The sequence below is a fragment of the Amborella trichopoda genome, chromosome 4 (genome assembly GCF_054954075.1).
Source record: "Amborella trichopoda isolate Santa Cruz 75 chromosome 4, AtrichopodaSantaCruz75HAP2 v2.0, whole genome shotgun sequence".
In the NCBI taxonomy this organism is placed as follows: Eukaryota; Viridiplantae; Streptophyta; class Magnoliopsida; order Amborellales; family Amborellaceae; genus Amborella; species Amborella trichopoda.
In genome coordinates, this window is record NC_142339.1 from 37,048,536 (window position 1) to 37,120,624 (window position 72,089).

General features: G+C 37.4%; 1 protein-coding gene across 2 annotated transcripts; it reads left to right on the forward strand.

Moving 5' to 3' along the window:
* The first annotated feature begins 30,457 nt into the window (after positions 1–30,457).
* LOC18423843 (hematological/neurological-like protein) lies at positions 30,458–40,366 on the forward strand. Of its 2 annotated transcripts, none has more exons than XM_006828439.4 (5): positions 30,458–31,036; positions 31,228–31,301; positions 36,761–36,890; positions 37,711–38,022; positions 39,802–40,366. In XM_006828439.4, the coding sequence occupies exons 1-5, from the start codon at positions 30,902–30,904 to the stop codon at positions 40,072–40,074; spliced, it is 924 nt and encodes a 307-aa protein (XP_006828502.1). In that variant the 5' UTR covers positions 30,458–30,901; the 3' UTR covers positions 40,075–40,366. The 2 variants fall into 2 exon arrangements, with proteins under 2 accessions (XP_006828502.1, XP_011628163.1); XM_011629861.3 differs by having other exon boundaries at positions 37,711–37,995.
* The last annotated feature ends 31,723 nt before the right edge of the window (positions 40,367–72,089 follow it).

Sequence of the window (72,089 nt, forward strand, 5' to 3'; positions counted from 1 at the left end):
CACGTGCGCATAAAATTTATCACGCCTGAAATTCATGATAATAAGCAGAAATAATTATTTCATTTTATTTTTAAAAAGAATGGATTATTTTTCGAGACAATGAGGTCACTTACACACAAAACTGATAAAATAAAGATCCTAGACGGAAATATCACTATTTATTAAAAATAGACTATTTTTCAGAAAGACGATGTCACTTACCCACAATTATTTGAGAGGGAGCTTCCGATAAAAGAATTCGGTTCGAGAGAGAAGTTCACTGTGTTTCGATCAGAGAGAGATCTCAAAGTTTTGTTTTAGGGTGGGAGTGCTCACATCCCCTATTTAAATTCTTATAACGTATTATTATATTGTTTTATTACGCTCTACCTCATACCTGAGGTGTCTCGTTAAAAGCAGACTTTTATCGTACGAAAACCACGTCCGCTAAAGGACGTTGCCAGCTGCAAGCAGTAGGAGGCAAAAGCAGGCAAGCAAAACAGGCAAGCAAAAGTTAAACGAAGTAAAAGTTTTTGAAAATAGTGATGGTCCCCAAGGACCATCATACTCAAACAGAACATCACCTATTTATAAGCATATTTTCTCCTTTTTTTTTTTTTTTTTTTTTGAAATTTTAGGATTGTTACAATAGGTAATAGAAAAATTAATCTTTTTTTATTGCTGAAATCTCTGCAAAAGTTCCATCAACAAAAAAAAATCCCTTGCAGAAATTCCTAAATTATTTTCTTCATTAATTAAAAGCCATGACTCTGGACTTCTAAAATCTAGGAATTTACTGTTGACTTTTTTTTTTTTTTTACAAAGTTTCTTCCATATGTAAAATCCAGTTGGTTGAATGCTACATGTAAAGGTTAAAATGTCTAGGCAAAGAGCGGGGCTTAATTGGTTAACGCTTGATGATTTGCAACGCTGGAGAGAGATGCATGTTGATTCACACAAAAAAAGTTATTTGAAACTTATATAGTACTACAAAAGAACTATATCTTGAGAACTCCTAAATGGACGAAACAAAATATCAAAGGCATCGTCTATAACATAATTAAAGTCATCTTCACACACCGAATTAGGAGTTTGAAGTTTGCTGCGAATAAACTGAGATGGAATATCTTAGATAATTATAAGAGCTTAAAAATACAAAAAAAATGAATAAAAAGTCATTTTATTGAAATTAAAACAATTTGGTCATAGTATAATTAATAAGAAAATATATATAATGAGACCATTTATTTTTGGTACAAGGTGGTCACAATTAATCTTGATCATTTGATGTGAAATTAGATGGTTGTATTTATTTCATTGACCAATCTCAAACTTCAAAAGAAATTTTCTTGAACTCTATGATACACCCAAGCTATCAGATTTTACATCGGATAGTTGTAAGTAATTGTGACCTCTTTGTATCAAAAAATAATAATTACATTATAGACAATCCCAATTAATAATCTCTTAGTACTCTTATCTTGAAGAAAAAAAAAAAAACATAGAAGGATTGTAGGAGTTTTTGAAAATAGTATTAAGAAAATCGACTCGGCCAAGGTTCGAGACGAGTTATTCGGCCGAGTTCATGTCATGTTAAAAAAAAAAAAACAAAAAAAATAACAAAAAGAAGTAAGGTATATATATATAATAAGATACTTATTCTTATTCCTAGTACTCTTTTAAGTAGTCTACTGGGAAAGGATATGGGGCCTCTTCAAGAGGTTGAGGTATTAAATCCTACAACACGTCATTTTGTAATTGTTTAACTAAATCATAGTATTTTTTTTTATTTAAAAAAAAAAACCTATTAATTGTTTAATTAGACCTTTAAGAACGCTTATTTTTTATAACATAAAACATGGTTAATTTTTTATTTTCTCATGAAATAAAATATTTTTTTATTAAAATATAGGATAACATCTTGCGGGATTCGAATCGTAGACGTGAGACTGTTGAGGCGTGCATAATAGCCAAAGTACCAATTAGGATACATAATAGGAAAAATATTATATTATTCTCTATTTTTAACTTTTATATCTCATCAAATCCAAGAATCGAAAATATTACTTGTAAGCAAAATGACTCTATCTTTTCTATCTTCCAACCTCTTAAACCCTTTTGACCATGTATTATTGACATCAAGAACTTATGAAATGACTCGATCTCTCTCTCTCTCTAAAACTCCATCTCTCTCTCTCAAAACTCTTTCTAAAACCCAAACTCCATCTCTCTCTCATGTCATCCTCTCTCTCTCTCAAAACTCTATCTCTCCCTAAAACTCAAACTCTATCTCTCTCTAAAACCCAACTCCATATCTCTCTCTCTCTAAAACTCCATCTCTCTCACACACATAAGAAGGTGTGCTCGTGTTCGAGGTCAAGCTAAACCTCTTGGCTGGTAAACTCACAGAGAAGCAAAGAGATAGACAGATGGAGTTTTCGAGAGAGAGAGATGAAGTTTGAATAAGGTGTCATTTTAATGTTTGTTTGGGTCAAAAATATATGGTCAAAAGGTCTAGGGGGTTGTAAGATAGAAAAGATGAATATTTTTTGCTTACAAGTAATATTTTTAATTCTTGAGTCACATGAGATATGAAAGTTAAAAATAAATGATAAGGAGATATTTTCCCTACATAATATATATAATAAATCGATACACAGGATTCGGCCTCGCTAATAAGCCGAGGCCAAGTAACTTGGCCGAGTCCAAGTCTCCTCGGCTGAGTCCCAAAACAATGCTTTAAACTATCTATATGCTCACAAGATGCATTTTGCGGGTACTAGACAACACAACCATCAAAGCTAAAGTTGGTTTTGAAATAGTGGAGGCATGTGCCTCGTATCCAAGCATCTCGCTTCAAAAATGGCTTCAAACAATATAGTTTCAAACCCCTATGTGCACTCAAGCTTCACTCATAAAGCAAAACACAAGGGGAGGCAAAATGTTCACGCATTAAAAATAACTCAGGGTTAGTGAGCTTATATGGGTGGTTTTGGTGTGAACTTTAACCTAGATTTCATAGCTATAAATTGAGTTATCCATTGGTTGAGATAGGTATTGATTCTAGCCGTGTTTATCACTATCAATGGTTATCTTAGAATAGATGTGATTTAATCATTATTATTACCAAATACCCAAATTGCTCTCTAAATTTTCCTTGTTATCATTTTGACCTTGAAAATCCTAATTTCGTTAAATGCTTTTTATCACCGGTCATCTTCTTAAAACTCAATCACAACCACCCATTTTAAAATGCCATGGGTGGGGTGTCCCGCCCCTCTTTCCCTATCTAACTTCTTTTACAAATGTCGCCGTCTCTCCTATGAATAGTCATTGCACTTGAGACAATATCTTACACATGGTATCAAAATGTGTCATCATCGAGGAAATAGATATCGTACACTCACACATGTGCACACAAATCTTAATTTTGACCATTATACTTATCTACATTATGTGGCTCATCAAAACAAGGGCCTCACACCCCACTTAGACTGTCCACATCATATTCACATGGAAATGATGGCATCTTATGTGGGGCCTACACATGGCATGGTGGAATACATTGGCTATTTGTGTGCTATGCTCCACATGTTTGGGTGTAATAAAGTGAAATTTTATGCAAACAAATTTTTTAAGCTATTTTTACTTATAACAAAATTCTCAAAAATCATTATAAAGCATTTTTAAACATTCTCTAATAAATTCACTCTGTTTGGCATCTAGTAAAAAATTCAATACGGAAATTAGGATCCGTCACTATATAGTACTCCACTGAGCTAGCTTCATAACGTTTGGCCACTTTTTCAAGCCAACCCAACAAACCCATATATTACAGACTCATGTAGGGGCATATGCTTGGTTTATTAAAGCTGGCCCAATAGATAACATTGGTTTCTGAATATCTAGTAGATTGCAGGTACACCTGCAAGGACATGCACTCTTGTAGATGCGTGATTCTTCTCTCTTGCACATATACATTGCTCAGATCAAGCAGATTAATTTTATCAGACCGCCTTTCCATTTGCGACTATCCTATGCACATGCTATAAGTAAACTAAATTGTTAGCGATTTAGGCGTATGTCCTCACACGCCTAGTCTACTTACTCAAGGCTTAATCTTACACTTTAGCTTTAACATATCAAATTCTCCAATCCTATTTCTTATGACCTGGCTCATATATTAATGAGGCATCCTCATACCGACCCTAAGTACATGAGACCCTCAAACGCCTCATGGCTCAGGGTATTTCGACTGTCTAGTTCCTAGTTTGCTAAAATCCGATAAGTGTAACGTTCCAGTTCACTCCCATTGTGACGATGACCTATTATGGAATGGTAGATTCAAGGCCTTGAAATGCCATAAATTCAACATTGCTTAGTGTTTACTGTGCAAAATCGAAGCGATTTGTGCAAGTAGATCACTTTGATTTGACACTTTAAACTGATAAAACTAAAATAAAATAAAATGGTAAAGAGTGTGGGAACAATCAAATTCAGATCTGAGGCCAGATCTACTAAAAAATGAGCAAATCTGCCCAGAAATGAGCAGATCTGCTCTCTGATCTATGGCGGAGCCAGCATGATCAAAAGTATTTAAAATATAATTTTAAATCAAAATAACCAAATTCAGATCAAGATTAAGTGAAGAAAACAAATGAAATAATAGTAAAAGGGGAAGAAATGTTACCGGACCTGGCTGGATGGCCCAGGCTTCACGAGCCTTTGGGGCTCGCCCGTATTAGAACCGTCTTCTCTTGCCCTTTTGATCCAGATCTCGATCAGCAAGTTTCTGGTAGTGAGTTCTGTTCTAAGGGTATATCTGGGGTTTCTCTCAGGAGGCCCAGGCTCCCTGACACAATTTCCAGGGTTTTTCTCTCCTGTCGTTCGCTCAGGTTTTTCATCTCTATCGGTTTCTTTTCCTCTGCTAGGGTTTCAGTCTCTATCTCTAGTCTCTCATCTCTTTGCCCAAAAATCTCTTTCTCCCCATCCCTCCCGGGTTTCTCTCTCTGTTCCCCCTAAATGGTCCCCAAAATATGCTAAAAGGGGGGAAAATTTGTTGGGGAGAATATCCTCTCGTAACCCACCAAAAGCTCAGTAAAAAACACTTTTTAAGAGGTCTCAGATCTAGGCGGAACAGGGCGTGTAACCTGGGCGGAACGCCCCATGTTGCAGACATCAATTTTTGTCTAAATTGAGATTTTTCATTTCTGATGTGTTTTTCAGCCTCTTGTGAAGCTCTCAGAGAAAGTTTAGGTCAAAATGGATTTTTTTTACTATTTTTAATGCTTTTTTTGGTAAAACAGGGCATTTACAAAAATCTGGGTCAAAACAGGGTTTCTGCAGGGTTCTGGGAAGGCAAACTGGTTCCGGATCACAAAGTAGGCCATGTGAACTATGGATTTGGGTTCACTAGGTTAAGTGTGGTCCTAAGGGTTTAGAAAAACCACCAAATTTTCTAGATTTAAAATAGGGTGTCTACAAATTCCCCTCTTTGGCACTCCCTGTCCTTTAAGGGACAGGCGAGTGGCAAAGAAGTGGAGACTCTAGCGTTCCCTGTCCTTCGACGGGCAGGTGAACGTCAGAGATAAAGCGGACATTTTAAATTTCGTCCTGAAGTTACGTAGTTAGGGGGCACACCAACTATCCCTCCAAGTTATTGCGCTCTCCAAGCTTACCCACCTAGGGCAATTTCCTCCTAGGGTTTTCTGTGTGAGCTGTCGATGAGTTACACAAGCATGAAACTCGAGTTGGATTTTCTGGCCATGCCACTTAACTTCAGGGGTTTTGTAGTTTGAAATTTTTATCTCTGGAATTTTCTTTGATCTTCTTAGGGTTTCCTAAGGCTGTCTATAGGGAAAGGCTTTCTATAGGAAGAGACTTGTCTGGCCGAATCATAAGTGAGAGACGAGGCAGCAACGCGGTAAACATGGTATTCATCATATATGGGTATCCAAGCTCTTTCATTTTAGAAAATGTTTTAAAAATTTTGAAAGTAGGGGGAGCTTTGAAAATAGAACCCGAAGCAGGGACAGGTTACGCTTTTAGCAAAGAAATTAAAGTTTTGAAATCACAGGACATGTAGTGAAAATTTTGAAAAAAGAAATATATTTTAAAAAATAAGGTTGGTTAGCAGTTTTAACTCCTACAACTATAGAGCCCTCTAAGAAGTTTAATGTCATGCAACGAGGACCATACACTTGACCCTTTTACGTCATACGAGGATAGACGTTTGAACAAGGTGGTTGTGCCTTGACCACATTGAACAGGGTGGTTGTGCCCTGAACAATATTGACCAAGGTGGTTGGGCCCTAAACACATCCGACATTTTACGTCATACGGGGCTAGACGTTACATGTCTCGGCTCTTTTACGTCGCACAAATTTGACGTTGAACTGGATATACTCGACCTTTAGCGTCATACGGGGCTAGACGTTTGAACATGGTGGTTGTGCCCTGAACACATTGAACAAGGTGGTTGTGCCCTGAACACATTGAATAGGGTGGTTGTGCCCTGAACACATCTGACATTTTACGCCATACAAGACTAGACGTTACCTATTTCGGCTCTTTTACATCGCATGAGTTTGACGCTTTTTCTGTATCGGCTCTTTAACGTCATAGGAGTTTGACGTTTTTCCTATATCGGCTCCTTAACATCACATGAGTTTGACATTTTTCCTGTCTCGGCTATTTAACGTTGCATGAGTTTGACGTTTTTCCATTGAAACAGGGTGGTTGTGCCCTGTATCGGACTTTGGTTGGCAGTTTAGGCTTATGCCATCGATGAGTGTTTTCTCTTTTTATTTTTTTTATTTTTTTTTGAAATTTTCTGGAAAATCAGTTGGTAGTTTAGGTTCATGCCACCGAGGAGCGTTTTTGTTTTTAATTTTTTTGGAAAAAGTTTTAAAACTTTATGAAAAATTGGTTGGCAGTTGAGGCTCATGCCACAAAGGAGCGTTTCTTTTTTATTTATTTATTTTATTATTTTTTTGATATTGTTATTTTTTAAAATCGGTTGGCAGTTTAGGCTCATGCCACCTGGAGCATCTGACAGGATATCCGAAGCCAATGTACTTCAAAATCATTTGAAAACAGTATATTTCAAAAAATCATTTTTATAAAAAATATGATTTTTTGTTATTAAAATATCCTAGGATGAGACACAGGGCGTGTCGCCCAGAGCTGGGAGACACAGGGCGTGTTGTCAGGGCTGAGAGACACAGGGCGGGTCGTCAGAGCGGCACTAGGCGTGTTGTCCACCAAAAAAATTTTCTTCTTGTTTTTTTTATTTTTTTTTGATGGGGTGGGCGGCATGGGGCGTGTCGCCTGGGTAGCACGAGACGTGTCGCCTGGGCGGCACGAGACGTGTCACCAAGGAAAACACCTTTTTTATAAATAAATAAAAAAAAATTGAGGCGGGCGACACAGTTCGTGTCGCCCAGGCTGCACAAGACGTGCAGCCCATGTAATTTTTATTTTTTTTTTAACCGGGAGGCACGAGACGTGCCGCCCATAAAAAAAAAAAAAAAAAGAGGTTGGTGACACGAGACGTGCCGCCCATGTAATATTTTTTTTAAAAAAAAAAAAGAGGTGGGCGACATGATTCGTGTCGCCTGCGCGGCACGAGACATGCCGCCCATGTAATTTTGTTTTTAAAAAAAAAAATGAGGTGGGTGACACAAGACGTTCCGCCCATGTAAATTTTTTTATTATTATTATTAAAATGAGGTGGGCGACATGGTTTGTGTCGCCCGAGCAGCACGAGATGTGCCGCCCATGTAAATTTATTTATTTTTGAATGAGGAGGGTGACACGGTTCGTGTCGCCCAGGCAGCACGAGACGTGCCGCTCATATGAAAAAAAAAAAATTTATTTTATTAAAACTGAGGTGGGGCGACACGAGACGTTCCGTCTATGTTTGTTTTTTTTTTTTTTAATGTCTATCACAAACTTTCTCATTTCATGTTGTTGTTTCAACAGAATCTGGCTAGAGATGAATGGCACGAGTTTAAAGAGGACGTGAAGGGTCTTATGGACAAGTGTGCCAAACTGTCAACACTCCTATTGGCTGCAGGTGGCAACCCTTCTCTGGCAGATGTGAATCCTTATGTGAGGGTGTCATTACCATCTTCTATTCGAAATCAGTCACAATCTCGGGCATCTACTCAGATGACGAGGGGTCTGAGGCAGGTTCGACCGAGGTTGGAGGGAGAGGCGAGCAGTCGTACAGCAGCGGCTGAAGAGGATTCAGTATCAAAGATGTGACCGTTGTCTCTCTTCTTTATTTTTTTTCTTTATATATATATATATATATATATATATATATATATATATATATATATATATATATATATATATATATATATATATATTACTTCGCTTTTCGTTCTACCTCGGCTTCTTTTTCTTGCTCGATATCCTTCCCCTTCTCTTTTTTTTTTTTTATTGCCCCTGTTTGGGGGTCTTTTAACTGGTGCATCTGTTATTGATTCATTGAAGCATAGCGGAATAGTTTCTTTGCACACACTTTTCAAACTAAATTTTTACAAACTCAATCCCATATTTGTAGGGTCTTTTATCTCGAATTGCCCGCTATTGGGTCATCATACGCACACACAGGGATGAGCTTGCCTCATTTTGCCTCAGGGAATCCAATCGAGAGAAAAACACTCCCAGACTAGCCAATATCGTCATTGGCGAGGTTCACCCATCTCTGATATGTGGTAGTTGGTAGTTATACTCATGCAACTATGGAGTGCCTGACTAGTTTCAGGCCAGATTGACTAACAGTTTAGCCTCTTGTAGTGAAGGAGGAAGTCCTTTCTAAAGGGTTTTATTTTTTAAAATGAATAATTTAAAAGTCAATTTGATAAGCATTTCAAAAGGGAAGGGCCTCACAGTTTTGCCACTTATGGCCCCTTTGGTGGTTATTTTTCTTTATTATATTTTACCCAAATATAATGAAAGGGTTTTCTTGTGGGGTCGTGAGAACTCAAAGGTCTTGAAGTTGTCTTTTTACCTTTGGAACTTTCATCCTATACTTCGCGGATCCATGAAGAGTCTTCTGGATTCTTGCCGGGCTTTCCTCCTGGAGGGTCTCGACATTTTTCAGGGTTCGTTGAAATCAGTTCGGTCTTCCATTCATGTCTCCCTCTTACATCTTTTTGAGTTGGTTATGTTGGGAACCTACAGGGTTTATGAGGAGTCTTCATCCTCGGGGTCTGCTTGTGCAATATTATTGGAACTTGCAAGTACTTGTTTGTACTTGAGTGCTTTGCATCGAAAGCTCCTTCTTGGAGATCCTTTTTTATTCCTTTTACCCATGGTGCCTTTTTAGATTTTCACCACGTCTATTTTTTTAATTTTTGTATTTTTTTAATTTTTTATTTTTTGTGATGCCTTTTCAAATTTTAACCACTTTTTTTAGCCCGTTACAAGTAGTATTTTTTGAGATATATCGCATTAATGGGGTCATTGAGTTCGTCCCCCTCCGGATTTTTTATCTTATAAGAATTGCGTACATGCACTCGGGTAACTACGAATGGCCCCTCCCAATTAAGTTTGAACTTGCCTAAAGGGTGTGGATTTGCAGGAATGTGGAAGATTTTCTTGAGTACCATATCCCCTTCTTTGAAATGTCGAGGAACAACTTTCCTTTGGTACGCCCTCTCGACTCTACGTTGGTAAGCAACGATATTTTGTGTTACTCGTAGTCATTTTTCATCCAAAGCAACGAGGGCAGTGATTTGTGCTTCTATCTTTTGTTCCTCATCTGCATTTTTGTGAATAAGCAGTTGGAGGGACGGTATCTCAACCTCGATGGGTAACACTGCTTCCATACCATATACCATTGAGTATAGGGTCATACCAATAGGAGTCTTCTCAGTTGTCCAGTAGGCCATTAGGGCATCATTTAGCTTTTCGTGCAAATATTTCCCACCTTCTATTATTTTGTCTATGATTCTGAGAAATTTTGTCTATGATTCTGAGAAGTCCTTCATTTGTGGCTTCTGCTTGTCTGTTTCCTTGAGGGTAGTAAGGTGTAAAGAATTTATGTGCTATCCCAAACCTTTTACACACCTTAGTAACCTTTTCATTTTTGAGATTGGATCCATTGTAAGTGATGATTGACTCAGGAACTCTAAATCTGAATACACTGTTATTCTTTATGAAATGGGCAACATGTTGGCCTTCAATTTTAACAAATGATGCAGCCTTTACCTATTTGGCGAAGTATTTGTAGCCGTTAATATAAAACAGTGGCCGTTTGAGGCTTTTGGTGATATCATTCCAATGATATCAAGACCCCACATGGCGATGGGACATACGGGCGGTGTTGAGTTGAGTGATGCAGACGGTGCATGGATGAGGTCTCCATAGAGTTGATATTTGGGATACCTATTAACGAACTTCGAGCAATCTTCAGCCATGGTGGTCCAGTAATAGTCTTGGCACCTGATTTTCTGAGCTAAGGCGGCTGCAATGATCTCCTTCATTGTTCAACTCTGTCAGTACTTGGTCAATTTTTGGCTGATCGAGGCACCGTAGAATGATGCCATCGAAGGACTTTTTGAATAGAAGATCACCCTCTTGCTAAGAACCGCATGGAAAACCTTCGGAGAGATTCTTTATCCTTTTTAGTGGCTCCTTCGGGGTATCAACCATCGTTTAGTAGGGGCAGAACATTGTGGAACCATGGTTTTGCGTTAACTAGCACATCTGAAGCCACGAGAGACACTTCCCCATCGTTCTCATTCTCTTGCTCTATTTCTTTTTCAATCCTCAGTGGGAAAGGGTCATGTTTGTTCCTATTGTAGAATGACAGCGTGGTGATTTCTAGAGTAATATCGACTATTGAAGCAAGGGTTGCAAGGGTGTCCGTGAACCGATTATTTTTCCTAGTCACATGCTAAAAGGTGATTTTCTTAAAATGTGGGATCATCTTTTCCACATGTTCTTGATATGGTTTGAGCTTTTCTTCTTTCACCCTCCAAATCCCTTGAACTTAGTTTATGACGAGTAAGGAGTCACCAATCACTCGTATTTACTGAATTTTCATTCCCATGACATTCTCAAGCCCAGCTATTAAGGCTTCGTATTTAGCAGCGTTATTGGTACATGATAAATTCAATGTGATGGTTGTTGGCATTAAAACTCTTCTTGGGTGAGCATAGTATGACTCCTATACCTGACCCGTATTCGTTATTTGCACCGTTGAAGTATAGCTCCCAAATCGAGTCCTCAATTGTGAAGAGGTTCTCATCAGGGAGATCCGTGTTAGTGGGAATATTGTCTGGCAGTGCATGGTCAGCTAAGTAGTCAGCAATGGCTTGTCCTTTGACCGATTTTTTAGTGACATACCGCTCCAACAGGTACTTGAGTGGGTCAATTTTTTACATGAGCTTGACATAATGGGATAAGATATAATGTCTTAGTTTCTGTATGGCCCACACAAGTGTTAAGCAGTGTTTCTCCACATCCATGTATCTTGTCTCATAATCGACTATGATTTTGCTGATATAGTATATCGTTTGTTCTTTTCTATGGTCGTTATATTGTCCTAACATTGCCCCCTTTGTCTTGTCTTTCAATGACATGTATAAGAATAGGGATTTATCTATACTAGGAGGACTAAGGATGAGAGGTTTGGTGAGGTACTCCTTGATTTGATCGAACACTTCTTGGCATTCATTGTCCCATATAAATAGGGTGTCCTTCTTAAGGAGTCTATTGAATGGTACGCACTTATCCACCAAATGTGAAATAAAACGCCTTATGGCTTGTATACGACCTTGAAGTCCAGGAATTTCTCTGATGTTTCGAAGAGGAGGCATTTCAGTGATGGCTCGTATTTTGGACGGGTCCACCTCAATGCCTCTTTGGCTTACTATAAAGCCTAGTAATTTGTTGGATTCAACTTCAAAGGCACATTTTTGCGGATTGAGTTTGAGTTGATGTTTCCAGAGTCTTTCAAAAATGGTTCTCAGGTTGGTGAGATGATTAGACCTGGTCTTCGACTTGACCAGAATATCATTGACATAGGCCTCCATGATGGTATGCATTAAATTGTGGAAGATGCTAATCATTGCTCGTTGATAAGTTACTCTTGCATTTTGAGGCCAAAGGGCATGACTTTGTAACAGTAAGTTCCCCATTGTGTTATGCTTGACGTCTTGGTTTGGTTTTCTTCTGCCATCAGGATTTGGTTGCAACCTGAGAAGCCATCCATGAATGACAGCATCTCGTGACCTGCAGTGTTATTGACCAAGGCATCTATATTTGGTAAAGGAAAACTGTCTTTGGGACATGCCTTATTGAGGTCTCTGTAATCGACACACACTCGGATCCTTCTATCTTTCTTGGGTACGACCACTATGTTAGCCAACCATTCTGAATAGTCGACGGGAGTAATGAACTTCGCATTGAGCAGTTTGTTGATTTCTTCTTTAATTTTAAACTCAAGGTGGGTCTTTTAACATCAGAGTTTCTGCCTTATAGGCTTTGCCCTTTCGTTGAATATTAGGTGATGTTGCATCAATTTGGGATCTAGCCCTGGCATATCATCGTATGACCAGGCAAAGACATCATGATATTCCTTGAGAAAGGAAATCACATTTTCCTGCTCCTCAGAAGATAAGGAGGTTCCAATCTTGGTTAACCTTGGGTCCTTCTCAGTTCTTAGGTTTATGTCAATCATTTTTTCGATGATAGCCGTTGGGTCACCATCGAACCTTTTCTTGAATTGCTCAACATGGGAAGTAAGTTCTTCAGGTTGAGAGATTTCTTCAGACTCTTGACTCTCTTGATCTTCATCTTGGTCATCCAATTCATCATCTCGGGTATTATTCACCGTTATTGGGCTATCTTAAGTGAGCATTGTTTTTTAAAACTCTTTTTCAGTACTATCAGCTTTATCATGTTTTGAATTTTCCACGGTTTTTGAAATGTCGTAAGAGGTGTCCCTTATGAGACTCGCGAGAGAAATGTTGGGGACCGGTCGCACAGGGTGGTTAGATGGCCACCCCCTCCTATCCATTTTTTGGCACCGGGACTTGAAGGTATCGCTTGTATGCTTCCAACGATTCTCAAGATAAAGGAATGATCGACCAATTATGTCCTTGGGTTGGTGTTGGTGGATGAGCACCCTTGGCTGTGTCAGAGCCAACTGTGCACACCTCCTCCAGATCCAGGTCAGCAAATAGATCTTCAATTCCTAGTCCTTGTGTGTGCTGAGATGTGGAAGAGGGACTATCCCCTGTTGGGGATTCGAGGATTACTTTTGACCGTTTTGGAGGACGAGCATCGAGACGATTGAGGCTTTGAATGCCCCCTGATATGAAGCATGGCGGGCTTAAAGGTTTTATCCGGCTTTGAAATAGGGTGAGAGTACACCTGATCCCTCTTCGATCCCCTTTTCCAGTTTTGGCTTCAGATGATACAGAAATCGCTTCCTTTACGCCTTGCTGGAAGCCTTGGGAGAGGAGCATGTGCCAAAATTCGAGGGACCTGAAGCCGTATCGATGTTGGCATTAGATAATCTCCTCTATCGATGCAGAAGTTTGCAAAATTTGAGGAACGGGATCACCGGCCTCTAGGCGTAAAGCGGCACAATCAGTTTGCTTGAAGGAAGCGAGCAGAATTTCCTTGAGCTCGACCCCTGCGACTAGCTTTCCGCTATTTTTGGTTGGAAATTTTAAGCATTGATGTAGCGTGGAGGCGACCACGAGGTTTTCGTGGAGCCACGGTCGTCCTAGCAGCATGTTGAAAGAAGGTTTTATGTCCAAGACATAAAACCTTACCGACTGAATGGTGGGGCCAATCTTGAGTGTGAGAGGCAATATGCCCTCAGCCTGCCTCTTGGTCCCATCATATGGAATGATGATTAACTGACACGGTTCAAATTCATCTGGGCTTTTACCTATCTACTTCACCATTTTCATAGGGCTTATATTCAGGGATGCCCCATTATCAACCAGCACTCTCCTTATCTCATAAAAAATAGTGATATGAAGAGGCTAGACGTGAAAGCGATTGACATTAGCAGGGATGTCCTCGTTCGTGAATATGATTGCCGTTGGTGCCATTAGTTGGTTGATCATCCCACATAGCTCATCCGGTTGTGTGTTGCTCGGGATGTGGGTCTTAGCAAGAACCTTTTTAATTTACGCTCTATGTGCCGGCGAATTCGCAAGCAGCTCCAAGATGGAGATTTGAGCCTGGATCTTCTCGAGATGAGTCGGTAGATCATAGGTGGTTGCGGATGCTTGAGTTATTTTATTAGGTTCATGATCTGCAACCCTTACTGGTGGTTTGGCTGTTGAAGTGGCTCCCATTCTTTCATCAAGAGTGTCAGCCATCAATTGGACGGGTTTGAACACTCGACCTCTTTGGGTTAAGGAATCAACTTCGCCAGCCTGGAGCTCGATAGGATCAGCCCTAAAGAGAGTAATGGGAGACCTCGTGGTGTTGGCCCCTTGTTTGGAAGATGAACCCTTTTCATCAGCTTTGATCGTATCAATCTCGAGGGCATCATCGTCATCATACTGGTCCCACTTTGGACGATCACCAGAGCTCCGGGACAAAGAGTTTCCTCTAAGAAGACTCAAAAGATCTTCTTCAACTTCTTGGAGATGATGATCACAAGCAAATATGAATTGGCTGAGATCATCTTCTTTGTCTCCGTTTTCAATCATGTGAATGATAACATCCTCCTTTAAGTTACTCGGAGCTCCCATTTCCTCGGTCGTTGTGGCTGTATTTTTGGGGAGAGGGTTTGTGAAGATACCCATCTTTTGATTAGGTTCTTCAACAGGTTGATTTCTAAGTCTGACAGTGATGTCACCCCTATTAATCAACCCTTGAATCACCCTCTTCAAGTATAAATAGTTTTGGGTATCATGAGCATGGTTTCTATGCCACTTGCACCATCTGTTCTTATCTTAACCTCAAATAGTGGTTCAGATGGTGGCAGGAGTTGAACTATGTTTTTCTTCAAGAGTAACTCCAGCACTTATTCTAACGTGTCTTTGAGAGGAGTGAAGTTTTCATCTCGCCTTCGATTATTATTTTGAGCATTAGCTCCAGGTTGACCCCTTCAATTTTGATTCCTATTATTGTGTTGGGTGGCTGAACCTTGAGCTGGTCTGTTAACGACAATTTCGTTACCCTGACAGGAAGCTTTCCCCTTTCCGTTGCTCTTATTTTTATTCTGGGGAGTCGTGATAGGTTTGTCATCGGGCCTAGTACTAAGGGGTGTCCCTCTTGCCCTTTCATGTCGCGCCACCCGCTAGATCATGGAGTCGAAAGAGTGGGGGATAAGTCCCTGGCTAAAGAAGGCCATGTATTCAGGAGCTGCATTTTCTCAGGCCATGGAGATTTTAGTTGGGTCCGTGAGTGGACATTCGATGACCCACATCGCCGCCTCACGGAATCGACTGATAAAATCCTCGAAGGATTCTCCTGGGTTTTGTTTGGTTGCACTGTGTTCGCCCAGGGAAAGAGATCTTGGTGTCGACCCATGGTAATGAGAGACGAACTGGTTGAACATTTCGTCTGGAGTTATGTGTGGTTGAGCGGTCATTATTCTCCACCGGTCAAAGTTTGTGAAAACAGGGCCTTTAACTGGTTAGGCTTGTCTCGCAAGGTTCAGATGGAGATGAGGTACGCGTTGACGCGAATATCTAGGTCACTCCTCCCATTGAATTTGTTTTAAAACTCTGGGATGACAGCCCCAGGGGTAAGGTCTTCCATGCCTCCAAGGGTCTCATGAACATAGGCCTTTGGGGGTAGGATTCCATGCATACCCATCCTTACAAGCACATCTTGTATCGCTTTTAAGGTGCCTTCTTGTTGGGTATTCGGCATGAGAGTAGGCCCACCGGTCGATGGGTACCCAAGCATAAACTGATGAGTCGAGACTTGGGGTAGATGTTGGCCTGCTTGAGCCTGTGATGGATGAGCCATGGTTACCGGGGCGGTTTGCTACATTTGTGCCTGAGGGGCATTCTGGCCCATAGGTGTTGCCACAGGTTGCGAAAATGGCATAGTTTGTTGGACCGGATGGACTAAGGGGACTGATTGAAGAATCGGCTGACTCGGTTGTGCCAGGGGTTGACCTATACCGCTAACTTGGTTTGGGTTAGACCCGTGATCTAGGGCATGAATAGTGTAACCTAAGTCAACCAGACTTTTAAGGGCAGCTTGGACGCCCATCTCGCCTAAGGGTTAATCTAAATTGACGCCTCTACTCCGTACAGTGTTAAGAACATCGTGAGCGGTACTGTGGTGGCTCGAGGTTGGATTGGATCTCCTAGACTTAGGTGGGTCTTGGTTCTGAGATCGCTGCATCTCAGGGTTATCTTGGTTCGAGTTGTGAGAGTTGACGTTAGATGTTGCATGAATTTCTTCCCTCACTCGACTTCTACTTGGCTACCTAAAATTCCTTGTAGGACGACGCCTGGTCGGACACCCTGACTATTCAGAGTTTTTTGGACTGAATTAACTTTTCGGATCACACCGATTTCTGGAATAGGAGTGGACCCTTGGGACTCTACCTCCAACTGAAGACCAAGGCGTTGGATAATGGATTGGCATGAGGTCTGTTGATAATTCCAAGGGATTGCAGCATATTGGTCCCTAGGTTTGGGAAGGTTTGGTTTAGAGTCAGCAGTGGAGCAATCATCATGGTCATCTTGAGTAACCGACATGGTAATTCTCCTCAGATGGGTTCTAGAATCTAGACTTAGGTAAGGGCTAGACTCGATGGCTTAGGGCAGGCCTAGCCCGACTCTAGGGGTAAAACTTTGATTAAGACCTAGACTAAGACTAGATTAGAATCTAGACTTGCTAGACTCAATGGATTTTGGTTCAAACCCTGAACTAAGGTAAACCTGGTCTAGCTTTAGAGGCAACTCTATGCTTAGACCTATGCTAGAACCTAGACTAAGCTCTAGACTAGATGGTGCACGAGTCTCGGCTCAGAACAAGGGTGGGTCTAGGTTCGGATTGGGGTGTGAGCCTGGTTCGGACCTGAACTGAGCTGGGTGCAAGCCTGGGCTTGGACCTAGAGGGTTTTGAAACTTAGACCAGGAGTGGACCCAGACTGAATCAAGATTGAACTAGGAACGAGCCTTCGGCTCGGACCAAGAGGGGGCCTAGGTTCGGACTTGGGTGTGAACCTGGTTCGAACCTGGGCTAAGCTGAGTACAAGCCTGAACTTGGACCCAAAGAGTTTTAATGATTAGACCAGGTGTGGACTTGGAATGGATCAAAGATGAGACAGGAACGAGCTTTTAGCTCGGACCAAGAGGGGGCCTAGGTTCGGACCTGGCTGTGAACCTGGTTCAGACCTGGACGAGGCTAAGTACACGCTTGGACTTGGACCCAAATAGTTTTAATGAGCAGACCAGATGTGGACCTAGAATGGATCAAAGATGAGCCAGGAACGAGCTTTCGGCTCGGACCAAGAGGGGGCCTAGGATCGGACCTGGGTGTGAACCTGGTTTGGACTTGGGCTAGGCTGGGTACAAGCCTGGACTTAGACCTAGAGAGTTTTAATGATTGGACAAGACGTGGACTTGGACTGGATCGAAGATGAGCTAGGCACGAGAATTCGGCTTTAACCAAGAGGGGGCCTAGGTGGACCAAGGCGAAACTTGGTTCGGACCTGGGCAAGGCTGGGTAGAAGTCCAAACCTAGATCCAAAGGGTTCAGCTCGGACCAAAAGTAGATTCGGGTTGAGACCCAAGATCAATAAGCAAGCAAGCACACGAAAAATTTTGACCTAGTTTGATTATGAGTAGGCTTGGCTTGAGAGTGGGTTCCTAACTATTGAAATTCGGCTAAGCTGATATAGGTCCCCACATAGGTCCTGGCCTCCTGTTATAGGATGTTCACCAGGTCCTACTATACACGGAGTTGATTTGAGGCAAAGGATTACAGAGGGCCACTCACGGTTAAAGTTACGCGCAGCCCAACTGCCTCGGCTCTCAATGCTAGGTTCCCATCACGCCGTTAATGTGGATTTTGGGGGTTTTCGAAAAATTTGTTTTCTGGTTTTCTGGATTCTTGGTCGGTGTGTGCTATAGTGTATAAAGAAGCATGCAAATGAAAATAAAGTCTACCACACATGCACACAATAAGAAAGAAAACAAGTGAGCGCTCGGCGTTGATTGCGCCTAGCCATGCGCGGTTCGAGGCGAAACTCGCTCGAGGCACAATATAGATGGAGGGGTGAGGAACCCCTAAGAATGTATGGGTCAAAGCAGTGAAACCAGGCACAATTCGTGCTAAGTCGAGCGTGACCCGAGTTGAGGATGACTCAAACGGGACACAGTTCAGGTAGGGTGCAAGCAACCCTCAATTAGTTTTTTTTTTTGTATTCTAATATTTTTTTTTTCCTTTTAAATTTGATGAAAAACAACTAAGCTAAGCATGATGAAAGCAAGGAAAACAGGAATTAACTAACTAGAATGAAATCAAAAAGTCAAGAATTGGCAGACCTACCTGAAGCAAAATAATTTTTTTATATTTTTAAAAAAATTATTTAAGCCAAACATTGGTGAACAAGCACAAAAAAGGCTCTAAAATAGGCCTGTGGGGTCCCAAAATTTTTCTGGGATCTCTGTGATAGGGTGGCACAGGTCGTGCTACACTTGTAGGTTGGGCGGCACAGGTCGTGTTGCCCAAAAAAAAGAATTTTTTTTTTTTTTATCTTGTTGATCTTGATGAAATAAGGCTACTGAAATTTGCAGAAGCAAAAAAATCAGACTTTTTGATGAAATAAAATTAAAACAAAGTGAAACTGAAGAACATCAGATAGAACATACCTATATCAAGCAAAATATTGTTTTGGTATTTTTAAAAAATTTATTTTCCTTTGAAATTTTGTGAACAGCCACAAAAGAGACTCAGGCCCAGCCTACAAAATTTCAAAAAATTCTGAATTGGGTGACAGGGGGAACCAGAGAGTGTGTCGCCCTGGTCCTAGGCAGCACGGTCCGTGTCGCCTGGGGCGGCACACCCTTTGTCGCCTGGGCGACACGCTTAGTGTCACCCAAAAAATTATTATTCTTCTATATTTTTTTCTTGTATATTGTAATAAAATCAAAGCGATTTGTGGAAGTAAATCACTTTGATTTGACCCTTTAAACTGATAAAAATGAAGGAAATAAAATGGTAAAGAGTGTGGGAATAATCAAATTCAGATCTAAGGCCAGATCTGCCCAGAAATGAGCAGATCTGCTCTCAGATCTGTGGTGGAGCTAGCTTGAACAAAAGCATTTAAAATATGATTTTAAATCAAATAAAAAATTTATATCGAGACTAAATAAAGAAAACAAAAGAAATAATAGTAAAAGGGGAGGAAATGTTACCGGACATAGGCCGGATGGCCCGGGCTTCCCAAGCCTTTGGGGCTGGCTCGCTGATATCAGAACCGGCTCCTCTTGCCCTTCTAGTCCAGATCTCGATCAGAAAGTCTCTGGTAATGAGTTATGTCCTAAGGGTATATCTAGGGCTTCTCTCAGGAGGCTCAGGCTCCCTGACACAATTTCTAGGGTTTTCTCTCCTGTCGTTCACTCAGGTTTTTCATCTCTATCAGTTTCTTTTCCTCTGCTAGGGTTTCTGTCTCTATCTCTAGTCTCTCGTCTCTCTCCCCAAAAATCTATTTCTCCCCGTCCCTCTTGGGTTTCTCTCTCGATTCCCCCTAAATGGTCCCCAAAAGATGCTAAATGGGGGGAAAAATTGTTGGGGAGAATATCCTCCCGTAACTCGTTTAAGAGGTCTCAGATCTAAGCAGCACGGGGTGTGTCGCCTGGGTGGCACGGGGCGTGTTGCCTAGGCGGCACGCCCAATGTCGCATACACCAATTTTTATCGAAATTGAGATTTTTCACTTTTGTATGTTTCTCAGCCTCTTGTGAAGCTCTCAAAGAAAATTTTTCGGTCAAAACGGATTTGTTTACTATTTTTAATGATTTTTTGGTAAAACATGGTATTTACATAAATCTGGGTCAAAACAGGGTTTCTGCAGGGTTCTAGGCAAGCAAACTGGTTCCGGATCACAAGGTAGGTTATGTGAACTATAGATTTGGGTTTACTAGGTTAAGTGTGGTCCTAAGGATTCAGAAAAACCACAGAATTTGCCAGATTTAAAATGGGGTGTCTACACTTAGAAACTGATTGAGAAGTTTAGGGAGAAGGAAGAAGACCTCCTAATGGTTTTTATTGATTTATAAAAAGAATACGATATGGTAAAGAGTTAATTTGGTGGATACTAAAAAAGAAAAGAGTCTCTAGAGGATATATTGATGTGGTGAGAGATATGTATGAGGGAGTGCTAACCACTGTGAGGACAACTAGTGGAGGGACAAGTGAGTTTTCAGTGACAGTCAGCGTTGAGCCCATATCTCATTGTTTGGGTTATGGACGAGTTAACTAGGCATCTACAGGATGAGGTACCATAGTGCATGTTGTTTGCGGATAACATAATTTTGATTGATGAGACTAGAGGCAGTACAACACAAAGTTAGAGCTTTGGAAGGATGCTCTAAATCTAAATGTTTTAAAATTAGTTGGACTAAGACAAAATATATGAAATGTAAGTTTAGTAATAACAGGAGTAAAAATGAGGAAATAGTTAAGATTGATACCCAAAAAATACCTAAAAGATATTGTTTTCGATATCGTGGATTGATAATACTGGAGAATAGATAGATTGAAGAAGATATCACACATAGAATTAGAGTTGGGTAGATGAAGTAAAGATATACATTTGGAGTTTTATGAGATCACTGCACAACAATAAAATTAAAAGGGAAGTTTTATAGGATAGCTGTAAAACCAACTATATTTTTATGGGACAAAATGTTGGTGGTCAAGAAGCAACATAGCCATAGGATGAGTGTAGTTAAGATGCGGATGTTGAGATGTATGATGGCAAGACGAGAAAAGACATAATTTCGAATGGATACATATGAGGGAACTTGGAGGTGGCTCCAATAAGCGATAAGATGAGGGAAAGTAGACTTGGGTGGGTTAGTCATGTGCATCATATATCTAAAACAATACCAGTTAAGAGAGGCAATTTGGTTAAAGTGGAAGGATCTAAAAGAGAAAGAAGAATGCCCAAAAGGACATGGATAGAAGTAGCGAGAAGAGATATAGTGGCTTATGATCTGACTGAAAGTATGACTCTTAATAGAGCAGAATGGCAAAACATAATTAGTGTGGCAAAACATAATTTGTGTAGCAAATCCCAAGTACTTAGGATAAGGCTCGGAGGAGGATGATGATGAGATGTGAAATCTAATATATTGAAATGTGTCATTATATTAAAAAATATTATCTTGGACTTTGTGCCTAGTTAATTACACATCCTAAACCAGTTAATTTTACATTCAATATAAAAAATGATTGTGACATCCTTGTATAAAAAATAAATCCAATTATTTCCAGCATCATTGAGCCTTTTTAAGGGAGCACAAGCATTACTTAAATTTCAAAATTTTGCTCAATTTCAGCCACCGACCGTCATTTGAAATCTATTACAATTTTGCATGAAATAAGGCGAAGATGCATGGCACAAAGAACCCCATGTAATCACATGTTGTAGTTTTTTCATAGCTGCCAATTGGTGCGGGAAACTCCCACACCTATTTCTCTCATTCACAAACCTCTATCCCTCATTACTCTCTTCTCTACTGGTTTAGCTTACTTCGACGCTACACTTGAATTGGCGGTGGATTTCGGCCCGTTGAAATATTCAAAATGTGAATATTCCACAAGCGGCTGAAATCAACTGCTATTTTGCCGAAATCCAACGCTTATGCGGGGACACGAAGAGTGATATTTTTAAGGAATCTCCCAATTGTGTGCATCCTAAGTCATGGTGCACGTGGGGTCTCATAATCCCACACCCCCACCAAAGTTATAATAGGCTGATGCCCCACTTGCCCTACAAGCATTATGTCCAAAACAAGAGAGGGGGAGAGAAATGAATAAAGCAAAAGTGAAATGATAAAACATTGGCACAAGCATGTGCCCTTCTGCCATGCATTCTTTACACCTCCCACGCTTTGCCTTTTCGCCCTTAAATATAATAATAATAAAACCCAATTCACGCCAATTACCTTGGAGATATGGGATCAATTGCTAGTATTGCTCGTGAAAAGGAAGGTGAATTATTTTATTTTATTACAATATATCATTTTATTGATAAAAACATATTATCAAGTAATCAAAACATCCGAAACAACCGAATCTTGCATCGCATCTCCTCTCTTAGCTAAAACAACCGCGATTTCGTTACCATCTCTATAAACATGTTGGAAGGTCAGAGTCATATCCCGACTCAACTCCATTACTTACATCCATTTCGACCTTAACTTCCAATGAGGTCTAGAGACACAATGACACCTACATTTAGAGAATCACATTCTATCACACATCCTTCATGTAAGTCTCTATCTTTTAAAGTTTGGAGCGCCTTTAGCACCACAATCAGTTCCACTTCATTAGCTGTTTTTATACCACACGGACCTGTAAAGCAGAAAATACAATATCCAAGGTGATTCATTACCACACCTCCAAAGCCAGCTGGCCCTGGATTCCCAAAAGAGCTCCCATCACAATTCAATTTTATACTTCCTAATCCCAGAGCAATCCATTTTCCCTTGTCCCTCATCTTCATCACGTTTTGCATCATTAAATTCCTCACGTTCACTTCCATGTCAACCTTCGAGACCCCAAAACCTTCCTTCTTAATAGAGAACCAACTCCAAATTGTATTTTGAATTCTCTTCTCAAGAATGACGGAGAATTGTTTTCTTGGTATTATTTACTCTCATGGTTATAAAACCCATGTTATATATATATATATATATATATATATATATATATATATATATATATATATAGAGAGAGAGAGAGAGAGAGAGAGGAGGTCGTTCTCCAATATTTAGTTTTCTTTTTAGATCCTTTAAAATCTAGAAGGCAGAGAATTTAAAGAAGAGAAAATATCTCAATACCCTCTATTTTTAGGTTTCATTTCACAATAGGTCCACAATTTTAAAAGATATTTTGGGGTATAAAAATGGTAGATTTTATTTCTTATAATCCTCTGAACTAATTTAAATTTGTTTTCTTAGGCCAAACAAATATAAAAAACATGCTTTTTCTAAAAGTCATCCTCCCAAACTTCTAGAGAGAGAAGGGCTTCATGGAGGTGAGAGGTTATCGGGAGGAGAGAGAGGCGTCTGAAAAAATATGGGAGGAGAGAGAGAGTGAGAGAGACGCATGAAGGGAAAGAAAGAGAGAAGTTTGGGATATTTTAGTGAAGAGAGAGAAAAGATTGAGTTTAGAAATATCATGTTTTTCTCACATTTGTTTAGGTTAAAAAATAGGTTTAAAGTAGTCAGGGGGTTAGCAGATATCTTTTGAAACATTGGGTTTATCAAAAAATGAAACCTAAAAATAAGGGATATGAAGATATTTTTTCAATAAATAAAAGACGTCATCTTTCTAGAATCCATTTTAAAGTTAAATAATAAATAATAGAACATTTTTGAAAAAATATTGAATAGAGTAAATCAATAGCATATGTGGAATATGTGAGGCCCCATGGCCACACACTTAGCATGACCTGTGTGACCGAAAGGCATGATCATCATCTAAGCTTACTACCCATGTAAATAATTTATGGCGTCTGATTGGTGACTGGGAAGTTCGTGACTGTTAAACAATAATCAATCAAGTGATAGCTAGAATTATTACCCAGAATTTCCATATAGAACAGTGTACAAAAAAATCAACTTGACCAAAGTACTCGCCCCTTGATTGGATTTACTGCCCATATAAGTAATTTAGGGTCATCAATTGATGAGTGGGGAGATCTCAACTGTCAAACACAATCAGTCCAGTGATAGCCATCTACGATGATTTCCCATGTAAGAAATTTAGGCCTTCCGATTGGTGAGTGGGGAGATCTTGATTGTCAAACAACCATCAGTCCAGTGAAGTTGGAGTTATTGGCCAACATTTCAATGTAGATTAGTGTACAGAAAATCGAATCAACCAATGTACTGGGACCTTGACTGCAAGTGCACAGGGCTGGAAAGCCCTCAATAAATTAAAAAAATAAAACAAAAATAAAAAAATAAAAAAAATATGGTAAAAGAAAAATAAAACAAAAAACAAAATCAAGGAGCCCAAATAAGCTTAAAAATTATTGGAAAATGCATTTGGAAAAAATAGATTTATAATTAAGGCATTTAAAAAACGAAAAAAAGCTTATATAAGGATGCAACCTTATAACGTAGAACTACGGATGCACCTCAAAAATCCATCGAAAAATGTAGTTTTAATGTTGAAAAACCCTTTGAATGATCATGTCGGCATCGAGATGCATGACCATGAAAAATAAAAAGATTTTAAATCTCAGAAATAGTGCATTTTATAACATATTTTCTATAATGTCAATTTTCAAGATTTTCATATGCTTACAGATCTACTTGATTTTAACCATTTTTAAAATTTAAAATTTTATAATTGGATATAAAAATAGATTTTGAGATAATACTAAGAACATTTTACATCAAAATTATATACCATGATAAAATTTGAAGGTGCACCTTACCTCAACAGCTACGGCTGCATCCGTATGCCAACTGTACCCTTTGAAAAATCATAAAAACAGGTAAAACATAAAAATAGAGATTTATAGAAAAAAGTACTCACCAATCTTGGCCAAAAACATATAAGTCATACACACAAAAATTTGATGGATCAATCGCACTTTTCTTTATGATTTTTGTATAATTTTTTTAAAATTTTTTATATCCTTAAGATGTAGCACAACAGAGGTTAAATAGGGTGAGGCCGAGTTACTGGCCTAATCCTGGTGGACTCAGCTGAGTCCTAGTACCCACATGGCCGTCATCTCGCTAGATCAGGTCCCTAAAAGTTTTTAATGTCCCGTTTGGGTCCATGGAAATGTGGTTTTCCAGAGTTATATGGATGAAATAGAGTCTAAATTTTGCCTAATCAATTTGGTGTTCTATAATTTGTGAAATTCCACAAAAATGTGAAAGGATAAACTCCAAAATGGGTTTCATTTTGAGGCCGGCTTTATTCCAAAGTACGTCCCAATGCCTAATTTAAAAAGTTTCGAAGTAAAAACTCATTCTTTCAAAATCCGGATTGGTTGGGCAGATCGTCCATCCAACAAATCAGAGTAATTTTTTAAATGGGGCAGTTGGCATACATATGCATCCGTAGCTGTAGAGATAAGATGCGCCTTCAAATTTTATCATGGTATATAATTTTTATGTAAACTGTATTTAGAATTATCTCAAAATCTATTTTTATATCTAATTATAAAATTTTAAATTTAAAAAATGGTTAAAATCAAGTAGATCTATAAATATATGAAAATCTCGAAAATGGACGGTGTAGATAATATGTTGTAAAAATGCACTATTTCTGAGACTTAAAATCTTTTTATTTTTCATGGTCATACATTTCGAAGTCTAGATGATCAATCAAAAGGTTTTTCAACTACATTTTCTGACGGATTTTTGCGGTGCATCCATAGTCCTATATTATAAGGTTGCATCCTATAAACATTTCCCTTTTTTAAAGGTTAACAATAAATTCTCATTAGAAAAAAAGAGAATAAAGACAGAAGAAGAAATAGAGACAAAATCTTCTACTTCCAAGCAAAACTGACACACTTCCGAGGCCCAAACAAACTTAGAACCTCTACGACCCTACAATACCAACAAAAATTAAGATCCCGACTAACCACTTAAAGCCACTTAGGCCCACTTCTCTGCTGTCCATCAGCCCGAACCGCGACTACTCAACACTACTCCCTTATCTAATAAGTTTTTGTGGGGTGGATCGTCCATGCCTTATGGATATTACAGATAGCCCCACACATCGCAAGATTGCCGGACCGAATCGGTCTGAATTAGTAATCTAAAAGCATATAAAAAATATTAAAAAATTAAATAGGATTTCATGTGGGGAATTGATCACATCTAATTCTCAGTCTGTATAAGTGATTTCATATCTAGCGCATTTTGAAACGTGTAAATTTATTTTATTTTTTTAAAAAAAGACAATTCATTAATATGCGAAATTTGCAGTCCAAGTATGGCAGATTTGGAGTGATAAGATGTTCATTTTCTCCCCACACAAGTAAATGTTCTAAATTATGGATTCAGATGAAATTTTGCTCTCCACCTTAGCTGAAAGAAATGGAAATTCCAGACCAAGATTTTAATTTATAAAATCCTTCAAAAGAAGGTCTCCTTGGATATTTTGGCTGATTATTTTGGTCATTTTCTCAGATTGAGGAGTTGTCGTTATTATTGCGTAGAAGTAACGGTGGTTTTGTTGAGTCGTCCTTGTTAGATGGACCCGGCCCTGCCATCGTTGGGTTTACCCCTACTTCTTTGTTTTATTTCTGACGTACCATTGCCTTTTATTTCTCACACTCGAGTTTCCCAGCTGTTAATATGAAGGCGATGGTTTTCATCAAACAAACAAAATATTGAAATTAAATAAAAAACTAGTGAAATGTTGTTCATCTCTTATGTGCATTTTGCAAAATTTTCTTTTCCAATATGGCTTATGTCACTTGATTCAATTGTTTTGAGCCACTATATTTCTTTTCTTAATTTTGTTGTTTAGGGTCTCAACTTTATATAAACTTTCACACCTTGATAACTTATTCGGTGCGGTTTGTATAGAGCCTAGGCTCTAAACAATCAAATTAGAGCCTACCTTCTAATAGTATCGAGAAATATGGTTTCAATAGTGGAAATCTTTGTGATGGCTTTAAAATATATTTTCATCTTTATTTATAAAGTTTAAAGCTTCAAAAATAGTGTAGATAGACCGATCTATGAAAATTTGAAAATCTTGAAAATTGACTGTCCAAAAATGTGTTACAAAATGCATTATTTTCAAAACTTGAAATTGATTTTTTTTCTCATGGCCATGCATCTTGATGTTGAGATGATCAATTTGAGGATATTTGGCCACGAAAACAACATCTTATAGTGAAATTTTTTGAGGTAGGCTCTAATTCGATTGTTTAGAGCCTCGGCTCTATATAAACTTTTCCCAACTTATTCAGGGACATGAATTCAAATATAGATGAGGTTTTGGGGCTGCACCTATTTCAAATGCGCTCGCTTTCAAAAATTCATTTGAGAGCGAGATTTTTTAAATTTTTTATAGGTTGAATCTCGACTATTGCAATCATGAAAAAAAAAAAACTTAAAAATTTGATTGTTTTAAATTTTGTTGTAAAACTATTGATGAGTGTTCATTTTAATCTTTTGCATATTATAAGATGGATATTTTTTTAGTTGAAAAATCATATATCTATAACACAAATCAAGCTAGGACATTTTTAAGATCCTAAATCCACGTTTGAATAGGACCTCATTTAAACTTTTCTCTTCAAATATCATAAAGTTCACACATTGTAAATTAATTTTCACCTCTCATCCACGAACTTGGAGATTCAAGAGCTTTTGAGAATTGATATAAATTGGGGAAAAAACGCATAAGATGGGCACATTCTTAAGGCTCAAAATTTATTTATTTTTGTTATATTCACATTATGATGATTGAAATGATAGGCTAGTAACGATTTAATTTTGAACTCCATCTAGATCTGGAAAGGTAGACCCACTACAATGTACGCGGTCCATGAAGGCATGTTCATTCATTTATTTGGATGAAGGAAAAAGTTAATATAAGGTGTCAACCTTATACTATATGAGTAAGGTACACCTAAAAAACCACAAAAAAAGGGTTGTTTCTAAAACCCTTAAATCGATCATCTCGACCTCAAGATTCATAGATATAAAAAAAAAGGATTCTAGACTTAACAATAGTTTATCTTCTAACACATTATCTGGACCGTCCATTTTCAAGTGTATATAGATATGCTTGATTGTCACTATTTTTTAATCTTTAAATTTCATAATTGGGCGCAACAATGGATTTTCATATCATTACAAGGCTTTGCGGTGTTGAAAATACAGTTTTGGCATGGTTACCTTACTTCTATAATATAAGGTTAACACCTTATACAAACCTCACCCTTTGAAAAAATTCACACCTAGAAGGCACGTTAGAATTTTTGAGCTGCTAGATGAATATTTTCAAAAGAAAAAATTGTGAAAAAAAAGATTTTATTCCTTGAGCCTCGAAGGGAAGAACTTTTATTGACAAAATTTTTTATTTTCTAATAATTATAATATTCTAATTTATCAATAGAATTAGAATATTCTAATTATACTAATAATAATAGATTGATCGGACACGTACTATAAGAGTGACTTGCGATTCACTTGGTTCCTGGGCCATAATTATACGATTTCGTAGGAGAGATGGCCAGGTGGTTCAAGGCGCAACATTAGAACTGCTATGGAGGTTTTTGTTCACCTTTCTTCTCTTTCTGTACCTTCACATAATTTACAAACATTACCAATGGCAAGGGTATCAAATGACAATTGATAGCATTATTCCAACAACTAATACCTTTCCTTTATAGATATAGAAATTTCCATTCCTTACTTTTACTGCGGCCTGACTGTGGTATGGAAAAGAATGGAAATAGAGGGAAAGAGCGAATAAGGAATGAGTGATCTAATTGTGTCTTATGTTACAGGTGAATAGGAGAAAAATCTAGATCAGACCCCTTAGCCTTAAATGGATCCCTTTTTTTTTCATCAAAAAAAGAAAGTAGAAAAATTGTCCGAAGCTTTCTTATTTCTTAATTTTGGGTTTAAGTCTCTCAGGAATAATATTCTACGACTAACAATTCATTGATTTTCAAACCGATCTATTTACTATCTATTATTTGATTTACTAATCTTTTATATTGCAATGAGTAAAAAGTCAAATGTTTTTGCAACTCCTCATTGGGGGATGAATTCATATGATTTTGAATCAGAGCTCTGGATTTTTCTTTTCCCTCGTAGTAACAAAATCTTCGGGTTTGCAGTGATAAGGTGGTATATCTACTAGACAAACATTAACTAAAATATGTCTATGGTTAACTAATTATCTGGCTCTAAGAATAATCAAAGCTATACCCAATCGAAAAAGAATGCTATCCAAATGCGTCTTGAGTAGTTGCAGTAAAACCTGTCCTGTTGACCCTTTGGCTTGCTATTTAGTTACTCTCAAGTTAACTAATCATCTGGTAGTTCAAAAATTGGAAGTTTTAGTTTTGTGAAAGTTAGATCTAGCTCTTTAAAAATTGGACCGTCTCTATTCAATCTTGAAGCTTTTTCTTTTTTAGTACGTAGAGAGTGTATTCTAGAAATTTTTTTTATTGAGATTAGTTTATGGGTTGTAGAGATTACAGCCCAAAATTTTGATATGTAAAAAGCATTCCTAGCATGTGTTATACTTGAGGAGATAACTAAATAGTACTCTCCGGTAGGAGTAGCAAATATTTGGCTTTACAATGAATTTTACCTTTGGCAAAATTGAAACGACGATTCCGAGTCTTAAATGCTGTTTTAATTAGATTCGGTGAAAATATCGACTGCAAACAAAATCCAAGGTCAACCGATCAAAAACAAAAACAAAACCCAAGGTCAATCGAAATTGGAACGGAAACATTCGAAATTATTTCATGAGAATCTATAATATAGATAATAAAGCTAGAAAACTTCTAAAGAATCCATAGTAAATGAGAAAGGAAAATATTTTGATAGGTTCCAACACCAGCAACATCAAAATAAGTAAAATCTCACCTTAAAGCTCACCGAAAATTATAGTTTTGATGTACCTTCAAACCAATAATCTCAGCCCTTGGCCCTTACAATTGTAAAAATTAAGAATTTAAATCGTAAAAATAATTTATATTGTAACACATTATCTAGACCGACCGGCTTTGACCTCAAAATAAGTGCTCAAGAATCCTCATGACCTACAATATTTTTTGAGCTCCAATTTCATAGTAATTCATGTTTAGAGTCATCGTAAAGATTTTATTCAAGACGAAAATTGAACGTGATTTGTTTTCATAAAGCCTAGACCTAAAAGAAACTACAACTAATAAAAATTCTAAAATGTTAAAAAATAAGGTGGCATGGATGCTGAGATATCCAAGATCCAACGTCTCTCAGTTGGGTCTCAGAAGGGTGCAATTTGAAATCATAGGACATTTGTTGTCGGTGGAGGCCATGCAGGGTCAGAGTCGTCATTTTTGCAAAATTCGTATGGGCAATTTCGACTCATACAAAAGATCCGGCCTAGTTGGACATTCCTGAAAAGAGCGGGCCCCACTTTCACTTTCCCAGTCAGCTGCCGGTGCAGCCACCCGTCAAAATCAAACCGATTTCCCGGGAGTGCAACCGGGAAAACCCCGGCGCAACAGACAGCTGTCGGTCGCCTCAATTTCAAAACCAAAAGAGAAACACCGAACGGAAATTCAAATTCTCGTGGTTTCCGGGCCTGTGGCCACGTCAATTTTTTAAAACCCCCAAGTCCCCTGAGCGAGGCAGCCTAGAGAGAGAAAGAAGAGAGATATTGTTTAGACTTTAGAGAGAGAGCAGAGAGATATTGTTGAGAGAGAGGGAGAGAGAGTAGTGAGATATTGTTTAGAGAGAGAGTGAGAAAGAGCCCGTTTAAATTTGAGTCTTGCATATAAGTACGCCTAGAGAGAGAGAGGGAGCTCTGGGTGAGATTCTGGAGAGAGGGCTTTTACAAGTTGTACTTTGGAGAAAGCGAAGGTCATATACAGTCTAGAGAGAGAGACTGGGGAGGAAATAGAAAGTGTGAGAGCCTAGTGAGAGAGAGAGAGGAGAGAGAGTGAGATTTTGCGGTGAAATCTATTGGGGTTTTAGAGAGAGAGAGAGAGAGAGTTGCTTGTTGTTCGAGAAGAAATGGAGAGGAGCACCCCTGTGAGGAAACCACACACATCTACCGCAGATCTCTTGACATGGATGGAAGCTCCACCTCCAGATCCCTCTGCAATGGATGGCGCTTCATCAGCTCGCCCGACGATCCGTACTCATCAGGTGCTCACATTATCAACTCATGCCACCACTTTTCTCCATTTTCTATCTCTTTCTAGAGATTTATGCATTCATGATTCATGTGTTCATAAGTGCAGTTGCTTTATCTATACATTTCTGGTTCAATGTATCAGCTAATATGTGGATTGAGGGATTTTTTTTTTTTTTTTTTTGTTTTTTCGGAATGTTTACAGCCCGCTGGTGGAATCAGCTCTGTGCTTTTTGGTGGACAAATGACACCTGAAGAGGCTGAGAGCTTGTTGAAAAGGTGAGATCTGACTCATGCACCTTTAGTTCTGGCTAGAGCTCCTGTTTCTGGAAAAAAATAGTGAATTAGTGAGATTTATTGCTGAATCTGATGTTGAAAGGGTTTTTGTAGCTCGCTTTATTATTTTTGACCTTTTCAGGGCAATGCCCTTTTCTTAAAGGGGTTTATTTTGCTTCACTTCTGGTAGTAATGGTTGATGTAGTTTTTTGTTTCTTTTTTTGCATGATCCGTGGCCTGTCTGTTTTTTTATTTTTTTGTATTTTTGAGATGTACTGGTTTTCTGTTATGTTTATTTTAATCTATGCTTTATTCCTTTTGATCTTTTTTCTTTACAGTTTCTTTTGTATTTCTACTTTTATAAGATTCAATTAGGGTGTTTTCGTCTCAGTGTTTCTAATTATGTTGTTTCTTTTCGATTATTTGGGGTTCTCTTAATCTAAAGCTTTTTAGTAATATTCTGCTTCTGTAGCAGAGGTTCCATTCTTCTCCTCATTGTCTCTGATTTAGGACTTGCTACAAACTTTGGGTTTAAATGTGTCAAATTGTCGATTGCATGAATTTTTTCCTTGTGTACCTAATAGATTTTCAAAAGGAATATTTTCTTTCCTCTGATGTTAGATCACTCTTGTTTTTGGGTAATGTGGTTTGGTAGGCAGGTGATGCATCCTTTTTCATTTAATATTGCTTAATCTTTTTCAAGTTTGTTGTTCCAGTCAAATCATCATATATTGTAAAGCAGTTTTATTATTTTATTTATTTCCTTGCTCACTTGCTACATAGTTGACTTCAGCTTTTTGCTTATAAACATTTATATCCTGTTGATAATTTGTATCTATCATTATTTGGCATCAAATTCCATGACATTATAGTTATGAATTGCTTTAACCTGGTGCTCCTCTTGATCCTTGATTGAATTCATATATTGTTTGTAATGATCACAATCCCATGCAACATTTTGTACTTATCTCTGATTATTTAGATCCCTGTCTCGTTGGTTTCATCTTCTACTTTGATAAATGACACATAATCGTACTTGTTTAATTTATGGTAAGTTTGAGATGCTTTTATTCAAAAAAGCTATTTGAGGTACTTTAAAAGTTATTTCACCTTGTCACATGTTGGCAATTTTTTAGGGGATGGTAAAGCAATTATCCATCTTTGTAGGTCTAATCAGGCCCTGAACCGTGATGCCTGCTGTTACCTTTTTTTGACTTTAAGTATGCTCAATTGGCATCTGAAGTGATTCATGAGTCATCAGCACACACTGTTTAAAGGTGAGGCAAATTGCATTGGAACTTTGCACAATGGATTTGAGTCTCTATTGTAAATTTTTTGGAGAAACATGGACAATTTCCATTGTGGAAATTTATGGAAAGGGAAGGCTAGTGGTGTTGAATTCTTTTCTCCACTTGAATGTTGTTCGAACCAATTGCTTATCTTCTTGATCTTCTTCTCTTGAGAAATGTCTCCATGCTGCACTTTGTTAGTTGAGTGGGACAATGTAAGTGCTGTGGATCTCAGTGACTATTGTTTTGGTCTCTCTGTGTGTGCGTGTGTGCATGCATGCACATGTGCGTGCGTGTGTGTGTGCATATGTGAAGCTTGTTGCATCCATTGATTTTGTTTCTGTTCGGGCATGTTTGTGCTACAGAATAATGTCTAGTGTCTTGAAACCTTGAGATTGCCAAAATACCACTAGCTCACAGCATTGTATTCAATAAGCCATCAATTCATAACATAAACAGAAAGCCAATAATGATAACATGACACACAACAGAGGTTACTTTGGGAAATAGTTTTCGTTGAATGAAGGATCTGGTCCTTAAGGCTTATGTCTAAGTAGCCTAGCATTAATAACTTGAGTTGCCCTTACAAATTTATATGGATTAATCTATGTATAAACATCATGCATTGTTATAGAGACCTTAGATAGCTTGAAAATTGGAGATCAATAAATGACATCTAAAACTAGGGGTAATGTTGGTTGAGATCCTTGTACATGGGCTAGGACTTAACACTAGAAGTGATGATGGATGAATTTGTAATTTGCGTAGTTTTTGTTTCCTCCACTCATGAAATGCATTGTATTGGATATCAATTCCACACAAATCTTGTTAACAGCCACTCATTGCAATATGATCTCCTCATTGACAAAAAAACACCTTTGGTCTTTGGTGTCATCACATTAATATTGAAAGCAATAACTTTGGAAAGAATAATACTCATTGAGTGAATAATGAAACTCTCAACCTATAATTATGTACAAGTTGGTCATCAAAAAATGGAAATAGATTAAGCTCGTTCATATTTGTGCAAGTGGGCTAAATATTGTTATACATCATGCATAATTATTTATATGCCCAGGTGTGGCACAATAGGCAGATTAATCCTCAACGTGCAAGACTGTAGTCTAATCCATGGTTCTAGAACCTCTTGCTGGCGTACTTTCCTGTAACTAATCATTTTATCCCCAAGAATGCCTCAGCGTCGTTGCTTGAGGCTACCAGTAAAGTTGATTGATTGATGATTTCTAGTTATGAGCCTTGAAATGTGTTGAATATGTATGCAATTTACTTATTTAGTTTTTACCAAGGCATCAAATATGTACTTTGTACAATTAGGCATCCTTATGACACCTTAGAAAGTCTTTCAAGTCCTGTGTACCATGTAAAAACTCCAAGATACCATATTGACTAAAAATGTGCCTTAACCCCTTGAATAGGCTCGTGAAACCTAGCACCTGACCAATGCAATGTTTGTATTTCTTGAGATAATATTTAACCTCAATTCATAAAATTGTACTTCCTATTCACTGTTTGATTTAAATATTAATGTTTATTTTTGAAAGGTACTTTGTAGTATATATGTATGTATTGAGGTAAATTAAAATTAAGAAAAAAAATTAAAATAAGGTTTAGGCCTTCTGAAAAAAAGTAATGCTATGCCTCAAATCTCATTGGAAACACTCAAATAAATCATCTTCAGTCCTTGACCTTCATTGTTATGTGAGTGATAAAAAACAAGGATTTCGAGCCCTAAAAATAATGTCTCTTGTAAGGCATTATCTAGACCGTCCATTTTCTAGTGTCTACGGGTCCACACGATCTGTGTTCATTTTGGAGCATCAAATTCATAATAGGAGTTGGAAATAGATTTTGGAGCCATCATGGTGTTTGCATGTCGGAACTGCATTTTGCAGTGAGGTTTTGAAGTGACTCTACTTCTTTGTTTTCCATAAGGCCCAGGCCTTATTAGAAATTTCATCCCTAAGATTAATTTACCCATTTTTCGAATTTACTTCTAGTTTCCAAAATGGCATTTACTTTTTCTTTTTCTCTTATGTTTTTCTGAGCACTGGCTAGTAACCCTATTCTTATGCATTGTTTCCTTTTAATCCTTTTTTATGCTAGTTACAATGCATGCATAACTGGAACAACTGTTCTTCAGAGTTCTAGATTTTCATGGTTCAGTTATATCCTATCAACAATCACGTGAGTAGTCATTATCAATGTTTTAGGACTTTCTATTTGGATCTTGAATTGGAACTCAGTCCTGAAAAATTAGAATTGACTCTTGAATTTTTCAAAATTTAAAGTTAAATCGTGGGAAATTTCCTTTTAACTATGTTCATCAGAACCTCCCAATCGAAAAGAGAGTCTGCTCCTTGGCAACTCTCTGCAATAGGCCTTAACAGTTCTGATCCTCAGTTCCATAAATCATTTTTTGTTTTCTTGTTTTCCTTCTTTTCTCGGCTCATTTTTCTTAGCTCCCTCTCTCATTATCTATATCTTTGTTAGTTGTACATTTTTACTCCTTGAGTATAACATGACAAATTCATTGTAATGTATGCCATGGTAGTTTTATGTGTCTGTTTGTAACATTGAAAGGCATCTTACGATAATATAAACATAACTTGCTGTATTTTGTATTCTCTCTCTCTCTCTCTCTCTCTCTCCGCTCCACCCCCACCCCTGTTCTCTTTTTCTCTCTCCCCTCCTCTCTTTCTCTATGAAGATTTTGTGAACCAGATTGCCCAGATTGAACCATCTGAGAGTTAGCATTGGCAGGGGCATTTTGGACATTATTAGCGTGTCATATAATTTTATTTTATATTTTTTGGACCACCTCGGTTAGGTGCACCACTCCCTAAAATTTATGGTTCAAATGATTTCTAAAAATGGAACCGTATGCGTACTCTTCGACCCTCCAAATTTGTGAGATTGAATCTAAGCATTCGACGTAGACTGTCTGTAGGTGAGTGATTTCATAAAAAAGCATTATAGTAATATGATGATCTCACCGCTTCAAAAAGCTATGTTAGGGGCAATTGTATGAGCCCACATTAAGGACATACACTTTATTTATCCTAATGATATTTCTCATAAAGGAAAAAAAATAAAAATAAATTGAAGTTGCACCCAGTAAAGGTCCAAATGGGACCTGCTCTAACAATGAATGCTGGCCATCCATTTGGTGACATATAGATTTAGCCTTTTAAGAATTCAATATATATATATATATATATATTTAAAAGTATTTTTTTGATGATGATAAGGCCATCTACAATGTTTGGATTCAAAAAAAAAAAAAAAACCCAAGACTCCCAAATTTTGTTTTTTTGATGTTGTTCATCTGGATGAAAAAGAGCTAATGCTTAAAATTTGGGGTTAAAAAAATGCTCCTGGGATTATATTGGTATATGCGGCTTCATTATATTGCTATGAACTCGATTCATGGAATAAAAGTAAAAAGTCGTTTCATGACATCATTCCCTCCCCATATTGCACAATGTACATATACTTGTTATGAATTTCTACTATTATTATTCACCCCAAAAAACGAATTGTACTATTACTGATTAAAAATTTGCCCATATGCCAAAGGTAGCGAGGTCTTTGTGGAAGTGTGGGTGTTTGGGGCTTTCAATGACCATATGGGTCCTTAAACTTGAGTTACTATTTTTTTTTCCTTGATTCACCCATCAACGTCTAAAATTGTTGACCTGGTTGGCTCACTCAACCCTGGTAATATGAAATGTCATCATTAAGAATTTTTTCTTCCTACCATGCATTACAATTGTCTAAATATGCCACCCTGAGTTATCCTGGTCAACTGGTTGACTTATGGTGTGAGAGTCACTTGCACAGAAACATCAAATGCTGTCTCATTACTATTTCCATTGGAGTCCTCAAAATGAACTTACTGATTGATATTGGGCATAGTCTTAAAACTTCTTGAGGTATAGAATTGATTTGCTCAACTGTGTTGAACTATCATCAATGGTTAAACCAAGGGTAAAATCTTTCTGAAATTCATGATAAAATCTTTTCATAGATTTTTCTTGTATTCTAGAAAGATGGTTGGGGAACCTCCACCAATGCCTATCTGATAACGTGTTATATGTTGTAGATGGATTTCGTCTCCTGTTTGCAATAACAAGTCTGTTATATGCTTTCCAGGAAACCATGTTCAGGTTTTAAGCTAAGAGAGATGACTGGTAGTGGAATTTTTGCTGGTGATGGTGAGAATGGTGATTTAGAATCTGGCAGTGCTGCCTCTGCTAATAAAACAGGTCTTAGGATTTACCAGGTAACTTTGTAAGTCATTACTATTGTATCTGCTCAGAATTATTGTCTTCCTGTGTTTTTTGCATATCTGATATGCATATATTTATCTTTCTAAGTGCTTCATGGAATCCTGAAAAGGAAATAATACATTTACCTTTGTACTTGCCTTTGTTTTTCTTAGTACTGCCCAAGGGCCTAGTGGGAAGCAAACGTCTTCTCTCTTGCAGTTAGTGTTGATATTGTATACCTTTATGATAAATAATTCAAGAATCATATGAAGGTTCTGTAGCTTTTTGTTTTCAAGATAAGATGGCTGTTCTGGATCTTGCTAAAATCGGAATATCTTTAGGATGCTGGGGTTTTTCGGTCAGTGCAGTGGAGTCTGCAATTTTGAACTTTGATGCTGTGTATTTTTATAGAGAGAGAGAGCCCTAGAGTAATTAAAATGTACAGATTTGGCCCCGCTTGGGTTAAGAATGTATTTATTTGGAAATAAAAAGAATTCTTTTCATAGAGTTGTGTGCTTTGGCAGAGAGTGGACCAAGCTGTTTCCTTCTGCATTACTAGATGGCCAAGGGGGTAAATGTAAATGGTTAATAAATGGTCCTTCCAAACGGTACTTTGGCTGTGTATTTTCTTATAGCTGTCATCTCTAGGAATATTTCTTCACTTGGCATAGATATAGCTGACACTTTTCATCTTCAACCGTTCTCTATTCCCCACTTATTACGTCAGAGAGAGAGAGAGAGAGGGAGAGGGTATAAATGATCTATCAGGGACCTAGTACTAAGGCCATCTTCTTTTCTTTTTGCTTTTGTTTTTTTCTTTTCTTTTGTGGGCAGCAAGCTGCTGGTGCAATCAGCCAGATCTCATTCAGCACTGAGGAGAGCGTATCTCCCAAGAAACCAACCTCCATACCAGAGGTTGCAAAGCAGAGGGAGCTTAGTGGGAACCTTGAGAGTGAATCAGAGATGAAGATAAAGAAGCAGCTTTCAGATGCTAAGACGAAAGAACTGAGTGGCCATGATATATTTGGGCCTCCCCCGGAGATCTCTCCAAGCCCTCTCGCTGCCCGTTCTCAAGAATTGAAGGAGAGCAAGGACATAGAGGAATTGGCGCCCAGAAACGTACGCACATCTGTGAAAGTCTCTAATGTGAGTGATTGGTTGTGTGTTGGGTTGGGGAAATGGGGCATCCTTTTTTGTGTTTCTATCCCTTTTATAAACTTTGATCAAATTTATTTTTCATTTTCCATGCTTTTTTGGCTATGGGTTGGGGAAATGGGGCATGTATGTTTTTGTTCCTTTTTAATACTGTGAGAAAGTTCGTTATTTTCCTTGCTTTTTTTGCTTTCTTGATGGTTGATAGGTTATTATGTGATGATCATTTGCCCATGTTACCCGAGTTGCCCTGAGTTGGAGGGACAACTTGGGTTATGTAAATAAATAAATAAATAAGAATCTCAAAAAATTGTAAAAAAAAATGGGAATGTTGTATAAATCTTTTTTTCAATGTCCCCAACTATGAATCTTTTTTCTCTAAAATCTATTTTTGTACAGTTTAAAAGCTTATTTTGAATTTTTAAGGTTGGTTTTGGTTTTATTTTATTTTTACTGCCTTCATTTAATTGTTCGTATTTCTTATTTCTTTCTTCTTTTCTTTTTCTTTTCTTTTTTTTTTTTTAAATTTTTTGTAGGATGGCGAGTCCACTTGGACTGGCCTGAGTAACATGCATCAGTCCAGGGCGGAGTATGTGGCCTGAGGCAAGTTCGTAAACACTTTTTTTTGTTTGACCAAACTTGACTTGCTGGTTGGCGGGTTGGACTGGTATCGGCCTGAAACTGGTCTGTTCTGATCTCTAAATCAGTAAACCGGCTGGCTTCAGACCAACTCGGACTAGTTTTGACCCGCTTCTATATTTTCTATATTTTGTTATTTATATTTTTCAGACCAGTTTGACCGATGAACCAATAGGTTTGGATGAGACCAGTGCCCATACTGGTTTCATGACTCGCGTCCTCATATTTAATTATAAAATTTTGAATTCCAAAAGTAGTTAAAATCAAGTAGATCTATAAACGTATGAAAATCTTGAAAATGGATGGTCTAGATAATGTGTTGCAAACTGCACTATTTTTTGCACTCAAATGCTTATTTGTTTTCATATTCTTATATCTCGATATCGAGATGATCAATTAGAAGGTTTTTCAACATCAAAGCAACCTTTTTCGATGGATTTTTGACGTGCATATGTAATTCTACATTTTAAGGTTGCAACCTTATATAAACTTTTTCTTATATATATATATATATATATATATATATATATATATATATATATATATATATATATATATATATATATAGGAAGATGTTAGGGTGAGCCCACTAGCTCACAGGAAAAAAATGAGCCCAATGGCTCAGATGGAATCTGGTTGATCTAATGATCACAAATGCCTAATAGTATTTGAATTTTAATTTTTTTTCTATAAATTCAAATTACTTGAAATTTTAGATGTGTGTTGATAAAAAATAGGTGAATATTCGAAAAAATATTTTTAAAAAAATTTACATGAAAATAAATGACCAAAATACCCCTGTAAATTTTCGGTGGTATTTTGGTCATTTTTAATTTTACGGATTTTTTTTTTATATTTTTATTAGGTGTAGCTTGATGAGAAGAACATTTCAATCTGAACTATTGGACTTATACTATTCTGTGAGTTAGTGGGCTAACCCAAGCTTTTTCTATCTATATATATCCCTACCATAAATGTATAAAATGAGGCCATTTACTATCTAGAAACTCGGTCTCTCTCTTCCTCTCCACACTTTTTTTTCTCTCCACACTTTTTTTTCCTTTTGCCTGACATTCGTCTTGGTTGTGTACCTTCACAATATCTTTGAGACAAGGTTCCATTTTTATTGTGCAGCCTGCCGGGGGCCAGAGCAATCTAATGTTTAGTGAGGAGACAGTGGTAAAAACTGCAAAGAAAATTCACAACCAGAAATTTGCGGAGCTGACTGGCAATGATATCTTCAAAGGTGATACTGCTCCTGGTTCGGCTGAGAAACCTTTAAGTGTCGCCAAGCTTCGAGAGATGAGTGGGAGTGACATCTTTGCTGATGGCAAGGCCCAATCTCGGGATTATTTGGGTGGTGTTCGAAAGCCTCCTGGTGGTGAGAGCAGCATTGCCTTGGTTTAACCTTTTACTAACATATAAGAGGGTCTCTCTCTTGTTTTTTCTCTCTTTCTTTTGTTTTGTCACGGCTTTGATCATTGCAGTTGGGTCTGATATGTTAAGGGTTTTGAGGTCATTGAGGCAGGATTTATGACCAGTTTGTGGGTGGGTGGGTGTGGGGTTATATTAAACTAGGTAAATGTCCTACTTCGCTAATGAAGCTATGCAATGTGAATGGACTCTCTCTGGCTTGGTAGTCGTACATTGTCTTCCCTCATTTGTCCAACTAATTCTCATCTCATATGACCATTATTTACATTATCGTGTCTTAGTTGCATGCAAATGATTCCTATGGCCTTTGCTTCATTATGTATTTGTTCCTCTGTTCGAAAAATTATCAGCTTTGTTCATTATGTATTTGTTCCTCTGTTCAAAAAATTACCCAACCGGATTGGGAATGCTTGGTTGTTGGTTTGAAATTTGGGCTGAATCGGTGAGGTGGCCTCTACATTTAATTTGCATACGCAGTAATCCAAATCTATGTTTGAAACTGCTTTTTTTGTTCGAAGTCTTTTTATCACAAGTTCTTTTTTTGTTCCTTTAATTTTGCGTGTCCAACTAATTTGGATTGGAATTGTTGGATGGGTGAACCTTCATCTAATTATAATTTGATAACTATAAATTGATCTAGTTATAAAATGCACATTTAAACATTCTTAATAAAAAAATTAGTCATTTTCAATGATTATGTCAAAAGTTCTTAATGATAAGAAAAAGAAGTCGGCTTCATTTGTCATAATGGTTCTTTGGGAAATCTATCTAAATAAATACTCCCGAGAAGTCAACTATTTAATATTCTACCCATATCTTTTGATTTAACATCAAAGGACATGTGAGCATGATCTTGGTCAAGGCAGGCCAATTGCAAATACTAAATCTTTTCCTCATTACAATCAATTACCCAGGGATTGTAATATGCTTGAAGAAATAGCCACTACAAGAAAAAGAAAAAGATACATCCATATGCAAAGAAAATAAGTTACGAATAACAAGGTAAATACAACAACAATAAAACGAAAATTGGGTCTCAGTTTGGATGAAAAGTAAGTCTATAATATAACTAATAACAATGGAAATACAACAACAATAAAAGGAAAATTAGGTCTCAGTTTGGATGAAAGGTAAGTCTATATATATATATATATATATATATATATATATGTAAGGGAAAAGTTTATATAGAGCCGAGGCTCTAAACAATTAAAATTGAGCCTACCTCAAAACTTTCATTTTAAGATGTTGGTTTGATGCCTAAATATCCTCAAATTAATCATCTCGACATCAAGATGCATGGGCATGAAAAAAAATGGATTTCAAGATTGGGAAATAGTGTATTTTGTAATGCATTTTTTAAATGTCAATTTTCAAGATTGAATAGATATGTCGATCTACACTATTTTTAAAACTTTAAACCTTATAAATAAATATGAACATATATTTTAAGGCTATTACAAAGATTTTCAGTATTGAAACTGTATTTCTCGATACTATTTGAAAGTAGGCTTTAATTTGATTGTTTAGAGCCTAGGCTCTATACAAACCGCACCCTATATGTAATGTTTTGTATCAAATCAGTACTTTTTATCCGTTAGGTGTTTGACTGACACAATTAAGTATGAAGGTTACTGTTATGTGCTGTTTGGCAAAGGCTTTCAAAAACAACTGTGATGTTCAGCTAAGACCATCAGAAATTATGTACGGCAATGTGATTAAGAGGTAGAGAGCATGAGATCAAGAGGAAGAGTTTGCTTCAAATCCTACAGAGCATGATTCCTTTCCTCTTGTATTGAATTACAGTAACTTGAAACTGCGACCATCATGGACCTACTCTTTGGTATGGAATCGGTACAAAAAAATAGTGAATCTTACTCAATCAAAGATCTAATTGATCTCTGTGTCTGTATTGTAAATATATAGTTACAAATAATCCGGTCAAAGTAATAAAAATTAGACCTAACACGATTCCTTTAAAACCTAGGCGGGTTGAAATTGCATGGGTTTTACCTCTGGGAGGCAAAATCCTAAATACTTTAAAGCATAATCAAGTCACCTAGCAATAAACCAAAAAAACAATATGCTAAGGGCCAAAAAAAGAAAAAAAAACACACAAAACTTATAGGAAAAAACAAAATCTCCCATTATTGTTCGGGTCTAGTAAACTACTAATAAATCAAGGAGGTGTGCATAGATTCGAGAGTTAGCTAAAAATACATAGTAGATAGCATGTTCATTGATCTTTAAAAGTGAGCATCTGCCCACTCTATGCGTCCTTAACACAAAAACAAAAGGTCATTGCTATATTTCTCTACATAGGTCTCATTCATCAAAGCTAGTTGTGAGCTATTGGAAAAACATCGCCAACTTCTCAGTTCCAAAATGATAGATATTGAAAACTACAGTGTTATGGGATTCGGAGCGGCCGAGTCCGATCGGTCTTAGTGCACTCGGATGTGTAGTCGCCCTATGGACGACGTGGAGTTGCCCTGAGTTGTATGTATAACTAGGGTTCTAACAAAAAATTTTAAAAAAAATCCCAAAAATTGTAAAAAATATGGGAATTTTCTCAAAGAACGGTGAGTGTTCTTTCTTGCCATAATTCTTATTATATATATATATATATATATATATATATATATATATATATATATATATATATATATATATATATATATATATATATATATATATATATATATATATTTATATATATTTATTTATATTTATTTATTTTTATTTATTTTTTTATTTTTTTTTCTTTTATATTAAAAAAGTCCCTTACCATAAATCAAGTTTTTTAAATCTATTTTTTTTGGGTACGGTTTGTATAGAGCCGAGGCTCTAAACAATCAAAGTAAAGCACACCTTCAAATAGTATCGAGAATGTGGTTTCAATACTGAAAATATTTGTGATAGCCTTAAAATTTATTTTCATCTTTGATTATAAAACTTAAAGCTTTAAAAATAGTATAGATCAAGCAGATCTATGAAAACTTGAAGATCTTCAAAATTGACGGTAAAAAAAGGTGTTACAAGATGCACTACTTTCAATAATTGAAATCCATTTTTTTTTCTCATATCCATGCATCTTGAAGTCGAGATGATCAATTTGAGGATATTTAGGCATATTATAGTGAAAGTTTTGAGGTGGGCTCTAATTTGATTATTTAGGGCCTCGATGCTATATAAACTTTCTCGTCTTTTTTCTTTTATAGTTTCCTTATTTGGATTTTTAAGGTTGCTTCTAGTTTTATTATTCTTTTTCTGCTTTTATTTTTTTGAATTTTTTTTTTAGGATTTTGGCTTTATACAGGCCTCAGGAGAGTCCACCCATAATCATGTGAGTAACTCACCTCGGGCTAGGGCTGACTTCTTGGCCATGACGAGTTCCTAAACGGAAAAAAAAAGGCCAATCTTCTCGTTTCCAAAATGATATACTCTATACTTACAGGTGGAAAGACGTCGCAAATCTTCTTATTTTAAAAGGAAAAGTGTAGCATGGATGAGGGGACACACTTGTACATGTGCATCCCCTGATGCAGCTACTATCCATCTTTAAGATGGATGTTGAGAGTTGATGGTCCCACTAATCTATAAATCAACAATCTAAAAGAGTGCATACAAATATTATTGTATTTTTAAATTAATTTTTTATATTCATGTTCACCAGTTGTATAGATTATCGACCTCTAAATTTTTTGGATCCAAAATCTATATCTAAGATGAATTTAAGAGGGATGACTAACATGAATAGATGAGCCTTGTCCTTTTTAAATGATAGCTATAGGAAAAAGAACAATTTTATATAAGCCATCAACCTTATAACATAGATGTAAGGTTGATGGAACCCTTGAGGAAAGTAACAGAGCTTATGGTGGTATTGGACCTTCCTCAGAGTGAGGTACTACAAGCAATAAAATTACCGATAGACCACTTATGTTTTGAGGCCTGACCTACAATATAGAACTTCAAACTCATGATCCACTGCATATAAAACATCCTCCCTTTATTGCTTTTTATATATGATCAACCACTCAAACTTACCCCCTTTCTCATATGGGTCACATTATTCATTATTATAAATCTTAACACCATATTATTCCAAGAGGAATATGTTATAAAAAAACTAAAATTGGGTTAATCGAACTAAACCATATGATTAGAAGATAACTAATAACTAAGAGTCATTGAACCATAACAAACAATTGACAACAAATGCTTACTGGCCGGGTGCGGTTTGTATAGAGCCTAGGGTCTAAACAATCAAATTAGAGCCTACCTTCAAATAGTATCAAGAAATGTGATTTCAATACCGAAAATCTTTGTGATAGTCTTAAAATATATCTTCATCTTTATTTATAAAGTTTAAAGTTTCAAAAGTAGTGCAGGTAGATAGATCTATGAAAATTTGAAAATCTTGAAAATTGACTGTCCAAAATGCGTTACAAAATATACTATTTTCAAAACTTGAAATTCATTTTTTTTCTATTGTCCATGCATCTTGATGTCGAGATGGTCAATTTGACGATACTTAGGCATCTAAACAACCTCTTCTAGTGAAATTTTTGAGGTAGGCTCTAATTTGATCGTTTTGAGCCCCGGCTCTATATAAACATTTTCCATACTTAAAACACTAGCATAATTTGTTGGGAATTCTATCCCATAAGGGAGAGACACCAACATAATTGTTCTTTTGCTAAGGGATAGTTTAGGTTTCATCGATGATCCCAAAAAAAGTTGTTTCTTGAAAGCCTATTGTAACCTGTGAAGTTTAATAGTTGATTCGTTTCTTTCTCTTGTGGATGTAGCTTGAAAAGGTGAACCATGTAAATTCGGTGCCAATAAAATGTTATATCTTTATTTACTTTATTGTATATTTTTTCACTCATATACACACATCGACATGGCATAATTGTAATCCATATATCCTGTTTCCGCAGCACATATCGGCATTCGTACGAGAGGGCTCCAAGTGGGTTTCTTGATGAAATTCAATGATTGTCATTTTCAGTTTGCAACTCTTTGAATAATTAATTGAGAAGGCCTCTTCTTACGCAGTCTGATAGCTCTTCCAAATCCATTTGCAAGGCCAGATAATGCCTATATCTCCATGCATATACTGAACCAATTAATCAATGTCTTACATCGAATCTTACTTCTTGATGCAATGCTTTTTTTCTTTTTTATTTATTACAGTGATGGGTTTAATTTCAATGTCTATTTTGGATGTTACGCTAACCTTGGATATTGGCCTTGAGTTAGTTTTACTTGGAAAATTCAATACCCAACTGTAATTGCATTTTTTTTTTGTCATGATGTTTCGGTTTTAATCTTCAGTTTTTAATATAATTTTAATTAAATTCAGGTTTATTACAAATTTGTGCAACAAAATGGAAATTGGAACGATATGAGCTTTTAAAATTTTCAAAATTCGAAGGCATGGATGTGGGACCTCATGAATTCCACTTGGAAACTCTCTACCCAAATGAACTTATAAGTTTTTTTTGTGCTATTGGTTATTTGGAAAAATATCTAGAAATCGGAATTTATGCAATCACTTTTTCAATAGGGAAACATATCCCTCCTGGATATGTGGATCCGTGAATCAGCGTACATATCAATGTAATCAATAAAGAAACTTGCTACAATACTATACAACTTGTTGTGCAATTGAGTTTTGCTGAATAAACATTAATTTTTTCCTTATGTATATGATGTTCTCTATACCCTACAGGAAAATATTGTTCACTATTCGTTGTTTGTTAATTTTTCCTCCTCCTTGGTGTGATAGCTTCCAAAAAAACAGAAGTGACAATATAGTTACTCATAAACTAGCAGTTCTTCATGTTGAGAATGAAATTCCTCTTTGTTAGAAGAGTCTCAAAGACTTGTAGCATCAAATGTTACATGAGAGTGAGAAAATCAGAGAATTAACTCCTAACTCATTTGTGTGGCCTTTTGTGCTAATCCATTGTGATTTGTTTATGTACATGTAATGAGAGACCAAAATTTTAGCTTATTATCCCCAGTAATGCACTATTGCTCTTGTTCAATTAATGGACCGAACAAATTAAACCACATTTTCTTTCATGTCCAGTTTCTTCCCTCAAGTAAAATCATTTCTTCCTGGACTTGATTTGCTTAATTCATATCTAATTGATTTCAATCTCAATTGGAAATGTCATTGAGATATGATGTGATATAGGTACAATGGGTATTTACAGAGAGAAATTATTTCATAGTAATGTATGATAATACATAGGCTGTTATTTTTGTTGTTGGGTATATGTGACTTTTAAAGGCTTTATGAGTGCATGTAACATGAAATGATATAGTGGCACATGAACTCAATAGAAGTGTGGTCCCTCGTAGACCATACTAAGCAAACGATGTTTGCTGATACCGAACTGTGCTTGACGATCTAGGCCAATCGGTTGGAAAAAACCCATGTTACCTGGGCATAAAGAACAAATCGAGAATGGTTCTAATGGATCATCCCTTGATGAGGTCAGAGCATATGCTCAGATGAGTGAGCCGAGGGGCTGTGTGACCCTTGTGTATGATGGTGGTCTACAGAGACGGGGCCTAAAACCTCATTCATGTGCCATCACACGGCATGCATATTGATAGATCATTTGAAAAAGCAAGTAAGCCACCTTCAAGATGAAGCGTATGCATATGCGAAAGATACCCCTATGCACCATAGGAGCTGTGGTCGCATTAGGTCTAGGTGATCTTGACTCGTCTCTTGGGTAGGACCTGAAATCCATAGGCTATGATTGCGACCCCTTGGCTCATCGACCAGACTTTGGTAACCCGTTAATAAGCTCTTGTTTGAACTGTAGGTCATGGAAAACACTGGGTCGGTCTGATAAAGCAAATGTGATTTGTCGTCTACAGTTGAAGGTAGAGTGCCTATGATTGTTGATTCCTAAACCATATGGATCTTTTTCCCATCATATTAATTTAATTATGTTTGTTTTATGATAGAAATTATTTTAGAATTATTATTTGAATTTTTATGAACGTTTGGATATTTTATTTATGAAATTTAGATTTATAAAATTAAAGATATTGATTTTACAATAGTTTAAATATTCAAATAATATTGTAAAATATTTTTATTAATTTTAAATATATAAAAAAATATCATGGGGGCCCATTGTGCACATGGGCCCACCATATTTCTAGAAGGTGGGGCCCATGAGTTCCTCCCTTGGGTGGCACGCCTCACCCTTTATTATCTTTTCTATTTTTTAGTGATATGGTATGTCACCATATGGTTGGAAGATATTGACTAAATATTGACTTGATATATATTTGAAATATTTTGTGAAAAGATTAAGTAGACTTGTGCTATTTTATGGTATGCATAATATTTTGATTAGATTTAATTTATTTAATTTCTATTGATGCGAAAATGGTTTAGGAAATGGAGATAATGGTTCATGCACCTTCCATAATGTTGATGGTCCAACTATATAATGGATGTCTCAAATCTCTCACCCCACAAGTCATTCAAGATCAATGGTTCATATTCAATTTCACAAGATGAGGCAATAAAAAAAAACTCATAAGAAACCCTAATCTAGTTCAAAGCCTATAGAAAGGGATTGTCTCTACCCAAAGAATCTCTACACCTTATCTGTTGTACCTAATTCCCATATTTCTCTCTCATATCCCATAAAGGGGCACGTCCCAGTTAGAATTTTTCTCTCTCTTAAGAAATGTTTTTTTCTCTCATGAAAACCAAAAAAAAAGGGCACGTCTCACTCTCTCATCTTTGAGATCTCTCTCTCTCCCACATTGTAAAAAGGGGTTTAGGGTTTAGGCTATGGGCTTCTTCTCTCTCTCATCTCTCAACTATAGATTTATGACTAAGGGTTTTAGGGTGTAACAAAAAGAGAATCCATCTCTCTCAAACTAGGTTACTGAGGGAATTCACCTAGGGTTTGAGTTTGTGATCCAAAGGGGTTTATGTTCTATTGGTATGACTTGGCCTCAACTTGCTTTTCCGATTGAGATTGAAGGTTGATCATTGATCACACGCTATTGGATGGTGGTGACTCGGTGTGGGATGTAATAAGCCCGGTTGAGGTAATCTACGACACTCTTCACTTTTATTACTTGCAATCTTATCTTTATATTCTCAAGCATAGTGCATAGTTATTCAATGACATCAAGTGTTAAGATCTTGGTTTTATTGTAATGTTGATTTTATTTTGAAGCACGTGTTATTGTAATAAGACCACTTGTAAGTGATCTTTTGCTAAAACAAAAGGGGTGAAAAAAATAAAAAATAAAATAAAATAATGATTCCTCGATAAAATATCACATAGGTATTTCTTTTATTATTTTTAAAGAATTTCAAAAAAAGTGGATGACAGACTTTGTTTCTGTTGAGGGTCTTCATTATCATCAGAATCTTTTCCAACTATTTGGGATCGGCTTGCTTCCATTTAGGGTCTAAAACGAAAATCATTTCGAAATCTGATGACATTGAATCGAGCCATTGACAACACCATTGACATGCATTGCACTTTCGCTCCCTATTTGCCAAGCCATAGTAGCATTATAATTTACTAGTGGAGTTATTTGTGTTGCACGTAGTAGATCAATTTAAATACATGCAAGAGAAATAATATTTACTTTTAAATTTTAAATAAAGATGAAATATCTTCTTGGAGAGAATTAGATAAAGACCCTACTAAGGGGAATATTAAAAAATATTAAAAAAGGCAGGGCTTGGTCTTCATATACAAATATCATATTAAGATGTAATTTATAAGCGATTGTATACCGTGAGACTATTGATATTTGGTACAAGGTGGTCATGATCGCTCCTACTTATTGGATATCAAGTTAAATGGCTTGGGCTAGTTATGAAGTCAGAATTTTTTTATTTTTATTTTTTAAATTGAATCTTTTCAATGATACTCTGACAACTGCTCAATTTGAAATCCAAGGGATAAGAGTGATTGTGACTACCTTGTACAAAAAGTAAAAGATGTGGTTTATATAGAGCCTAGGCTCTAAACAATCAAATTAGGGCCTACCTTCAAATAGTGACGAGAAATGTAAAAAAAAAAAAAAAAAATCTTTGTGATAGCCTTAAAATATATTTTCATCTTTATTCATAAATTTTAAAGATTCAAAAAGAGAGTAGATCGACAAATCTATGGAAACTTGAAAATCTTGAAAATTGATGGTAAAAAAATGTGTTACAAAATACACTATTTTCAGAACTTGAAATCCATTTTTTTTTACGTCCATGCATCTTGATGTCGAGATGATTAATTTGAGGATATTTGAGCATCAAAACAACCTCTTCTAGTGTAATTTTTGAGGTAGGCTCTAATTTGATTTTTTAGAGCCTCGGCTCTATATAAACTTTTCCCAAAAGTAAATGGTCGCTTTGTATACTTTTCTAATGACAATTCTGATAGTTATGCACTAATTATATTATTATAAAATTTATAGTAAAATAATACAATTTATCGTTAAATTCTGACAGTTATGCACTAATTATATTATTATAAAAGTTATAGTAAACTAATACAATTTATCGTCATAGTGTCCTTCAATTTTACAATTTCTTAATATTACATTGGTGGAATTATTATCATGTTAATATTTTTGTTGTATGTCATTTTTGGTGTACTTGCATCCCCGAGGCGAATAAGGAGAGAGCCGGTAGTAATCTGGTCCTGTCGGTACCCAAGACACCGCTGAACCACGGGAACACTGTAGCAATAAGCCTAAAATTGGGTGACCTATGAAAGAATGTCAGAATAGCATCAAATTTCATGAGAGTGTATTTTTGGATACCCTAAGGACATGCACAAAGTTTGGTTGTGTTCTGACGAGTTTTGATATGATCAGGACCAAACTTGGTTTCAAATACAATTGCTATCATGTTAAAAAGGGACTCTATAACTATAGCCCCATTTTCTAGGTCTCAAAAAAGTATCAAAACACCACCATTGGATACAGAATGTAAAAAAACTTCCAGGTATCAAATTTCGGCTCAATCGGACCCTTCGGGACTATTCTGGATCTAACTTACCATAAAAAGGTGAGTTTTACACTATTGCGGTGCAGCCTCGGTGAACCAGTTTCCATTCATAGAAACTGTATTTTCTGAGATCGAAATGATTTTCAAATGCTCATAACTCACTTGTTTTAAGTCCAATTATACTCAAATTAACTTATGCTCAAATTCGGACACGAGCTAGATCTCGACATCCCATTCGTTTTGACATATGGCACACGTCATGGCGTGGCTCGAAACGAGAGACTTTCTAGAGAGAAGCTGGACTCGAATCATGAAAATTCAGATTTTATAAAGAAGAACATCCAGTTATTTGAGAGGTCATAGCTCAAGATCCTAATGTTGGATCGTTGCAAGTATGGGTCGGTTGAGACCGTGCTTCGAAGAGCTACAGTTTAATATAATTTTTATGTATGACCGGATGCATGATGACACAAATTTTGAGGTTGAAAATAACATACTTTTCTGATCACCAGAATCTGATTTTTCGACGACTTCTCAAAATTGGAACGTGCTCAAACGGAGACCAAAATTGACGAAATTTATTGCAAAATGATCATGATAGTATCCTATTCAACTTGTGATCAAAATGAAGGTTTGGAATGATATAGATCATACCCGATTGGTAGTCAAAGAATCACAAGTTAATGGAACTTGGTCAGATTTTGGGTTCTTAAAAAATCGGTTTCAAGACAATCAATTGCTATCAAAACGTGCGCAATAGTTCAAGTATCAATTTTATAACAATTGATCGCCTGAATTACAACTGTAAGCGTATGAAAAAGCTCCGGAGGTCTAGCAATGACAAAAAGCCCCTCATAGAGGGATGGTTTTGTCATATGTTGAACAGGGTATAGGTTTGATCATTTGGTCCAAAAACAGGATTAATATTTTAATTAATAAAATGTGATATTTTTTTTACAATTTTGAGTATTTCTTAGCATTCCACCCTTGTTTAGTGGTTGCTCTATATAAGGAACCTAAATCATTTGTAATACTCTCTCTTAGACTTTTGAATACTTGAGCATTTTAGAGTGAAATTCTTGAATTCTTAGCTTGTTCTTTTAATGTGCTTTTAAGTTCAAGATTCAAGATGAGAGGAGCGAGAAACATTTTCTAGAGAGAGAAACATTTCCTATAGAGAGAAAATACCCTTGGAACCCTACACGTTCTAGAGCCCAAAGTTTCAACTCCTTTAGAATTCCCAACTCCCAATCCCATACTCCCTAGACCTCCTAGCTTCCATACACCCTAAAACCACTAGCTTCTAATCCTACTCCATACACCCTACACCCCACCATGACTTACCTATATAATACATCATATACCCTAGCCTATCCTACACCTTACTTATCTTATACCTTGCCCTATACCATACACATTAGCTCCCATACAACACACCTCAACCTAACATACCTAAACCATACACTTGAGCCTTGGACCCTAGTCTTGATCCACCAAGGCCAAGACCTCTCTCTCTCTCTCTCTCTCTCTCTCTCTCTCATGTGCATGCAAAGGGACCAATGAAGAGGCACCTAATCTCAAGTCTATTCTAGGTCTTCTGTCTCCTCTCTCTTTCTCTCTCTTTTTTCTCCCTTTCTCTCTCTTCTTGCCCTCATTCTCTCTCTTCTTTTTTACTTCTCTCTTCCCTCTCTTTCTCTGTCTCTCTCTTTCTCTCTCTCTCAAACCCAAGGCAGGTTTGAGCATCCTCCCCCTCTTTCTTCCTCTCTCTCTCTCTCTCTCGCTTCGCTTAATCTCTTTCTTTCTCGTCCAAGAAGTCATGGACCCACACCTAGGACGGGTCAAGCTCCTATTCCTACTTTCTCTTTCTTTTGCTCTCTTGTTCTCTCTCCATTCTGCTCCTAATATTTTCATCTCCCCTATCCGCCTTATCTTCTCGTCTCCTCCATCCGTCGTTAATCCTCTCATCTCCTCCATCTGCACCCAATCTTCTCGTCTCCCCTATCTGCCCTACCTTCTCGTCTCCGCTATCTACCCCACCCTCTTATCTCCCCTATCCACCCTATCTTCTTATCTCCTCCATCTGTCCCTAATCCTCTCATCTCCCCTATCTGCCCTGCCCTCTCATCTCTCTTATCTGCCCTAACCTCTCATCTCCCTTATCCGCTCTACCCTATTATCTCCCCTATCCGCCCTATCTTCTCGTCACCCTTATCCGCCCTACCCTCTCATCTCCCCTATCTGCCTTATCTTCGAGCACTCTTATCCACCCTACCCTCACACCGCCCTATATGCCCTATTTTTTATCTATCTGCCCTACCCTCTCATCTCCCCTATCCACCCTAAGCTCTATATAATACTCTATCTCCCCCATATTCTCATACTAGCCTCTTCCGTTCTCCATTCTCTCACCTCCTCACCCGCTCATAAGCGGATCCATCATCCTTTGACTCAATTCATCCCACTTTCTCTCACCTTAAACTCTCCTTTTTCCCGCTAAACCATACTTCAATTCCTTATCCACTTTACTTTGCTCTTTATTTCATCATTATTTTCTTTCTTTCTTTACTTACTGCTTCTTTGACTTCTTGAGCACTTGATTCGGGCTCATTCTGAGATAGTGCCCTAGGTTTTTAACTCTCGGATTGCTACTCTAACCATCAGCTAGGACAATGAAGTCAAGTCATAAGAGACATTGATTATCTTACACTCAAGTTGGTCATCCTGACTTAGCTTTCTTGTAGTTCTGACCCTTTTCACTACTCTAACCATCGAGTCACACAGTGTTTGGGTTGTAAGAGGCTTTCCTCTCTCTCTCTCTCTCTCTTTCTCTCTCTCTCTCTCTCTCTCTCTCTCTCTCTCTCTCTCTCTCTCTCTCGTTTTATCACTTTTATGGGGCTCTTTGGTTTAGTGACATAGTTATAGGCTCAGTCCTATAACTTCACTTTCCAAATCCTCTAGGTACTAAGACTTCAGGCCTGGTATTTTTTCTTTTCTTCGATTATTTCTCTTAAGAGAGGTTACGTCGGGAGGCTGCCCAATTTTCTTTGGGTCATCTCTTAACTTCTTTTTACTTTGTTTTCTTCATCTTCTTCTTCTCATCACTTCTGAACCAAGTTTTCATTCACCCATTTGTATTCTCTTCTCTCTTTCCTCTCTTTCTTACTTCTTTAACTACTCTACCCCCAAAACTAGAACCATCACCCATAAAGCCCATTAAAGAGGAGTACATTTTATTTGGATTTTATCAGCAGTTTTCAAGTGAGAGTCCAGGTTAAGTGTTGAGTTTAGAGAGGGAGCTGAATTCAAACCACGTTGTTGGATAGCCGGAGGGCTTTCGTTCATTGATCTAAGAGGGAAATATTCCGGGTTTATCCCACTAACTCAAACCACAGTGAGTTAGGTGCTCGAGTCCATCTTTTCATCGTTTTAAAATCCTATCATAGTTTGAGAGGGGGTCAATCGGATCCGGGTCCCTTAGGGAGCCCGAGCGAAGTGGATTCTGACTCGATCAACTAATGACTCAAATGGGGATAAGCCACCTTATAAGTGGTTTGGTCTGCTCTGAAACCAACATTCCATCTCACTATTTCTTAAAAACTGCTATGGAGTCTAATTACTCCTCTCTCATCCGAATTAGGGATTTCATCATCCCCACATTCGTGAATGTATCTACGGGAAGTAAGATTCTTCAATCTACTACTCCCATGTATCTTTTGAGTGGTCTCTTTGACCCTACCATTTGAGCTCAGGCTCAGGGAAACTCAAGAAAGGGAGCTCAAATCCCTTACTCCCTCTCTACCAGCATCAAAGGCAAGTCCATTGGTGTCAATTGTATGAGCAGTTCTAAAACCTCTACCCTTCATGCTCACACTGTTACTGATGAACTTCCCATTAATCATAAGCTCAAGAGTGATTCTAAGACCACTCCCTCTTCTCTAGCAACTGGTTCTTCTAAAATCATTTCTTCAGTGGGTAACCTTGCCCATCTTCACTCCACATGGGCACTACTCGTATCAGTATGTTGCCCCACATACATCATGCTGACAGTTCCTTCGCCAAACCACCTCACTTGAATGGCTCTGAAGCCATTTGACACACACTTACACATGTCATGGCAAATGGCTCAGCCATTGTTGTGACGAATCGGGGCAAAAAAAGCTTCCCCCAACTCCCTCACCTACTTCAGTTCTCCTGGGACCCGAACCCACTAAAAGTGGTTCTCAAGCCACTCGTGCATTGCATAATATTCACCCAGCTCAGGCAATCCAAATATTGCACTCCAAAGAGCGCACGACTCACGACTTAGTTAACGACGAACAAATATGCAAATGCAAGCACACCAAAGTGGTCATATGACCATTGCAACTACAAAGGTCAACATTTCAAATGTCAGACCACTTCACTAAGGGTTGTCTCCCAAGCCACCGTCAACACTTTCCTAGATTGTGCACACACCTGCAAGATTTCTGGCATCAAGGGAAAGGCTAGCAACACATGCTCTCTTCTACCCCACCCATGATAACATGGTACTCGAAGAAGTTCCCTTCGAGTACACTCTTGTCCTCTCCCTCTTCTTCATATGCACAAGCCGGCCCTCGAGGTTGGACTTGGGGCAAAATCGCGGCCCCGAAGTCAATGGAGCAGTCCCTCCCTTCATCAAACAAAACTAAGCTTCCAAGGCCGACCCCGTGCTCCCTACTCCCAGGGCACCATACCTTACTTGAATTGATTGACTTCGCTCTAGTCTCCTTGAGACATGCCAATCAATCAGGGTGCCATACTCAATTCTAGTTTTGGGAGCGGATTTACTGGAACTTGCGAATTACTCAGCAGAACGACTTGAAAGTGCCGAGGGTTACTCGAGCATCAAGGCACTCCCAGATCCAGTTAGGGTAGTCAGGACCCTTATTACCTGGATTGCCAGATTGGGGCACAAAGAGGACCAGAACTATTTCCATCTCAAAATCACTCAACTCTGAGGAATGAGCTGACATGATGGCGGTCAACCAAGATGGAGATGGCCCTGAAGACCCAATGGCGTGTTTCAACAAAACCCTAAATAACGTAAAGGACTAGAAATATGTCGACCAATTGGGGTATCTTTGCATCAGGAAGCAAACTTTCCTCTTGATCCCCAATTTGAAGAAGAAGAACCAAGATCTCCACCTCCTCCTATAGCTCAGACTTCAAGACCTCCCATTGCCCTAGTCTTTCCTAGCGATCAACCCAATATAGCCTCTCAAGTTATTTCCCCAGCAGTTACCCAAGAAGATATTCAGGACATGATCAATTGAAGCATTCAGCGTTTACAATTCTCAAAAGCCCATGAAAATTCTCATTATAAGAAGCCATACCCACCCTTCATTGATCAAGTCCCTTTTCCCTCGAGTTATCAAAAAGGAAGACTACCTATCTTTGATGGCACCAGCTCACCTCAATAACATGTACCTACTTTGACAGTTTGTGGACACTCTAGCAGGGTCTGCCTTCAATGGTATGCACGTTTACCTCCAAATTTTGTTCACTTCTAGGAAGAAATGGAACACCTGTTTAAGAAGTGCTTTTATGAAGTCGAACGAGAAGTTATAGAATGGAGGAATCTCGCAATATACCAAAGTAACCCCATGCTCGAGATTGATGTTGTACAAACATGCATTAGAAACATGAAGAAGGAAATCTTCCTTCATGTCGAAGCTTCTAATCCCACCACCTTCTCAGACAGGATTTCAAAGGCAAAGAAAATTGAGAGTCTACTTAAACACCACGGTGGAACTCAAGCTCAGACTCAGAGGGAGGTCAAAATCGGAATTTCAATAATAATAGGTCTAACCCTCATACTAGTCAACAAACTCAGTGCAGTGGTTACTGCCACACCTATTCTCCTCAAACCTCCTATTGCCAATGCACCTCTCAAGACATTGGATACTTCACAGGGAATAGTACCATTTAGGAGTCAAAGGGAACCCCAACAACAACAGTTCCAACCTCAAGCCTATAACATAGTGCCTCCACCACCATACTTGTACCAGCCTAATCAATTTGAGCAAAGGTAAGGTTGAACAAGCAATATAGCTTTAGCAAAGCTTGGGTGCCAGTTTTGTTAAAGATTCTATTGGGACAATGCATGATAGTTCTCCCTAAGCTAAGGAGACCAAACCAAGTGGTACTCACCAATCATAAGAATTATTGTGCCTATCATTGGATGTTGGGCCATCCTGTGCAAGACTGCATCCATCTTAAAGATCACATTGAAACCTTGATTCAGAAAGGACAAATTCAATTAGAAAGTGTCGGAAAAGCTTTTGAGACTGCAAAAGCTTCGCATATGGTCACCGTTGAGGAAGAACGAGTATAGACCTTGCGACCAAAAGAAGTACCATTTGATATTCTTCTAGACCTTTTTGAAATGTTAGCATTACAAGGTTGATCACTATGCTCTCAACAAGATAACTCAAGCATTTGGTTCATGGATCCATTCCACCAAGTGTGGGGCCATGTGACATCTCAGTGTTTGAGTTTCAAGACATTTATAAAAGAGTCCATAGCTGAAAGACAAATTATTGGGAATGTACCAGTCCGAGCCTGAGGACTACTTAAATAAGTAAGGACTACTTAAATAAGTAACTCCTAAAAATGCTAATGCCACCATGGCACCTTCTACTTCTCACGGTTAGAGATAATTAATCCTTGTTTGCCTAAGAAATTGAAGCACATCAAAGAAGAATGTAAGGACGTGTGGTGCCAGTATCACCAAATGAAAGGACACAACTTATTCCATTGTTGGGGATTACAAGCCATTTAAATGAGCTCATAAGAAATGGTGAAGTGTTCATTGATAACACACCTCCAAAAGGTTGCTCAAGGATTCGAAGATTTGTTGCATAAGGTAGCTGAGCAGGTTCATGCTCTAAGCCAAGGAACCCTAGAAACTCCTAGTTGCTAAGTCCCTACCAAAGTACTTGAGACATGGCAGGAGCACCATGGTCGTGGTAAAATGAAAAGCCTCAGAAGGGAGGCAATTCGACAAGCAAATATGGTATCGACACCACAAACTCGTAGGACCGTACCTCATAAGAAAAAGAAGAAGAACAAATGCTCTTCAGAAGCTCAGCATCGAAAAGCAAAATTGCCCCAAATGGCAAATGAAGCAGCATTCATTCCTCCTCTTCCTACCTTGTATGACTTCATCCCAAGGCAAGTTCTTTTTGTTGAGGGGTCAATAAATAACTATGAGAACAATTCAAAACCCATCTAACATTGGTGAGGACATTAAAAGTAACCCAAAGCAGTCTAACAAAGGTGAAGACTCTAAAAGTACCACTCAACGATCCATGCAGGGTAAAGACCTTAAAGATCCCCTGCAATCGTCCAACAAGGTTACGACGTTAAAAGGTCATCGATCATGTCCAATGAGAGTGAAGACGTTAAAAGTCTATTTGAGTCCAATTTAGGTGATGACCTCAAAAGCTACCTAGTTCGGTCCAATTTAAGTGATTACCCTAAAAGCTTTGTCCCTTCATGTCTCCCCAATTCTTCAAATCCTTCTTCCCTCTCACCACCTGTCTTTAAACTGGCCATGGAGTGGCCTGATTTTGAGGCTCTTAATGAAGAGCTCAAACGCTGTAATATCAGCAAATGACATAGCAAGCATATAAGGAAGATGGTCGCTCAAAAAGGCCGGATTCTTGAGTATTGGAGATGTTATGGCCTTTACCACAAAAATGAACAAACCTTGCCCCACTCAAGAAGAGGTATTCAATCGGCTTCTAAACGTGAAGCCTAGGAAGAAGTCTCAATGGCCCGTAGAGCCTGACTTTGGGGAACTATGGAAGAATTCGAAGGGAGAAAGTTCTTCAAATTATGAAGCATGCCACTTGCTAGTGTTTCATGAGGGAAGCACGGCAGCTGCAGTTAACCGAATGAGGTTGAGGTCAGGGAAAAGACTTAAACCAATACAAAGACCAGCTACACCTAAACTGTTGAAATACCCAGGACCACCACTGGTTCCCTATCCTAATTCACCTATCCCTATTCAAGAACCACCCCCACTTCTAAAAAAACTAGGACCACAATCAGTCCCTTACTCAAATCCTTCACCTTCCTTCTTTAAAAATCTTGAAGCATCACAGCCTTCATCTTGCCCTGTCTTACTTGAGTCTACTCTAGCTGCGCAACCTAGTCAGTCTTCCCTTCCTCTTCCCACGACTAACCACAAGTGGTGAACCAAGGAGCTGTCTTTCCTAAAGCCGACAAAGTCAAATACGATGTAATTGGGCACTTGAGGAGACTCCCCGCTTTCTTGAGTGTCTATGATGCCCTCTGATGATGACCTTCAGTTGGGTGAGAGGCTTCATAATCGGCCTCTCTTTGTAACTGGTAAACTGCATACTTGTCGAATTAATCGGATCATGTTGGATAGGGGATCCGCAGTGAACCCTATGCCAAAGAGGATTCTTACACGAATTGGGATAGGTGTTGAGCAACTAGAGCTAACAAGCTTGACGATTTAGGGATCTAATCAGTCGGGAGAGAAAATGGCTGGTGTTAACAGCCTTAAGCTAAAGATCGGGGACTTGAATGCTTCCACTTTGTTTCACGTTATTGATACAGACACTTCTTACAACATCCTTTTGGGTCGTCCCTGGCTACATGACCATGGGGTGGTTCCATCACACTCCATCAGTGCTTCAAAGATAGTCGAGATGGAAGGCAACACACGATCTATGCTAATAAGAGATCGTTTCCCATTGTTAAGTCGCATTATGTCAATGTGAAGTACTATTTCACTGACCCAGTACTATCTTAAGAGCAGATGTTGCCCATGCAAGTCATTACAAGCCCTAACCTGAGCGAGACTGCTCAAACCTCTCATAAAGATATGGAAGATATGACAAGATCGCTTAATCACATGTTCCAAGTAAGAAAAGAGATATGGCAAAGTGATACCCTTAACTCCTATTGATGGAAATTTACCCACTTCCCCAGTAGAATTGATGACCCAAGATCACAAAGAGGAAGTTTCATCATCTACATCACCTTCACAAGAATCCACTCCAGTGGTGGCTCAGATCGAATAAGTTAAGAAGAAGGAAACCATTGATTTGATATGGTTAACACCTACAGTCACTTATGCTCATTGTGTCATGAAGGTGTTACGTGCCCCCATTCCCTTCTTAAAATTTGAGGTTGCATGTCATGCTGAGATAGACTAGATAGTTGACCAAAATATTTTGCATAATCTAGTCTCTCTACTTGATGAGAATGATGCTTACTTTACTCCCCAGGTCGGCTACGCACAGAATCAGCATAAGGTATTACAAATACCAGAGGTCTTGTACATTGAGAATGACGATGCTCACCTCGTGCCCCAAACCCCCCTCTTCAGCATGATCATTTCAAGGTCTTGTAAATCTATGAGATTTTGCATATCCCAGTACTCGAAAGGGAGGAGGATAGTGCTTACGTCACTGCTTCACCTCTTTACCAAAAAGGTTACCCCAAAGTCTTGCAAATCCCCGAGGTTTTGCATATCCCAATCCCCTAAAGGGAGAAGGATGGTGCTTACATCACTTCTTCACTTATTTACCAACAAGGTTAGCCCAAAGTTTTGCAAATCCTTGAGGTCTTGTATACCTGAGTTCTTGAAAAGGAGGAGGATAATGCTTACCTCACAGACCAAGCCAGTTACATGCATTACTCTCAAAAGATCTTGCGTTTCCCAACCCCAGTCATGGAAACTCAGGTTATTTATCAAAACATGACATGTAGTTCTTCTCCCCCTTCCAATGACTTCATCGGCACTCCCAAACCACAATATGAAGCTCCTATTGGTTAATTGAAAGAGAAAGTGCAGGATTTTCTCAATCAGATTGAAGTTATAAGAAAGGGAAAAGATAAGGTGATAAAAGTATCGTGCAAGGTCCGAGACTTTTTGGGTCGTTGATCATGTTTGCATCCTGAATCCTTTTCTACTATTGCTTCCCTCAGATTTCTTTTTCGATTTACTGAATAACCTATGTATGGTGTTTTGAGTGGTACTGTGTTATTGTAGGGATCATGAGCTTTTCTACGGTACGAAAATTTCTCAGATCCGAGCTACCGTCGAAAAGTCATGATCCATACTCCAAATATTTTTCTACATGCCCTCCAATGCACACAAATCCCCAGAAAAACATACCCATCCTAATGCACATGATTACATCATGCATGCCCCCACACAATGATTATACACATGCACTCTTTCTACTCATGCATAATCACTTATGTGCCATGTGGCACATGTATGGTTCCACCCCAATAATTGTGTTCTTCATGTATGCCTTCTCTCTCCTCATGCATGATCACTTGAGTGTCATGTGGTACATGCATGCTTCCACCCCTATCATTGTGTTCCTAATGTATGTCTTCTCTCTCCTCATGTATAATCACTTGAGTGCCATGTGGCACATGTATGCTTCCACCTCCATGCTTATATATACCCCTCATCCACTCATAAATTGGATTTAACTCTCTCTCCTCACCCCTCCTCTCCCTCACTTACCCCTCTTTCCCCTTTGTTCTTTTTCTTCTCCCTTATCACTTTGACCCCATAAGCCTTAAACCTTTGAAACTTAAACCCAATCCATTTGAAGCTTGACAACCAAAGTGGAGCTTGTAAAACATTTCGTCTTGAGGATTTCAATTGGAGCAAGGTAAGTAGATTTAGTTTCCATGGTTTCATGATTATATTAATGCATGTTTCTTTACCTAATTCAAATCTGAAACTCAAGTGTGTGTGTGTGTGTGTGTGTGTGTGTGTGTGTGAGTGTGGGTGCATGCTTACCAAAATTATGTTAAAGTGTATTCTGATTTCCATAATTGTGGTCCATGTTTGAGATATTGTTAGGGTGCCTTAAACATTTCATTAGACCGTGAATTTTGGTGGGTCATTGAATTTGTTTTTACACTGAAAATACCCCTTGTTAATATCTCATATAATTTGTTATTAACGATTTGCTGATGAATGTCACATCTATGAAATGAAAATACATGGATTTTTTTTTTTGTGAAGCTTTTAACTGACCAAACTTTACTAGAATGATGTGAAACTACTTGTAAATGTTAGGTAAATGTGTTTAGTTTAAAATTAGATTTGGACACATAATTAAATTATTTATGGTTTGAAAGCTATGGTCAATTTTCTAGTAGGGCATCACCCTATATTTTCTGCTGCACAAAATAAAAATTTCATCCGAGAAAATCAAATAGGTTAACAAACTTTAGACCAATACCTGGAGTTACTTCTTATATGAAAGTTGTCTTGTTAGGAGTCTATATTATCAAAAAATTGGTTGCAGGTTTAAATTATCGTTGAATTTAATGATATGCCCTTAAAGGTGGACAATGTTCATCCAATAAAAACCAATAATGTGACATACTGATATCTATTACATTGATATATAACATGATATTGACATGATAATATCTCTTGAATTGATAAGCATGATAATATGACATAGTGATATCTATTACATTGATATATAGCACGCTATTGACATGATAATGTCTCTTGAGCAGATAAGAATGATAATATGAAATAGTTATGTCTATTGCATTGATATGTAGCATGATAATGTCTTTTGAATTGATAAGCATGATTATATGACATAGTGATGTCTATTACATTGATATATAACATGTTAATGACATGATAATGTCTCTTGAGCTGATAAGCATGATAAAATGACATAGTAATGTCTATTGCAGTGATATATAGCATGATATTGACATGATAATGCATCTTAAATTGGTAAGCATGATAATATGATATATGTGTTCATAGTAACATGCTTCTGATATGACATGTGTACATGGTAACATTCTTTTGATAAGATATGCGTGCATGGTAATATGTTTTCAATAAGATATGTGCACATGGAGACATGCTTCTGTTTTGATCGGATGAGATATATATGGGCAGCTGTGGTCTTCCCCACTCTCTATAATAGGATAAGAGTTAGAAGTGTGTGTGTTTGAGTGGTCACTCCCCCAAAACTTATGTAAGGCACTACTCATTGGGACCCCTTTAGTAGTGTAATGCTCTCTCGCCAAAAGGGTACTTGAGAGGGCTATGTCTTGCAAGGTCAATGCCTATCAAAAGTCCCAAAGCACGCTAGGGACCGTGTGCATGTGTGAGGCACTACGCAATGGATTTACCCATTGGTGGTAATTCTGTCCTGGTTGTAATGGTAGAGGATCTATGCATCAAGATTTGATTAGCCTGATGGGTGAGGCAATTCCCCCTTGTTCTTTTTCTTCTCCCTTATCACTTTGACCCCATAAGCCTTAAACCTTTGAAACTTGAAGCCAATCCATTTGAAGCTTGACAGCCAAAGTGGAGCTTGTAAAACATTTTGTCTTGAGGATTTCAATTGGAGCAAGGTAAGTAGATTTAGTTTCCATGGTTTCATGCTTATATTAATGCATGTTTCTTTACCTAATTCAAATCTGAAACTCAAGTGTGTGTGTGTGTGTGTGTGTGAGTGTGGGTGCATGCTTACCAAAATTATGTTAAAGTGTATTCTGATTTCCATAATTGTGGTCCATATTTGAGATATTGTTAGGGTACCTTAAACATTTCATTAGACTGTGAATTTTAGTGGGTCATTGAATTTTTTTTTACACTGAAAATACCCCTTGTTAATAACTCATATAATTTGAAAGTTATTAACGATTTGCTGATGAATGTCACATCTATGAAATGAAAATAGATGGATTTTTTTTTTGTGAAGCTTTTAACTGACCAAACTTTACTAGAATGAGGTGAAACTACTTGTAAATGTTAGGTAAATGTGTTTAGTTTAAAATTAGATTTGGACACATTATTAAATTATTTATGGTTTGAAAGCTATGGTCAATTTTCTAGTAGGGCATCACCCTGTATTTTCTGCTGCACAAAATAAAAATTTCATCCGAGAAAATCAAATAGGTTAACAAACTTTAGACCACTGCCTGGAGTTACTTCTTATATGAAAGTTGTCTTGTTAGGAGTCTATATTATCAAAAAATTGGTTGCAGGTTTAAATTATCGTTGAATTTAATGATATGCCCTTAAAGGTGGACAATGTTCATCCAATAAAAACCAATAATATGACATACAGACATCTATTACATTGATATATAACATGATATTGACATGATAATATCTCTTGAATTGATAAGCATGATAATATGACATAATGATATCTATTACATTAATATATAGCACGCTATTGACATGATAATGTCTCTTGAGCAGATAAGAATGATAATATGACATAGTGATGTCTATTGCATTGATATATAACATGATATTGGCATGATAATATCTTTTGAATTGATAAGCATGATTATATGACATAGTGATGTCTATTACATTGATATATAACATGCTAATGACATGATAATGTCTCTTGAGCTGATAAGCATGATAAAATGACATAGTAATGTCTATTGCAGTGATATATAGCATGATATTGACATGATAATGCATCTCAAATTGGTAAGCATGATAATATGATAGAATGATATCTATTGTATTGATATATAGCATGATATTGACATGATAATGTCTCTTGAATTGATCAATATAATAATATGACATAATGATGTATATTAGATTGATATGTAGCACGCTAATGATATGATAATATCTCTTGAGCTGATAAGCATGATAATATGATAGAGTGATGTCTATTGCATTGATATATAACATGATATTGATAATAACATGTTTTTGATAAGATATGTGTGCATGATAATATGCTTTCAATAAGATATATGCGCATGGAGACATGCTTCTGTTATGATCGGATGAGATATTTGTGCCGACAACTGTGATCTTTCCCTACTCTCTATAATAGGATGAGAGTTAGGAGTGTGTGTGTTTGAGTGGTCAGTCTCCCAAAACTTATGTGAGGCACTACTCATTGGGACCTCTTTAGTAGTGTAACGCTCTCTCGCCAAAATGGTACGTGAAAGGGCTGTGTCTTGTAAGGTTAATGCCTATCAAAATCCCCAAAACATGTTAGGGACCATGTGCGTGTGTGAGACACTACGCAACGGATTTACCCGTTGGTGGTAATTCTCTCCTGGTTGTAATGTTAGAGGATCTATGCATCAAAATTTGATTGGCCTGATCGAAATTGTCTATTACATTGATATATAGCACATTATTGATATGATAATGTCTCTTGAGCTGATAAGCATGATAATATGACAGTGATGTTTTTTGTGATTTTATGTATATCATGCTATGGACATATTGATGTTTCTTGTGATTATGTGGATGGCATTCTTCTAATATGATTTGTGTGCATGGAGACATGCTTCTGTTATATGATCCATACATGGTGAAATGCTTCTTATAAGATATGTGTGCATAGTGACATACTTCTTATAAGATATGTGTGCATGGTAACATGCTTCTGATAAGATATGTGTGCATGGTAACATGCTTCTGATAAGATATGTGTGTATGGTAACATGCTTTTGATAAGATATGTATGCATGGTAACATGCTTTCAATAAGATGTATGCACATGGATACATGCTTCTGTGTTGATATGATGAGATGTTTGTGTTGGCAGTTGTGATCTGTCCCTGCTCTCAATGATTGGATGAGAGTTAGGAGTGTGTGCGTTTGGGTGGTCGCTCCCCCAAAACTTATGTTAGGCACTACTCATTGGGACCCATTTGGTAGTGTAAATTGCTCTCGTTAGAAGGGCACATGTGAGGGTCGTGTCTTGCAAGGCTCGTGCCTATCAAAAGCCCTAAAGCGTGCTGGTGACCGTGTGTGTGTGTGAGGCACTACACAACCGATTTACCTGTTGGTGGTGCTTCTCTCCTAGTTGTTATGGTAGAGGCTCTACACATCGGGATTTTATTGGCCTGATGGGTGGGGCCTTTACTTTAAGAGCTAGTTGGTATCTCTTGATCTTGATTGTGTTGGTTATATGCATGCCCAAATGTTTTGATCTGTTGTAATACTCATGCCTGAATGATTTGATTGACTTCTTATTACAATCATATATGATTAATCTAATTAGATATTACTCCACCTTGAAATAAATCATGTATGACACGTATGTTTAAATATGAATTTGACACACGATTTTATGTTTATTAAGACTTGCTTAAAACCCTGATTTTTTACATGACTGAATATTTGTAAGCATGAATGCATGGAACCTATATCTTATTTACTGAGCTTTACAGCTCACTCTGCTAATTTTTCCCCCATGTAGAGTGATAGTCAGCTAAAACTGGAGTGGCGTGTCCTAGTGGTCATGCTTGGGGTCCCTTACCCCCCTTTCTGTTGAAGCTTTATTTTGCAGCGTATATTGGGTTGGACAGCCTGGCAGTATAGTCCATTTTGTTTTGGTGATATGTCTTGATATTGGGCCTTTTGTGCCTTGGACATATATGTACTATTTTGGACTATTATATATATTTTGGGATATGTTTGTCCAACAAGCCATGGTTATGCATAATTTGTTTCGTTTTTTGTTTCTTTTGTGGCTGGCTTGATACTGAAATTCCTTATCTTTTCAAGGTGTTAAGCGCATTCCAACCTAAGTGGTACTCGCAACCTGTGGTCAAGGCCCCACTCCCTACGGTCCTCCGGTGGGCCCGGGCCTGGCCCTTTGTGGGTTCGACGGGGACGGCAGGGAGCGGGATCGTGACATAACACCTACAAAACCTTCTTCTATACCTCTACCTGGTTTCGCCCCAAAAACTCGGGGCACGAGCATTCAGGAGAATCCTCAAAGTCATTCCTCTATGGATGCTGCAGTAATGCCAAAATAGGTTATTTATAGTCCTAACGTGCATCAGATCATGAAGAAAATGGACTATGAACCCTCTAAGAATCAGAGGTTGAATGATGGTAAAGGGATGCTAGCACCTTTTGTAGTTATCAAGACCACAGTGTCTCAAAATACTCAAAAGCAGGGCCTTGGTTAACCAAGGCATGCTAATTTACCTCCATGGTCGTTCTTCACTGGCCAAATCTCTAAAAGATTTCAAATATGAGATCCCCTGATCTATCGCTATAAAAACTAGTTAATTAAATTTTTGATAGAGAAGTCGTGGGAACGGTCGAATTGTGATTTAAAAATTAATTAACCTCGAAAGGCCAATTTCTCTTCAAATTATTAGCAGTGCCAGCATGATCTTTTCGTCGAAATAAATGAAATATACTGCAAAATTAAGTCTATTTAAAATAATAAAAATAACTGAAATTAAAGAAGAAAAGAAGGAAAAGTTTTACTTGCCCGGGTTGATTGGCTCGAGAGCCCGAAGTTGTGGTGTCGCCTGTATCAAGAACGCGAGTTATTTATGTCTCTTTTCTTGCCTACACTTTTTCTCTTTGAAATTGGCTGGACTTTCACCTTGAGATCAGTTAGAAATATTTTTTATGGATGATTGAGAGAGGTTAAAATTGAATCTAGGATTTAGTAGCTTAGATCTAAGGTCATGGCTTCTAGGATCTAGAGTTTGGAATATCTAGGGTTTGAAAACTAAAGCTCTAGACTAAGCTTAAGAGGATGTAGGCTAAGGCTTTATTCTCTAGAATTTGGTTTAGAAAAGTAAAGTCTTGGTATTCTCTAGGATTTGGTTTAGAAAAGTAAAGTCTTGGTATCTCGAGGGTTAGTCTTCTTAACTCTAGGTTATCTCTGTGAATCAAGTCTCTAGATCTAAGGGTTATGGCCCCTCCTGAATAACCCGAATAGAACCATTATATAGGCTTCAAAAGTCAGTTCTAAATTGATTGAGAATGATTCCCAATGGATTTCTATAAAACATTTGAGCTTATCCGATCAAGAGGTCTAGATACCACAAAATGCGGTGTTTGCATACTTTTGGTCTAAACACCACAAAATGTGGTGTTTAAGATAAATTCGCCTAATTTTTTGAGATTTCGCAGATTTTTTTTAATTTTATCCAAATTTCATATTTTCTTGATCATACTTATCCAGAAAGCTTCTATTTACGTAAGTTTTTCCCATTTTCTAATGTTTAAGATAATTTTCTAGATTTTAAGATGGTTTCCTAGGGTTTTAGGATTATCTTGGAGATTCTCTAGGATATTCTAGAAGGTTGGGACCATGGTCCAAGGGAATATGGACCATAGAAAAAGGTAGACTATAGTGTATTTGGGTCAGATGGTCCCTAAGGGCCTACAAGACATTGCTAAGGCATTTTTAGAGATTTAAAAATTAGAAAAAATTGAGAAAAATAACCAAATTCAAAATGAGGTATATATATTAGAATATATTTATTTTTACTTTCATTTATTTTTAATAATATGTATCCCATGCGCGATATATATATTTTCTAAATTCTCTCAAAGTACATCGATTTTCTCTATCCTATTTTAAAATAAATCTCTATCCAAAAAAGGTAGGATTTACATTTTTGAAATAATTAGGAAGAAACCTACATCTTGCCTTAAGTTTTTCTATTCGAATATACATGCCTTCAATCCTCTCTAGAGATAAGATCCTCCTTTATTCTTACGAATGTGTCATTGTGGCTTAATATTGTAGAGTATTCATCGTATAGACTATGTTTGGATGTTATTGCCATTAGCCAATCAGTATCTCCACTTCAAAGGGTTTCACAATTTTTTAATTTCAAAGGACAAGGTTGGCTCCTTCTCTATTTTATAATTTGGGGCACCTTATTTCTAACTCGAGACTTGCCATTGCTGTGTGTGATATTGTGCTTGAAAGAGTACAAGGTAGATCGACACTCTAAAAGCACAAGTATTTGTCTATAGGCGATAGGGTTACCTTGTTGAGATCTTGCCTTGCTAACCTCCCGGTGTACCAAATGTCTCTAATCCACATGCTTACTTCTGTTGCTAAAAGTTTAGAAAAAATGACGTGGGATTTCTTGTGGGAATCAACTGATGTGAATAGAAAGTTTCATTTATTAAAGTAGGATATAGTTTGTTCTCCAAAGACGGAACGTGGTTTGGGCATAAGAAAAATAAAATTGGTGAATCGGACATTATTGTGTAAGTGGTGGTGGTGTAGCCTTATTTTTAAAGATCAGCTGTGGTATAGAGTGCTTGCTTCAAAATATGGGGTTGAGAAAGAAAATATGTGGATTGGGGGTGATAGAGGTTCTTAGACCTCGCATATGTGGAAGGCTGTGTATAATTATAGACCAATTATGTCTGGTTATTTCAAATGGAGTATGGGGGATGGAAGGAATGTCTCCTTTTGGCATCACAAATGGCTGGGCGAATACCCCTTAAAAGTGGCCTATCCCGACTTATTTAAGGTTGCTACTCAACCAGATGTGACTATTTCGGAGGCCATTGACCAAAGGGGAGAATTAACTTCTTGGAATATTACATTTGTATACAACTAAGTGAGTAAGCAGATTCTTTCACAGTGGTGTGCCCTTATATAATTGTTGAATGGGGTTTATGTCTCTTATAATGCTAAGGATGAGGTGATTTGAGAGATAGAAAATGATGGTATTTTTACAGTTAAGTCCTGCTACAGACTTCTCTTTCATGACCGATGGAGAGCCTCCTGCCCCTCGCTTGCTAAAGTTTGGAAGTGGCCAGTTCCTCATAAAGTTCAGGTCTTTATTTGGTTGGCAGCTCTGAATAAGGTTCTCACTACTGACAATCTTATCAAAAGGGGAAAAATTTTACTTAATGTTTGCCTCCTCTGTAAAGTAGACGAGGAAACCGGTGCTCACCTGTTTATTCATTGCTCCTTCACAGTGAGAATTTGGTTTTGGCTCTTTAACTTAGTCGGTTTTCAATGGTACTCCCTTCGTTTGTGGCTGGCGTTGTTTCTCAACTTTCCATTCCTCATCTGCCTAAGATGGGAAAAATTATTTGGCAGATCGCTAAGGGGGTCATCCTTTGGGAAGTTTGGAAAGAGAGAAATAGGTGGACTTTTGAGGGGAATTCTTGTCTTTTTCTGTTCTATCAAACGATATCAAAATCTCTATTTGGAATTCAATTTTTGTACACAAGGAAGGAAAGATATTAGCAAGGTAGATGTAATGGCCAATCTTGGTAGCCTTTTCCTATTGGAAGACCAGGTACAAGGCTAATAAACATTTTGATGGAGCCTCCTGGTGATTGCCTAAAGTTAAATTTCGATGGAAGTTCAATAGGGAATCCAGGTGTTGTATATGTGAAGGAGACTCCTTAAATTTTGTTAAATAGTGTAAAAAGGAACAACACTTACCTTGGGAACTTCGTGGCCTTTGGCTGCAGGTCATGGATTTAGTTGAAACAATCTCTGTTTCATTTGTCCATGTTTTTAGGGAAGCTAATGCCCTGGCTGATTCTTTGGCAAAAAGTGGGGCTCTTGTATCTTCTCTTGCTGTTTCGAATGATGTAACATCTCTCCCTACTCAACAATAAAATCTTTGAATCTTTGTAAAAAAAAAAGACAAGGTATCTCCACTTCAAAGGATTTCACAATTTTCAATTTCAAAAGACAATTTCAATTAAATTCATTTTTTCTTCTAAAATTATCATTTTGGTATGAGATAATGGCCTCTGGGCTTGGGTGGTCCTAGTGCTGAGGTGCCACACTTTGTGAAGTTTAGAGTTCTAAAAAAAAAAACTCTTTTAACTAAAAAACAAGATAACACTAAGCCATTTGATCTTTGGACGTGGTGTAAATGCATATTTTGGAATCTCATAATATTTTCCTTTCGTCGAAGTATATTTGACTGATTTTTTAATTACTTGCATAATTTGCACTTTACCCATAGAAGGAAGGAAAAAGTCTGTATAAGGTGTCAATCTTTTTTATTTGTCTGATAAAAATGTAAGGTATCAGTCTTATACCATTGAAGTGAGGTGTATATCAAAATCCTCTAGAAGAGACTACTATGACATTGGAAATCCCTACAATTGATTATCTTGACATTGAGATGCATGGATATGAAGAAAAAACGAATAACAAATCCTAAAAATAATGCATCTTGTAACTATTTTTCAAAATTTGCAAGTATTTTATAAGGCTGCTCAATTTTTATGATTTTGAAAATTTTATAACTAAGGCTGTAAAATAGATTTTTAAGTGGTCCAAGATAAATGATGATAATACTTGGTTATTCAGAGTTAGCAACAGAGAAAGGAGAGTTCAAAATAAAAAAACGTGAGTTCTATATACAATCAAGAGTATTATTGTAATCCGGCAATTCCATGTTGCTACTCTCAAACAAATGAGGGCACTATCGTTATTTACCTAATTCTACTTAAGTAGGCCAACTTGCTAAAGTGCATGTTCGATTCGAGTTCTTAGTCTTGAAGTGGGGCAATTTTTGAAGAGGTACTAGAATATACTAACACAAAATAATATGTTCAATGTTTAATGAAATGACCACCTTAATGATTTGGTAATGAGTGAAGTTTGCAACCTTAAAAAATCAAAAGTAAGACACTCCTATAAGATGCAATTTTAGTGTCAACGTTGTTTGGATATGCATAAGAGTTGTAGCATTATTCATGAATAGGAGAAACATTTCATTTCAAGTAGCTAGATGAGATAAACACCCTATCTTCCAACTAAGCATGCATGGAAGCTTATGGATAATGAGAGATAAGAGGAAGGTTTTTGTGGACTGAGCATTGGGAAACTGAAGGAAAGACACAAATTGAACCGAAAATTTGAAAATACTTGCTTCCATGAAAATGGGACTCTGGTCCTCCACTCGGGTTGAAAGCGCTAAAACACTTCACCTCTGAGGTTTGGAGCAAGGTTTTGAAAATCGTGGGTGGAACTGTTCACCACCGATTCTCCAGTCTTTCTTTATTGAAAATATAATATATATATATATATATATATATATTATTTTTAATGATATTAAAATATTATCTAAATTTTTTACTTATTGCATTCAAATTTTAGTATATTACATGTATGAGCCCAAAAGTTTTCCAAAATTGCCCTTTTTCAGAATTTTGATGGTTTTTTAAATTGATTTTAAATATCTGAAAAGGGTAATTTAATCATTTAAACAAAATTGCTCGGTATTATTGTAATAACAGGTAGTGGATACAAATGTAATAATGGAAAATTTGACAATAAAATTGAAATAACGCTAAAAAAAAATGGCTATAAAAAGCCCATAAAAAAACCAGAGGTATTTGAACCATATTGGTACTGCACCAATTCCAACTTTGCTTGGGAGTTTTTGAGCGAGTTCGGTGATTTTTAAAAGGATCCAGTTTCTTTGCGGCCAAGCCTTTCTTAATAAATCCATTTTTGAGATGGATTTTAAGACTTAAGCCTTTAAGGATATGTAATCTCTAACATGGGGATCATGAGTATGAATAAATAAATAAATTTTAATTTTAGTAAAAAAACATTTGCACAGTTAATTTGCATTTGTTTTTTCCATCTTTAAAATGATGCTTAACGCTTTCTGACAGTTGTAGAGATGCGGTTGGGCCTTCATAAAACAATTTTCCTCTTTAAAATCCTCATTGAAAAAGAGATATAATTGCAGGGTTTGATTTAGTTTTGTTTCAGGATCAATGTGAGAGATGGTGGAAGAACTTCGATATCCAAGTCTTCAGCAGAACATTGCCAATTTTCTCTCCTACTTCAAAGCAGGTCACGTCTACATTTAACCTAGATTAGAGCTGGCAATGGACGGGGCATGGCCTGGCCTGGCCAGCCCAGCCCTCAAAAAAAAAGTAGAGCCCAAGGGCCGGGCTAGGGCCAATGTCATCCCCGCTTTTGGCTGGCCCAGCCCTTTTTTGTCCAATTTTTTTTTTTTTTTCTCTTCATTTGTTCCCAGTCAGGTCCGGGCCAGCCCATGGGGAAAAGGGCTGGGCCAGGGCCAAGGACGGCCCGTTGCCAACCACAGCATGGACATCTCTTCGGCTCCCATTAACTGAATTCTGCCGAGTATTCACCAAATTTATGCCAGCCGCTTCCATAATTTCAATGTGATT

What these genes read in the sequence shown, in the direction of transcription:
- LOC18423843 (XM_006828439.4), top strand. Translation starts at nt 30,902, where the DNA reads ATGGAGAGGAGCACCCCTGTGAGGAAACCACACACATCTACCGCAGAT. An exon ending in CGACGATCCGTACTCATCAG is followed by an intron (nt 31,037 to 31,227) that starts GTGCTCACATTA and finishes GAATGTTTACAG; the next exon opens with CCCGCTGGTGGAATCAGCTC. An exon ending in CAGGTCTTAGGATTTACCAG is followed by an intron (nt 36,891 to 37,710) that starts GTAACTTTGTAA and finishes TTTTGTGGGCAG; the next exon opens with CAAGCTGCTGGTGCAATCAG.